The 60,948-nt window shown below is 34.3% G+C and overlaps 9 protein-coding genes and 1 non-coding gene across 11 annotated transcripts; 4 read left to right on the top strand and 6 right to left on the bottom strand.

Moving 5' to 3' along the window:
• Window positions 1-67: 67 nt before the first annotated feature.
• Window positions 68-3,046, bottom strand: LOC106451116 (growth-regulating factor 3). Its single transcript, XM_013892978.3, has 4 exons — window positions 2,484-3,046; window positions 2,199-2,390; window positions 1,483-1,822; window positions 68-635 (listed from the first exon to the last, which is right to left on the bottom strand). The coding sequence occupies exons 1-4, from the start codon at window positions 2,689-2,691 to the stop codon at window positions 209-211; spliced, it is 1,167 nt and encodes a 388-aa protein (XP_013748432.2). The 5' UTR covers window positions 2,692-3,046; the 3' UTR covers window positions 68-208.
• Window positions 3,047-19,935: 16,889 nt separating this feature from the next.
• Window positions 19,936-22,600, top strand: LOC106453456. Its single transcript, XM_048772493.1, has 3 exons — window positions 19,936-20,719; window positions 21,794-21,992; window positions 22,110-22,600. The coding sequence occupies exons 1-3, from the start codon at window positions 20,048-20,050 to the stop codon at window positions 22,559-22,561; spliced, it is 1,323 nt and encodes a 440-aa protein (XP_048628450.1). The 5' UTR covers window positions 19,936-20,047; the 3' UTR covers window positions 22,562-22,600.
• A 49-nt stretch (window positions 22,601-22,649) lies between these two features.
• LOC125598293 (UPF0481 protein At3g47200-like) lies at window positions 22,650-25,390 on the top strand. The gene has a single exon (XM_048772492.1). The coding sequence runs from the start codon at window positions 23,801-23,803 to the stop codon at window positions 25,166-25,168; it is 1,368 nt and encodes a 455-aa protein (XP_048628449.1). The 5' UTR covers window positions 22,650-23,800; the 3' UTR covers window positions 25,169-25,390.
• Window positions 25,391-26,554: 1,164 nt separating this feature from the next.
• Window positions 26,555-28,284, top strand: LOC125598294. The gene has a single exon (XM_048772494.1). It carries the CDS (start codon window positions 27,206-27,208, stop codon window positions 27,677-27,679), a length of 474 nt encoding a protein of 157 aa, XP_048628451.1. The 5' UTR covers window positions 26,555-27,205; the 3' UTR covers window positions 27,680-28,284.
• A 229-nt stretch (window positions 28,285-28,513) lies between these two features.
• Window positions 28,514-29,760, bottom strand: LOC125598283. The gene has a single exon (XM_048772479.1). The coding sequence runs from the start codon at window positions 29,576-29,578 to the stop codon at window positions 28,652-28,654; it is 927 nt and encodes a 308-aa protein (XP_048628436.1). The 5' UTR covers window positions 29,579-29,760; the 3' UTR covers window positions 28,514-28,651.
• A 1,567-nt stretch (window positions 29,761-31,327) lies between these two features.
• Window positions 31,328-36,058, bottom strand: LOC106451108 (polyadenylation and cleavage factor homolog 4). The gene is made up of 7 exons (XM_013892970.3): window positions 35,438-36,058; window positions 34,401-34,502; window positions 34,058-34,315; window positions 33,853-33,975; window positions 33,334-33,771; window positions 31,756-33,255; window positions 31,328-31,667 (listed from the first exon to the last, which is right to left on the bottom strand). The coding sequence occupies exons 1-7, from the start codon at window positions 35,828-35,830 to the stop codon at window positions 31,653-31,655; spliced, it is 2,829 nt and encodes a 942-aa protein (XP_013748424.3). The 5' UTR covers window positions 35,831-36,058; the 3' UTR covers window positions 31,328-31,652.
• A 123-nt stretch (window positions 36,059-36,181) lies between these two features.
• Window positions 36,182-42,724, bottom strand: LOC106451111 (DNA glycosylase/AP lyase ROS1). Its single transcript, XM_048772478.1, has 21 exons — window positions 42,540-42,724; window positions 42,155-42,334; window positions 41,956-42,074; window positions 40,957-41,886; window positions 40,482-40,877; window positions 40,310-40,400; window positions 39,111-40,239; window positions 38,949-39,028; window positions 38,780-38,864; window positions 38,599-38,690; window positions 38,447-38,515; window positions 38,332-38,368; window positions 38,169-38,251; window positions 37,621-38,040; window positions 37,418-37,454; window positions 37,247-37,304; window positions 37,032-37,171; window positions 36,874-36,939; window positions 36,677-36,791; window positions 36,563-36,601; window positions 36,182-36,489 (listed from the first exon to the last, which is right to left on the bottom strand). Exons 2-21 carry the CDS (start codon window positions 42,250-42,252, stop codon window positions 36,374-36,376), a joined length of 4,200 nt encoding a protein of 1,399 aa, XP_048628435.1. The 5' UTR covers window positions 42,253-42,334; window positions 42,540-42,724; the 3' UTR covers window positions 36,182-36,373.
• Window positions 42,725-52,190: 9,466 nt separating this feature from the next.
• LOC106454703 (CBS domain-containing protein CBSCBSPB2) lies at window positions 52,191-54,336 on the top strand. Its single transcript, XM_013896818.3, has 2 exons — window positions 52,191-52,383; window positions 52,655-54,336. The coding sequence occupies exon 2, from the start codon at window positions 52,691-52,693 to the stop codon at window positions 54,269-54,271; it is 1,581 nt and encodes a 526-aa protein (XP_013752272.1). The 5' UTR covers window positions 52,191-52,383; window positions 52,655-52,690; the 3' UTR covers window positions 54,272-54,336.
• Window positions 54,337-54,475: 139 nt separating this feature from the next.
• On the bottom strand, window positions 54,476-54,558 carry TRNAL-UAA. The gene has a single exon. It is a non-coding gene; the product is annotated as a tRNA-Leu (tRNA).
• A 712-nt stretch (window positions 54,559-55,270) lies between these two features.
• Window positions 55,271-60,539, bottom strand: LOC106453453 (polycomb group protein FERTILIZATION-INDEPENDENT SEED 2-like). 2 transcript variants are annotated; one of them, XM_048772486.1, is made up of 14 exons: window positions 60,368-60,539; window positions 58,055-58,190; window positions 57,899-57,954; window positions 57,557-57,624; window positions 57,419-57,471; window positions 57,285-57,338; window positions 57,115-57,177; window positions 56,947-56,999; window positions 56,581-56,862; window positions 56,441-56,489; window positions 56,267-56,350; window positions 56,078-56,157; window positions 55,884-55,970; window positions 55,271-55,796 (listed from the first exon to the last, which is right to left on the bottom strand). In XM_048772486.1, exons 2-14 carry the CDS (start codon window positions 58,157-58,159, stop codon window positions 55,487-55,489), a joined length of 1,344 nt encoding a protein of 447 aa, XP_048628443.1. In that variant the 5' UTR covers window positions 58,160-58,190; window positions 60,368-60,539; the 3' UTR covers window positions 55,271-55,486. The 2 variants fall into 2 exon arrangements, with proteins under 2 accessions (XP_048628443.1, XP_022575980.2); XM_022720259.2 differs by lacking the exon at window positions 60,368-60,539 and having other exon boundaries at window positions 57,899-58,190.
• Window positions 60,540-60,948: the final 409 nt, after the last annotated feature.

Genomic DNA, 60,948 nt, shown 5'->3' on the forward strand with positions numbered 1-60,948 from the left:
AATAACTTTAAAAAGTAGCTTATATATGCTTCATAAGATTATTGTACTTAGTGATATGAACACTTGCTTAGTTCCAAAAAGATAAATATTTGAGAGGAAAATCTGCAGAGAACTCAGAACTGTAACAGATACAATAAAAACCTTCAAAATCTGAATATAAAAACAAAACAGTAGAAAAAACTGCAATGTTGTGTTGGTTATACACTGTTCAATGAAAGGCTTGTGTGGAGACACCGAGCTGATGGAGAACACTGGTTGGGGAAGACGAGGAGGAAGATCTCAGGACTTCGGCTAATGGTCCGCCCATGTGGTGGTGGTTGGGAAGCGACCCTCCACCGCTCCACCAGCTCATGTTTTGCTGGTCCCTCCCATTGTTGTTGCTCCTAGCTTCCTCCTCTTCGTTGCCTGTAGACAGCTTTAGAGAGACGTCCGAGGAAGTGTTTAAGGGCATGGAGATGGAGAGACAGGTGGTTGAACTCATGGGGGTTGAACCAGTGTCGGTTTCAGAACGAGGCCAGTCGTCAAAGAAGTGCCTCAAAGTGTGTCCTCCGTCTGATATGTTGTTGCCAAATCCATTATGGGATTCGTATGGCCTCTTGTTGTTGCTGTTGTTGCTTCCTTGCCTCAACTCCGAACTGTTAACAGAATCCACATCTCATCATTCGAGTCACAGTAGGTGAAAGCAATCAACTCCATATAGAAAAACACAGTACAAAGCAAAAAAAAAAAATAGCCAAAAGAGATTCCACAACTAGGCTCAACAACTTAGTTCGAAACACTTTATACTGTTTAAGCTTTAAAAGCACCTTTTAATGCATGTTTTTAGAATTGAATAATTGACAGATTAGTTTATTGTTTATTAATGAGTTCTGTATCATGTGATGTGTGTGGATAGGGGAGGTGGGTGCAGAAGAATCTAAAAGCTTTAACTTCTTGCAAGATATGAGACATTTATGGGTCAGCTTTCACTAAGGTCCTACCATTTCACTACTGTATCAAACTCTCTCTCTTCTATTTCTCTGTTTGAAAAATTTCACACCTTAGTTTATAGAAGAAGAAAAAAACAGATTCTATCAAATCCAGTGTTATCATTATTATCTCTCAGTAGTAGATATTTTTCTTCACAAAGAAAACAAACAAAAGAAGCCTTAAAATGATAAGGATGTGTCTCTCAGTTTCCAACATTACCCCTCTCTCCACAACATTGCTTCACTTATGTGTTATGTTACCCCAAAGTACATCATCAGTTTCATAGTTATCAAATATCAGAATTGCTTTCCTCTAAATCTTTAAGGTGAAAATTAAACTGAAGATTTGGATAAATTTCGTCTCATTATCAGTCAAAAAACAATTGTCTCAAGTCTCAACCAGTCTTATTGACTTAAAACTGAAGAAAGAAAAGTTAATGTGTTTAATGTTTTGACCAACAAGAACAACATCTAAAACAGACAAAGAACAAACACAAGTGTCTTTTTTTATTACCTTTGACTAAGGTGGAGAAGTTCAGATGAAGAATTGGAAGAACCAGAACCAGAGAAGAAGAAACAAGAAGATCCTCCTCCCTGACTCACTTCCTCACCACCGCCAAAAGCAAACAAAGATGCTGTTGCGGCGGGTGCTGAAGCGGGAGCAATGGGAGTTGAGGTAGTGGCATTGACGGTAGGAGTTTCCACAGGCTTTCTTGAACGGTTGCGGCCACGGTGCATGTGGCGCTCGCAATACTTGTGGCCAGGGAAGACGTCCCTTGAACATCTCCACTTCTTACCATCCGTCCTCCTGCATCTCCCTGGCTCAGGATCCATCGCCCCCTTCCCCATATACCCTATGTTTTTTTCCAATTCATATCAAAGATTAGCATCAAGAAACAAAGATCCTATAAACTATACAACTCTCAGTCCAACTCAAATAAGGGTACACCATTTAAGGAGTGAAGTATTTAAAACTAAATTAGACAAAAGCAAGAACCCATCACATGCTTTTTCAAAATTTGCAAAAACAAGATAATACTAAATCAAAAGTCTGGATCTTGGGAACACAACTTCAACAACAACAAGCACAGAGCCCATGCATCTCATTTATAAAATAGATTAAACTTTCTCTTCAAACAAGAAGAAGTAAATTATTAAACAATAAAAAAGAAGCATATTCTCTTGAAGGAATGAAACTAATAAAGGAGAGAGAGAGAGATATGGACTCACAAGCAGGCTGGTAGTGAGGGAGGTGTTGGAGAGGGTGGTGAAGAAAGTAGGAAGGAGATAGATGGAGAAGACTTTTCTTGATGGGTAAAAGGAGCTCTTGTGGAACAGCAGCTCCAGCCAACATGTACCTGTAGATCAGTGCTTGTAGTTCAAGCTCTTGCCACTGTGCCCAGCTAAAAAAGCTCCCCATCTCTACAAAACAATAAAGACAAAACCCACATCAAAATCAACAGCACATATATATACTGAGTGAACAGTTCATCTCTGAGTTTCAGAAAGACTCACTAGGGAACCTGGAAGAGGAATCTTGAGACAGAGAGGATAGTTTAGAAGAGGTAGGCTCAGGGGAAAAGAGTGGGAGAGCAGTAGAAGTTGCAGTATGGGACTGAATCTGATCATAGACATGTTTTGGTATCTTAGCTGCAGAAGGTTGGTCTTCTGACTCTGTCTGCTGCTTCTGCTGGCTTCTCCATTGCTTCAGTTGCAAATCCATTGGAGCGAGAGAACCTTTTTATGTTTGTTTTTCAGGGTCTTGTTTTTTTAGCAATGGCAAACAAGAACAAAGTATTGTTCGGGTTGTGAAGAGCAAAAGAAGAAAAGAACAAACCTTTTTGCCCTCTTAGAGAAAAGCTTAGTTCTTTGCAGTCAGAGAGATAGAGTAGACAGCGAAGGGGAAAGAGGTTTTTATTAGGGAGAAAAAAGACAGTGAGACAAGACAGATGGGGGGAGGAAACTATACAGTAAAAACTTTAGTATTAATTGGGTTCACAAATCTTCATTAGTCTCAAGATTATTAAAAGAATGCTTTTCTGTATTAATAATTTAATATCAATAATATATTATTAAAAAAGTCAGGAAACCCAGAAAGAACACTCTCTGCAAGATGAAGGTGGAGAGGTAATAACCTGGAGTTTTTTCTGTCTAGCTGCCTTGGAAATATCACTTGCATACTATCAACATTTTTTAAATTAGTAACTCTCTTAAATTAGTTTATTGAGAAAACATAAAGCCTGCTGCGAGGAGATATTTTAATTAGTGACAAAATAATAGAGTCCTTATTACAGAAGTGATTCGTTTGAAAGATTATTTAATGAGTGAGCGTTACGTCCTGATACAAAGCGAACATTACTTTAAATTTGAGTTAGTAAAGTTTGTTAAATTCTTATTTAATCATATACGGAACTGAAATGTACTTTCAACTCTCTCTCTCATTTCTCTGTGTTTGACCTTCAACTTGTGTACTGTCGTCCATATCTTCTATTTCTATCTAGACTATGCTCTAGACTGTAAACATTATTTCAGTGGAATCGGTTGAACTGTAAGTGGAGTCAGTTTAGAATTCTAAAAACATAGTTTAATATAAAATAATTACTTCATGGCTAATGATGGCCAATGGAAGATACACAGAATGGTCAGAAACCTAATTTCTTTTAGCAGAGTAAAGATAACAAAACTCCTTAAAAGTTAGGTTTTCTGTTCTACAATGGCATGTTTTTTTTTCTGTCAACTACAATGGCATGTTAAAAACATACATGAACTGTAAAGAGGTTTTCTTATTGCTAAGAAAGTAACAAAATAATGTCTTATATATATACAGCGTTCAGCTTTGACATAATTCATATGTACAAACCGTCAATATATTAATGAGCTAAATTAAATGCCCTTAGTACGCACAATAAGAATTGGCTGGAAAAAAATGAATTTACAGAATTTGTAGAAAAAAAATGTGGCTTGTGAAATCAACTAGAAACAGGTGTATTCATGTTAAAAAATTTAGGGATTTTTTGAACGATTGAATGTATGTGTCATATAAAAGATGTTGGTTATACTGAATAGCTAGCAAACCTACGAATGTAATTTTCAAGTCCTGCAAATACTGGTGTTAGTTACCCAGTTTTCAGTTTCCACTTACAGAATAACTGATCGTTTGTTTAGGCCATCTTTCCATGTCATATAAGTATATAGCATATGGCCATATTCAGTAGTACCAACATGACCAAAATAAATAAATTTGCATGGCCATGGTAGTTTTCGTGACCAACTTAACAATTTTGCTGCGGATCCAAGCATGCATCTCCATAATGTAAAGCCACTGAAATTATATTTGGGCAACCAAATTACTTGTTAACAAGTTGATATATTTTGTTGTAATTATCTATCGATGAACATTAATAGGAATACTTCACACTACGCTATATGATCTCCAAGATACAGCATTGCCTATAAAATAGCATTGAGTTCGGAGTGAATCATAACAAAAATCCTTATTTGTTTTGTTAGCCGTTGGCTCCTATTTGAATTATGTCATGAGTTACTCTTTATGCAGTCCAACAAAAAAACAGCTAGTCTCTATGCAGTTGCCATTTTTAGAACCACCAACATTGTAGGAAAAAAAAAAGAAATTGCAGAAGTTTTGGTTTAATTTTTGTATGTCAACGGTTTGAATTTGTTTTCTATTCATTTTTTTATACAATTCAAGTTCTTTTTGGGGTTGATTTGGAGGTTTTATAATCGGTTCAGCTCAATAAAAATTCACCACTCAATGGAGTGAAGAGAGAGAGAGAGAGAGAGAGAGAGAGAGAGAGAGAGAGGTAATAATGAGTAAAGAGAAGCAGTTGGCCTGTGTCAGAAGTGGTAAAAGCATAAAAGTGAGTGGTAACAAGTGGGTGGTGAGGGTTATTTAGCTTTGTGTGACTCATCTTTGATTTGACTACTCATAGTACGCCTCTTTTTCACATTTACCCTCTCGTTTCTCTTTTTTTACATTACTGACCTCATAACACTTCACTCACACACCAGACAAATGTATTTTCCCACTTACTTTCATAGTAAAACCAACGTAGTTTCTTTTCTTGAATTTAGTAACTTAGACCATCTCCAACCCATCTCTATAATAGAGATCTCTAAAATAAAAGAAAAAATAGAGATGGTGTTTTTGCTCCAATGTGTTCCTCTATAATAAAAAAATGCTATATTTGCCTCTATAAATAGAGGAATGCTATTTTTTCCTCTATAATTAGGGGAAAAAATAGCATTTCTCTATTTATAGAGGCAAATATAGCATTCCTCTATTATAGAAAAATACATTGGAGCAAAAACACCATCTCCATTTTTTCCTCTATTTTAGAGATCTCTATTATAAAGATGGATTGGAGATACTCTTAGGGCATCTTCGTCTCTACTCCATTTTTTCTATTAAAATGGAGTAAAAATAAATATGGAGTAAAGAATATTTCAATCCAATTTCATATCTCACTCCATAACAAAATTTACTCCATAAATGGAGTAATCTATTTTTTGTTTGTTCATCACTCTATTATGAAGTGGAAAATAAAATAGGATTGGAGTAATTTTACTTCATTTTCACCTTTACTCTATTTTGACGAAAAAATAGAGTTTTACATTGGAAATGCTCTTAGTTCATTGGTGTTTGTTTTCTAATCTTTTATATCTTCATTGGCGTTTGTTGCATGTTCTCATTCTTACGATCTATCTGTTAAACCAGTTAATAATAATATGACAAACCGATAAGTTTCATTGAGCAAAACAAATCGTGACATATTAAGGGCCTGACTGGTTTAACCGCAGCGGTTGCGGTTGCGGTTGCAGGAGTTTGCGGATGCGGGTGGTTGCGGTTTCTAGCGGTTTTAAGAGATTTGTACGACTGGTTATGCGGTTAAAAATTTGTGCGTTTGCGGGATACTTATGACTGGTTAACTACCAAATGCAACAGCAGTTAAATAATAAATTAACAATATTTACATTTTATACAATTATAAAAATATCAAAAATAATAATATTATAATAAATATAAAATTTATATTTAGAAAGTTATAGTTTAAATTTTTTAAAATATATAAAATATTTTATTTTAAAGTTTTATAATATTAATTAAAATTTAATTGATATATTTTAGCATTTTTATAATTTCAGTTTAATTTTTTTATTGAATTTTTTTATTTTTGTATTTATATTGTTTTGGAAAAAAAATAATTTTTTTTATCCTCCCGCAAACGCCCGCAACCGCAAACGCTAGCTGGAACCAGCTTTTGAATTTATGAGGTTCAGAGCGATTTGGAGTGGTTTATAGCGGTTTGAGCGATTGTTGCAAAACGCCAGCAACCGCTACCAACCGCAAAAGCTGCGTTTGCGGGTGGTAGCGGGAAAACCAGTCATACCCTAAAAGTTGGTGGAAGAGTAGCTTTTCTCTTTTTACGTTCGGCAAGAGACGTTTGTTTATGTCATGCTTTCGTTATGAAACTTCTTTTATATTTTCAGAAACTGATGGTAGCTTTTCAAATAAAATTGACATAACGAGTTAGTATAGTACAATCAAATCTGAACGAAATCGTAATATATAAATTTGAGAGGAACAAGGACAGAGAGAATAAGAAGCAAGAGGCAAAGGAGGAAGGCGAGAGTGTTCACATGTCCAAGTGAAGACAAATACGTTTTTCTGACACAATTTGTCCTGACACTAGTTTTTTATAATTTCATATTTTCTTACTGTAACACATATTGTAGTTTTTGATTGTTTTTAATGTTTTTTTAATTGTTGTATGAGAAAGAAACGTATATTATGCCAATATTACAAAACAGAAGGGTTCAGATTTAGTCCACGTAGGTCCTACTTTTTCCTTTGGACCCAATCTTATTTTTGTTGTAGTAAAAGGCAAGTCACGCCGGCACGCGAGGGCCTCACGTGATTCCACGTGCTTTATTATTCACTCTTATGGTTCTCTAGTTCTTGCTTTCAATGTAGTTAGGTAAATAATTTAATTTTTTTTAAGCTACATTGCACGGAAGTTTCATTGAACGTCTAATTTTCTTTTCAGAACTGAAATTAGAATCAAAACTTTGTAAGAGCTTATAGAATTTCATTTCCAAAATGTTTTTAAAATATTTTCCTTAAAAACACGTTGAAAGCTTACGATTCTGTTTTTGAATCACGCTTCTATTTTTTTTAAAACAATATCTTTATATCAATAAAATATAAAATTATAGCTTTTAATTTATATAAAATCCAAATTTTAGTAATATTAAATAGAAAGAATAAAAATATTAAAATATTAAAATTAATACTATAAAGTATCTTCATACATTGAGATTTTTATTAAAAATAAATCATATATTCAAATATGTTATATCAATTAATTATAAATATTAAAAATAATTAATATAATCATTTATTTTAAATTTAATTTATATGTATTTTCATAGTTTTAATATAAAATCATTTCAAAATTATTATAAATAAATAAATACTTTATTTTAAATATAAATCATCTAATTTTTTAGTTCTAGATTTTAATAAATTATCTTTCAACACATATCCGCTTTTTAGTTTTATTAAAAATTTCGTTTATGCGCTTTCATACGCTTTTGCTTTCACGTATCAATTTCTGTTTTCACGTAACATAGCTTTTAAGTCTAAAAATTACCAAATATTATCTTTTATTTTGCTAATTTTTGGTTCTTTCTCATGTGTGTTTCAAAAGATGATATTAGCGGAAGACGAATCTAGACGCCTACGAAACATATTTTCCCGGTCCACTTATGCTTTGATACCATATACGTTCACGTGATTGCAAATATTTATTTAGGCGTACCATTGACGCTTACTAAAACTCTATACTGTATATAAGCACATGCTAGATATGTAACATGATTTATTAACTACACAAAAAGGCTACTACCAAACTCGGGAGCAACATGTGTATTTAAATATCATGAAAGAGAGAAAATAATTTAAAAAGAACGAAAAGGAAAAACGGGAAAGAATAGATCTTCTGGTGAGAAAACACACACACATGACACAACACATTAACACAAGGTATCTAAGGGCATGACCGCACGTGTCAACATGCAAAGATCAAAGACATGCGATCTTTTAATAGTTTCATATTTTCTGTTTAAAAAGAAAAACTCAAAAGAATCCAATGCAAAAGACTACTTTGCCTTCATGTGGTGCCATTCTCTGTTTTAAAAATCATTATACTACTAAACAAGTTGTTTTCAATAAGATCAACCGTCTAGTATGTCTGCTCGAGGGTTATAAACTGAAATTAGCATGTGTATTTATTCCGAAAGAACATTAATTTTCTTTTGTTTTACTAAAGGCGTTAACATATTGTTGTAAGACCACGAACATACGATTAAAAATATAAACTAAAATTAGTTAAAATTGATAATACCAGACGACTAAAATTAATAGTTGAGATTTATATTAGTTAAATAAATATTTTTTAATGTGTGGCTAGGGCTGTCCAATATAGTAAAACCGAACCGTACCGAACCGTACCGAACCGAACCAAATCGAAATAGACAATATGGTTTGGTTTTGGTATATACCATATAAACCGAATGGATATAATTTTATAAAAACCGTAGGATTTGGATATGGTTTGGTATATAACCGATTAAACCGAATAAACCGAACAAAACCGATTAAAAGTAGAAACATGTAAATATGTATCTTTATAACAATACATGAAAATCTATTTATTACATAAGTTAAATTTGTGTTAATAACTATTACAATAATTTTATAATAATAAAGAACCTTAATTTGTAAAACACTTGAACTATAATTAAATAACAATACATCGCAATTCAAACATCTTATTTTCTAATTTTTTATTTTATCGTTTTGCTTTATTTTTGTCTTCACTAAATTAATATGAAAATTTTAAATTTGATGGACAATAATTAATGGAAAATTTTCACAACTTTTTTTTTATCTGTAAACAAACAGAGTTCCGTGTTCAATTAAAAAAACATGATATTAATGAACACTAAATATGGAAGAGTGAAAAAACTTTTGTTTCATGTTTCTGTTTGGTTTCATATTTTTATTTTCAAAATTTCGAGCTTTCATTTTAGTTATAGATTTGATTATTTTATTTGATGGTAGAAGCATTTTTGTTTTTTTGTTCATTTATTTGAATATAATATATTTTTAATAAATGACTGTGTTGACAATATGACTCTAAAATTCATATAATATGATTTCAAACTAAATAATTATGTTTTTGGTATAAAACCGAATAAACCGAAAACCGACGGTATATAAACCGAACCGAACCGAAGTAAATATGGATTTAGAATGGTAGTTATATTTTACTAACCGAAATACCGAAAACTGAAAAAACCGAACCTAAACCGAACCGATATCCGGATTGAACACCCCTATGTGTGGTGGTTCTATATAATTTTAAACTGTAAAATACAACTAGGCGAAACTGTTTTGTAATACCTACCTGAAGAAAACATTTATTTTGGATTGTAAACTTTTATGAGTAGTGTTGGTTGAAAGTGGAAATTACATTGCATATGAGATCCGAGGTTAGTGATAAAAGCTTATTTGGGGTTTCAGAGTATATATTGACATATTGTTAATCAATACGTATACCCTTTTCGTTTACATAATGAGTTCTACAATATTTTTTGGTTTTTGCATAATGAGTCGCCGGGAACTCATCATATTATCAGCTATGGCTACAAGATTTTGATATTCAGTCATCAAAATTTTCCGACTTTGTCAGATACTATATACATTGTCAAACATTTGATGGGCTTTTATTCATCCGGTATAAGAGTTTTCTATCTGACACTAACGCAACAAGTTTCTTACTACTATAGCCCAACCCAATCTATTGGTCCATTTATATTTGTCATAAGTCAAAGTAATAGTTTTCTCTTTGGACCCAAATAAAACAAGTCTATTTACAATTTCGCAACTCTCAACCACAAAATAAAATTATATAAACCATGAAAACTTCGAAAGAAGATCATTTAATAAATATATGGAGTGCAACACATTCATCAAGGCCTACGAACTAAGATTCGTCTGTAGAAGATCTGTATGGCAGAGGAATAATATATGAAAATAGTTAGAGGAAACGAATTTACAGTAAAAAAAATTCAATTACCGTTAGGAAGAAGTTGGATTCTCGATCCATTTTATGACACTTTTAATGATTGCCTTATTACTTTTGTAGAAGTTCTTTTCGCGTGTTTGATTATCCATGGTCGCCTTTTGATTTCTTGAAATATTTCAGGTGTCTTTGATTAGGGTTCTTATTAAGGCACGTACACTCAAATCGAAAGGCACTTATTATCCTTAGGATTCTGAACGAGTCTCATGAGCATTATGCTTCGCCTGACTCTATATCAAGGACAATTTGGCTCTCTTCCATACTAACTTTCACATTGATTTTATTGACGTCACGTCGAGCATTTCCGCTATTATTTAAATTAAGAACAAAATATAAAGTCATATCATGAGATTGTAGGAACTTGAAGTAAAATCAGTGTCGGTTTTATGTATTTTCTTGGTAAGAACAAAAAGCTTACAAGTCTCTATACTTCTGTTCATATGATTTGTTCAAAAGCTTACAAGTCACGATAAAATGTAGACCAAAAGTTTAATTTTAAATATGGATATATCATATGTGGGAAGACTAGTCTTCGAGTTTGAAGCATTGATCGGAATCTATTAGTAAAATGCTATATCTGATTTTCGTAGTTGATGAAAGTAAGTCCTATTCTACCTCTCGTATGCTTTTATCTTAATAATAACATGTAGTTTTATTCCCCCATGTTGATGTTATTGTCAAGATAAAGATCTCAGTTAATCTTACATAGGGTGTAAAGAATACAAGTTTCCGTAACAAGTGATTTTACTCTAGTCGGTTGATGGAATTGTTTGTGTGCTTTCTGAAGACTGGAAAGTGGCAATATATACACATGTGATGTTTGTTTAGCAAAATCAATCATTATTTACCAGACTGAATTGATTTAACATGTAGCTCGGTGTTTAAAGTAGGATACTATGAAGATGAGTTTACATTTGGATTTTAATTATATGGTCTCCCTTACCAACTTTTTAACCATTTACCAGTTTGGAGTATCACTTAAAACTATGAAGATGAGTTTACACTTGGATTTTAATTATATGGTCTCCCTTACCTACCTTTTTTTTGGTTTAACCATTTACCAGTTTGGAGTATCACTTTAATAAACTTTAGTTTGCTGATAACTTGTTAATGTGTTTATGGTCTTCATTCTTCTTTGGGACCGAAACTCTGCTTATGGTTATTTTGATGTTCCGGCAAAAGAAGTAAAAGAAGCGTGAATCCAATATCATGAGACAATAATGCTAAGACAATGAAATAAGACAAGTGAATTATTCGTTGTAACGACCGTTTCTTCTGCTTCACTTGGTGGGCATGCATATTGAATTAAACATTTAGAATACTTTCTTTTTTTTTGAAAAAAACATTTAGAATACTTCGTACTTTTGCTTTTCTTTTTCATATTTTCTTTTTTGTCTTGTGGTATTCGCTATGTTATGTATATATTTTGGTGTAAATGTTATGTATATATATAAACAAGACAATAAAAATCTAAACAAGATCGGCATGCAATGCAGGTTTGTACTTTTGTTTGATTTAGGACATATAAGTGAGCGCAACAGTATATAAACTTTCATATTTGTCATGTTTTGTGATCACAAAATCCTTTCTTGTTTTTTTCTTAACAATTAATACAAATCATAAACCACAAGTTTTTTTCTTTGAAAGACTCGAGGCATTTTACGTATAAAACCAAATACATAGATGTTCTATGCCCCAAAGTAGAAAACTGAAAAAGTTAGTTCATTTTTTTTACTGAAGTGGTACTAAACTCTTTTATTGTATATAGTTTAATATCATCAAGTTTTAGGCTTTATGACTCGCAATCTTTGGTATAATTCGAAACTTTAAACAGCTTGGTTTTAAACTTTTAAATTTATGTTGCCACGTTAATAAAAATGGAAGAATAATTTTGTTTATATCGAACTGTTAATATGCCACGTACACTCATGTCCAAAGGCGACTTAGCCCTAGGATTCTAAACGACTCTCATGATCTGATGTTTTGGCTGCCTCTAATTTATTTACAATTTGGCTGTTACGTTGATGGCTATTCTCTCTCCGATACAAACTTTTTCACTAAATAGTTTTCCTTTTTGCCATTTCGAACATTTCCAAACATAATATAAAGATACCAAGTTATCATGTGATATATAGGCGCTGGAAGAAACCTAATATCGAGTTTTGTATATTTTATTGGCAAGACAGAGAACTCACAAGTGATCTGCTCATCGCATTTTATTTGATGGTTATGAATTTTAATTTGACTTTATACTAAGATGTTTAACAAATTTCTATGATTTTTTAGTTACATGATATTTTAACTCTTGAAATTCTAGAGCCTTTTATGATTGATATAAATGTGTCTCTGTTTAATTGATTGGTAGATATGTATTTCTAAATTCTAAATACAAATATGATCGATCCTAAATCTACATCCAAAAACTATTGTATTAGAACTCCCCTTGTATTTTTTGTTAATACAATAGCATAGTTAGAAAATAATATCGAATGTCTTTTCTCTAATTACTAATGAGATTTTAATTATATATTACTTATTCTATTTCACAAAGAGTGTCATTTGAGAGTTTTTCATGCATATTAAAAATAACTTAAAATTATATTTTACCCTCTATTCATACACTAAATATTTTCTTTTTCTAATTAATACACTAATACAAAAAAATTAATACACTAATACAATATGATTAAAACTGAACTTCTATTAAAATTATATATTGAAAATACAAAACAACACTTTTCGAAAGAAAAATAAAATTCTAAAACGACATTTTTTTATGAAATGGATATAGTATTTTTAAATACTACATCGAGAATATAAAACTTTGGTTTTATTTTGGTATAACAAGATAAATAAAATAGTTTAACAGCATTTAATATGAATCACTGAATTGAGTGGAACATGGTATGCAATGAAGAAGAGAGCATGGAGATCAAGGATACATGCTAATGGTCCCAGTCTCTTGGTAAAACAAATGCTTATGAACGGTGGATAAGGTACAGTTAATTTGAATTGATTGATAGTGTTCACTCATTTAAAACTCATCAAAAATGTTGTCACAGTATTGATGGGTATTTATATACATTAAAGACTAGCGTTGTTGAAAATATTAAGTACCACAATCCATTATTTCGCTACATTTTCCAAGTGTTTTAAAGAGCATAAACTGTACTACTGTTTGGAGTTCTCTATTAGTGTATATATAAGTAATGCTTTGGGAATTCGTTTAAAGTTTTCGAAGCATTACAAGTATCAAGTATGTATCAAACAATTTGAACAATTGTTAAGAAAATGAATATAGTTTGTTTTATTATATTTCCTTTAAAATATAACAATAAGACAAATATACCAGAAGTACTTGCACAGTGGTTATCAACAGTTGCCAACAAAAGCTGGTTTCCAAATAATTTCAAAATAAAGTTAATTTATCGAATATGCCATATATTATAAAGTCAGTGTGCATTTATTTTTTCCACTTACACGTTTTGATAACGACCGTAATATTATTTTATTTTGTATATAAAAGGAATGGTACACTCGAATTGCGTTAATGTAAGCATATGGTAAAATCATAAAGTATCATGCCCGCAAAAAAACTGCACATTTGTAATGTTATTTTGTTTCCAACAATGTCACTTAAGTTCTTTCAGTAATATATTAATACCCAATAATTTTCGTGTGTACGTGTTACGTAACGGTGATGATATTTCGAACACTATTATGAAATTCTCGGTGTATATTAATTTCTAAAAACACAACAAAACATTAATCGAGTCCATTTCTTTTCTTCTCAACATGCATTAAATAAACAGTTATTTATTGAATCAATGATACGTACTTGAGCATGTACGTATAAGAAGATTGTCTACGTGTCTATTCTTGGAGAAAAACTATAGCAAAGAAAACTCAATCTCCGACTGTTTCACGTAAGAAGTTTTAACTTGTGGTATTATTTAGACCTAATATATATTATTCTACATATATAGTGTTAAGTTTTTTTATAACATGCATAGTTTTTAAGTTCATGCATAAAATAAAATGTACCAGATATATCTAGTGCTGGTAAACAAACTTCTAAACTTCCAAATTATTAGTCAGTTAAGTTTTGACCCGCTAAATTATAGAAAAAATGTAAATATTTTTGACGTTTTTTTTCTTTCAGGAACTCGTTAATTGTCTATGATCCCTGTATTCATGAATGAATAATATCTCGAAGATGCGAGAAATAATTCATTTTAGTATCCAAAGACACTAACATAGTTATACTTAAGGGTGTCAATTAGTCTATCCATGTTCAAATGGTTTATCCAAACAAACAATTTTTCTTCTGGATACTACTAACTAAAGATTAAATATTATTGTGTTGGACTATTTACAACTCGTGTAGCAGATAATCTTTTATACTTTTTTTGAATGCAATAATTTTTTTACCTTTTTTTTGATAAGTATGTGAATTTTCATAAATGAAGTGTTGTTGTACATGTACAAAATTTAAAAACGGTTAAGCCGTTTGCTGCAAAAAAACAACAACAAAGAGGCTTACATGTTGAGATTAGAATCATCAACACACAACTAAGAAAAACGAAACCACAAGCGCATCAGATTTCTGAATTTCTGTTGCCCTCTCCTTGCAGAGATTGCGTTTCGGATGAGTTTATCTATTCCTTTGAATAAGATAGGAGGGGTGGTGGACGTTGTGTTATTAAGTCGCGCGTTGCGTTTGATCCACAATCTGTTGATCGTGCAATGGACAAGGCATCAAAGCATTAAAGGGCAAGTAGAGTCCTTCATATCGAGCCATTCAATAAGAGAAGTCCAGGTGTAAAAGAGGAAGCTATAAACCATCCGCCTAGTTACCAGCATCCAGACCTGTTCGCTGTAGGGACATCTCAGAAATAAATGGTCTTTGTTTTCATCACGTTGATTGCAGAGGAGACATGATGTGTTGATAAGAGGGTGACCATTATGCAATGCACAAGCGAGTTGGAAGTCTGTCAAGATGAGCCACTCACATGTGGAAGGCAAAGCTTAGTATGGGACCTGCAAACCAAATAACAGACGACAAATTTGCGGGGTGTGACCGATTACGAATTGCTTTCCAGGTATGAATGGCTGAGAAAGACGTTAACGAGAATCCATCAACCTCCCATCTGTAGCAGTCTTGTTGGCTTGAGAGGCTTGGTAACTGGATAGAGCAAAGAACAATGTGCAACGTCTCAGCAGCAGCATAGTAAGCTGGTTGGAGCAGCCATCATGTTTCAGTGCAACAGTATCTCAATTTTGTATTTAGAGGAATGCATGTCTGTCTCGGTCCATCATAGCCAAAAAGCTTTATAACAGGTCCCAAACAATTACATCTATCAAACCAGAAGCTTGCTAAGAGATCATTGCCTACATCACATTTTAAGAACCTTTCAGCAAGAGATCTTAATTTTAAAATGGCCTTCCAGATCCATGATTCTTGCTTGGTTTCATCAAAGCTCCAAATGCTAGCGCCTTTCAGTATGTGTTTTTTTGTCCACTTTGCCCACAGAGATTCAGATTCACAGTGCAAAAGCAATATTAACTTCAGACAAAGAGACTTGTTTCATGTTGAGAAGTCACGCAGCCCTAATCCACCTTTTGATTTTAGTAAACAGATTGTAGTCCATGAAACTTTCGCAGCAGCTCTGGATGTAATTTTACCATTCCAAAGAAATTTTGCACACAAAGATTCAATGGCCCAGATACAACCTTTGGGTAAGATAAACTTAAGAACCAAAAGTTTACGGTACTGAAGATGACGGAAGAGAGTAATTGCATGTATCCAGCATAGAGGAGAGCCCGAGAGGACCACAAGGTGAACATGTTCTTGAGCTGATCTATAAGAGGTCTGTATTCCGAGACACAAAGCTTCCGGTGCATCAAATGGAGACCCAAGTACCTGACAGGAAGCGAGCCGAGTGAGAAGCCAAGACTTGCCAGGTCTGTAGCTTCTACATGGCTCATCCCATGCAGTGAAGAGTTTGGTTTTAGATTTGTTCATCACCAAACCTGACCAGGAGGATAATCTGTTCAGCGTCGCTGTTATCTGTTGTAGTGAACCTTGCTCTCCGTAAAAAAATACCATAACATCATCCGCAAAGGCAAGGTGAACTATAGCGGGATCAGATGCTTTATGATGGTATTTAATGCTGCCTGCTATAAACTCAGTGTTAAGCATTTGTCCAAGAACCTCCATGGCTAGGACAAAGGAATATAGCGAAAGAGGGTCATTTTGACGAAGGCCCATAGACCCTCTGAAGTATACTTCAAATTCCACGTTTACGGAAACTGAAAACTTTGTCGTTGTTATACATTGCTCAATAAGGCTGACAAAATTTTCCGAGAACCTAAAAAGAGTCTAATGTCTTTTTCAGATCAGTTTTGAGGATGAATCGCGTAAAGATACTTTTCTAATTATAACCTTGGACAAGCTCCGAGACGAAAAGAACATTTTATACGAGGAGACGTCCAGGGATCTTTTCTACCTTTTCATGTTGTTTACTTTTAAAAGTCTATTTACAATGTTATACATTAGAATTAAATATTAACGAGTAAATATCAATATAATAATAATTAGCTGAGGGCTTTAGCATCTCCAATGTAAAACTCCATTTTTTCCTTCAAAATGGAGTAAAAGTGAAAATGGAGTAAAATTGCTCCAACCCTACTCCATTTTCCACTCTATAATGAAGTGATGAACAAACAAAAAAGAGATTACTCCATTTATGGAGTAAATTTTATTATGGAGTGAGATATGTAGTTGGGTTGGAGCATTTCTTACTCCATATTCACTTTTACTCTATTTTAGAGGAAAAAATGGAGTAGGTATGGAGATTTAAGGAGATTTAAATACTAACCTAATCAACTTGAAATATACAAAACGAACGAGAAATACAAAGCTGTGGTATTAGTTAAAGTTACAGCTGATTATTCTGTTTAATTATTTGTTAGTAAGCCAAATCTACTACGCTTTTATCACCTGAGCATGCAGCAGACAAAAAGGTAGTGTATAGTAAACGTGCAGTGAACTTACGTATATACGGTTTTCAAATTTCAATTATTATATACAGATTTTTTTTTTTGTAATATTTAAATAAGTACTTATATAAATAAAATCCGTCGGTATATTCATAAATTGACATTTCATGGTACGACTGAGGAAATATATTTAATTTATTGGGCGATACAAAGTTTTGTCACAATAATAAAATTAGTTAAAAGACAAAATCGACATACGGTGTCGTTTTACGCTCCACGCGTTCAGCAAAACCTTTTTGTCTGCTGCATGCTCAGGTGATAAAAGCGTAGTAGATTTGGCTTACTAACAAATAATTAAACAGAATAATCAGCTGTAACTTTAACTAATACCACAGCTTTGTATTTCTCGTTCGTTTTGTATATTTCAAGTTGATTAGGTTAGTATTTAAATCTCCTAGACATGGTGGCATCCGAGAACAAACAGTGTCCCTACAATGTGCTCTCCTTAATACAGTATATTAGTACCAATTGCAATTAATTGTTTTTATATACGTTGTGATAATTAGTGGACTTCGCTTTTTATGATAAAAATCATTCATATTGAGACAACAAAAATAATAAAATAATCTTACTTATTAATAAACACACAGATTTGACACTTATTAGAAATAGGTATGAGTGGATGAACAGTAAAACCAATTATAAAACATTTGATCCACAACTTCTCTTTAAATCAATTTTCAGTATTCAAGCGAAAACTAAACTGTAGTGCCACATGAAATTACAGGTCGAACCATAGTGAAATTATCACCTGTATACTAAATAAATATAGAAACCTAAAGTCCACAGATGCTGAGAATTTAATTAAAGAGAGTCCCAGCTGTAAAGCCTACAACTTTTCCATCTCATTTATGGTGCGAACCTTTATTTGTCCTGCCCAATGCATTTTTTATAGTAAGAAGTACTAATATTTTTTTCATTGTATAATTTCAATTTTCAAGATACAATAATTCGATGTGTATATGATATGCATTTTATTTTGTGTATATGTATTGGCAAATTTTCACGTATGGACAATATATGAGTACGTAGGACAAATTAGTCGTTGGATTAGTAGTTACCAACAGTCGCCTTAATTAATAAATTACTATTCTACTTTTGTTTTGTGTTAGTTAGGGTGAAGATAATATAAACATTGATCTTAATCATAGATATATTACGACAAAGATACGAACCTGTTCATTACTCGAAAATTATATGAAGACGAAATAGAATATGCCCTATTTTTTTGACATCAATATCCGATCTATATTCTATAAATTATGTAATAGTTTTGTTTTTGCTAAAAAAATTATTATTTAATAGTTGTGATAAAATTGATTTGTCTTGGTCTATAATATATGTATATGATTTATTTTCTTGATTTCAGCATCGTCAGATACTACTTTCCGGATGAGTATAAGTTAATTTTCCGACCACTAATATATGAGATTTCTTGAAATAAATATAAATAATCAACGATAGATTTCGTGCCATGCCCGGTATCGTGAAATGTGGAACATGGGGTGTCTTTCTTTTTGAACTATCTATCACTAAATCAGATATATTCAGATTAGGAATTACGTCAAGTGCCAATGAGATTGTTATCACTAAAACCGTATCTTATTGATTTCAAATCAAGTTAACGTCAGTCCATATATATAAATAAACACAGTTTATTTTAACAATACAAATGTTGAACACTCAACTTGTAAAAATTTGTTTCAAGCTAAAGTTGGATAGTTCAATAGCATATAAAATGTTAGTGTACTATCAACATCTAGTTCGTATTTAGTGTTTTTTCTAGTGCATTTCCAACGTCACTCTATATTTTATAACAAAACAGAGTAAAAAATGAAAAAATGAACAAAAAAAATAAAAATATTATTTTATATATATAATAATATTTTTTTTGTTTATTACTATTTTTCTTTTCTATTTTAGAATAAAATATGAAATGAGGTTGAAAATGACTTAGGATATATCGCATATATTTCAAAATTTAGTCATAAATCTCGTATAGGGAAATAGACTTTTTGTAGTGAAGAAAAATTATTCATTTCAGTTTCAGTCTTCATTTCAAATCATCTGAAAATTAGCATGCGAGAAGTGTTTGTGTGTGTTTAAAGATAAAATTATCCATTACAGATTGTGATTTTCTTTCTTGGAATTGTATAGTATTTACTAGAACAAATACACAGTCAGCTAAGTGTTACTTCTAAAAGAGCAATAAACTTACAAATACACGATATAGACTGACTCGCATATCGATACCAAGAACTTCAAGTTTCAAGCAAGACACATGGAAAAAATAAGTGCAAACCAGCATCCCAGTTTTCATCTTCCTACAACAGGTGGACCGACCGTACATGAATCATGACCATAATCTGATCCTTACATGATGAGAAATTGATTGTGCTTACATTACTCGAGTGCATTTTACAATCCAGGTGACTGAAATTGCTTACTGCATGCTCTGTCAAATTTCTCTGGCTGATAAAAAAAAATTTGATTAATAGACTATTTGAATTTTCACACGTAAACTCAACTTTATTCAGGAGCCTTTCAAGGCCCACCTCTGAAAATAATATGTCAACTATATTTTCTTCAAACCAACAAAATTACCTTTGCACAAAGACACATGTATATTACATTTCAATATGAAGAAAGAAAGAATATAAAGAGACCAAAACTTTATTTTTATTTTTATTTTTCAAGATGCTAGGAAATAGCCAAATCCAAGCATTGACTCTTTATCCAATGTCTTACCCTTTGTCTATAACTGTTCCTCATCTTTCACTCTCCTCACCAAACCTCTCTCTCTTCTTATAAGAAAGAGCACACAAACTTTAGAGTAGTAGTTTTGTCTCCATGGCTGCTGAGAAGAAGAAACACTTACATGAGCTTCTTGAAGATGACCAAGAACCTTTTCATCTCAACCATTACATCTCTGACCTTAGGTCTCAGATGGGTTGCTCCACTTTGCGTGTCAAGAAACGAAAGTCTGAAAACGCCACCGTTCTACCTCCTGGCTTCTTCTCATGCGAGCGTTCTTGTTTCTTCGCGACTTATACTAACTCTCCCGACCCTAGAAAGTCTCCTCTCTTTGAACTCCGTTCTCCGGCGAACAAGAAGAGTCGTGACGGTCGAGTTTTCCTTCAGATACCGACAAGAACCGCCGCAATTCTGCTGGAAGCGGCGGCCAGGATTCAGAAGCAGCAGGTCGAGAAGGCTGATAAGACAAACAAGAGAGCTCGGAACAGAGGAAACGCGTTTGGTATGTTCGGGTCTGTTTTGAAGCGGTTAACTAACCGTAAAGCCAAACCGTGTCTGCATAGCGCTGATGGAAACGCGGTTTTGTCTGAACGCGGGTCGGAGCCAACGAGTAGTAGCAGCCGGCGAGAGCGTTTGGTGGAGGTTGATGATAAGTGGTTTTGTGAGAGCCCTTTTCATTTCGTCCTCCATACAACTCCTTCTACTTCCGGTAACCGGACTCCCCACTTCACGTCGACGGCTACTTCTCCGGCGAGACGCAGTACAGAGGTTTGTTCTCAGTAATTATCTTTATTTATTTTTTATTGGTGCAAATGTTTAAAATAATTATCTGTTAATAATATTTAATTATTATCCAGCAAATGCTTAGAATTAATAAAATAATTATGAAAACAGTCTTAAGTTTTATATCAGATTAGTAAAATACTCCTAAACCAAACAATAAATCTAAACTATACAAGGCTAGATTATTAATCTAAAATCATAAACCACAACATTTCAAATTTAATGCATTTTCCACACAAAATTGCTTATTTCCTTATTTTAGAAATATTAGTAAAGTTGTTCAAAAAAAAAAAGAAAGAAATATTAGTAAAAAGTGTTCCAAAAACAAAATATATTTAGCAATTTCATTTTTGAACTTTTATATATTTTCAGTAATGACTAAATAAAGGAAATCCACTGCCAAATAATTCATACTCGCCATAAATTATCATACAGTAAAAAAGATAGTAAAAAACATTCTATGGAAAAACATCTGATTAGAGCAGTGACACATGACCGGCTGAAAATTGCCTGTCTGATATTGACTGAATTATGTAAGTTCTTCAGGAGTACGGTTAAATATGTTTTTAGTGTAGAATGACGGATATGCCCCTACCCTAGACTGAACATATGTCGTAGTGCCTCGGTTTGGTGAGGGTGTTAATGTCATTTACATTTCCCCATTATTGCATCTCACTAGATACTCAATTTCAAAGATTTCAAACCAAAAGACATTTTCTACCTTTTAATTCAGTAGGTCAAAGTCTTAAATTTAATGTAAACCAAATCTTGTGTTAGACTAGAAAATGTCGGTATCAAGGTTTTGTCAAAAAAGTGAAATCTTTTTAGGGAAAGAAAAATTATATGTAAAATTTACCCTACATGTGAGTGTACTCTAAAAAAATCCACAGTAAAAAGTTATATAAGTGATAGAAGAATAATGAATGTAAATAGATAGCTTAGAAACCCATCTTCATGGATATAAATTTGAATAGCTAAAATTAGTTGTGGATCCAAGGCTAAAAATAGTAAAAGACAAAAAATGGTGAAACCAAAAGTGTATTAAATGAGGTGTAACAGGACGAAGATAGCGATGAGACAGAGAGCTTAGAGAAAGTGAGAGGACAAGGAGAAGAAGATAAAGAAGAGGAAGACAAGGAACAATGTAGCCCTGTTTCTGTACTTGACCCTCTTGAGGAAGAGGAGGACGACGAGGACCACCACCAACGTGAGCCTGACCATATAAATCTCCCCCCGTGCAGCTTTGAAGTTGTACAACGTGAGTAACCAATCTCCCCCATCACATGTCATGGCCCCAAAGGACTTGGAAACATAACTTAAGATTGGTCCCAAAAATGTTTTAAAAGGTTTTAAACTTGTGTGTTGGACTAAACAGGGGCGAAAAGGCGGCTACTCAAGAAGCTTCGTAGATTCGAGAAGTTAGCAGGGCTGGATCCGGTAGACCTCGAAGGGAAGATGTCAGAAGAAGATGAAGAAGAGGATGAGGAGAGCGAGGAAGACGATAACGTAAGGGTTTATGATTCGGATGAAGAATATGAGGATGTAGATGATGATGCAATGGCAGGAGAGAGCGGAAGCGCCGAAGAGGAGAGGAAGAAGAAGAATGAGGAGGGGCAGAAGAAGTGGAGGATGATGCATGCATGGAGGGTAGGAATGGGTGCGGAGGAAGATGTGGACGTGGTGGTGCAGAAAGATATGAGAGGAGAGGCCGGAGAATGGACAAAACACGGTGGTGAAGTGGAGGAGGCCGTGTCCGATCTTGAGCTTTCTATATTCTTCTTCTTGATTGATGAACTTTCCCATGAACTTGTATCTTCTCCTCCATGAACAACTAATGAATTTTATTAGAGTAGCTAGGTTTCTAAATATCTTTGACTTGATAAGACAAACTAACCTCATTAACGTTAATACTAGAATTACATAATTTCTTATTGCTTAGAAAATTTCACAAACGTTAATATTCAATCGGATAACCCTCGGACCGTCCTATTTAGAGCCATATGCATGTTCTTTTTATCTGATGTTCTAATGTTGTAATTCATGTCTTGTAAATACATAAAGGGTTGGACTGACTTGAAATCCATGTGTCACTGAACAATAATTTGTAATCTATTTCTCTATTAATATTGTCAACATGTTAGTATATGGGTTCAACGGATGATCCTGTTTGTTTTGTGTACATGAGTTGTTGAAAAAACACTCTAAGTTCCACCAAGTTTGAACGTAAAATATTGTTTAACCCAAACAAACCGGATCATGCCTATTCAACTTTCATGCCTTATTAAAATACTCACATTGACGGATCAAGAAATGGATCCACGTCTAAATAGCGTGTTCCTCACGAACGAATCAAGTTTTAAGTTGAGACAAGTATACACATCTTATTTCAATAAGCCATATGAATATGAACGCAACATAGTACATCAATATATATTAATTACAACATAAATACTTTTCTAATAACCTGTGTTTCCTGTACTAAAATGACCATTTTCTTTACTCAAAACCAATTAGCAAATAAATTAGTAAGTTGACTGATCTACGCTTTTTGTATATACACGGTTGTAGTTATTTATCTTTTCAGATGTGAGATTCATAATCGGATAGGACCATACTTGACGATATCTTTTGAAGCTTTTTTCGGACTTGGACATGAATGACTCGATTGACACCTGTGACACCAACCAATACTTTCTTGCATATTTGTAAATCTTCAAGATTGATCACTTGAACATAATATGCATGTAAAACCTTTTTTTCTTTGGGGCTATATAACTCGAAAGTAAAATAATTAGAATCACTGCTAGTTTCTTCAAAGAAACTTCCGAGCAGCGAAAAGACCATATGATTGGACCAAGTCATTAAACATAACTACTAATTAATCTTTCATTGAAAAATACACATCTAATTTTAAAATCTGAAATAATGATGGACCAGCCTCCATTATGTGACGATCAACTGGACCACAAAAATAAAAATACCAATCACAAAGACTCTTCTAGTTCCAAAACTATCCCTTCAACACCTTTTTAATACATCATTTTCATTAATTCCACAACAACAATTATGGTGGACACGGCGGAGGAGCAACCGCCTAATGTCTCCGCACACGACGGAGGAGAAAGCCTCCTCAAGATCCGCATTGACAGTATGCATAAGAAGCTAAAGGAGCCACCAAGATTGCTCAGCTCAGCCGCTGGAAAACCATCTTGCTCCATCTTCCGAGTACCTCAGAGCATGATTGATTGCAACGGTAGATCCTATGAGCCACGAGTGGTCTCCATAGGACCGTACCACCGAGGCCACACACACCTCCAAATGATGGAAGAACACAAATGGCATTATCTAGATGCTCTCCTCACTCGAACCCACCAAACAAAATCCTTAACCCTAGAGGATTACATGAAGACCGTGGAGAGCGTTGAGGACGAGGCACGAGAGTGTTACTCCGAGAGAATACACATGAAGTCAGACGAGTTCAACGAGATGATGGTTCTTGACGGTTGTTTCATTCTTGAGCTGTTTCGTAAAGTTAGTCAACTTGTTCCTTTCCAGCAAGACGATCCAATCGTGGCCATGGCTTGGGTGCTTCCTTTCTTCTACAGAGACTTTCTACGTATCGAGAATCAAATCCCTTTCTTCGTTCTTGAATCTTTGTTCGATCTCACAGGAGGTGACGACGAGAAAGAGACCAACGCTTCTTTACCGTCTCTAGCGTTTGCGTTTTTCAACAACACCATGCATAGGACAAAACAAGATCTCGCGAGGTTCAAAGACCTAAAAGCAAAACACCTCCTTGACCTAGTCCGGTCAAGCCTCCTCCCGGAGAGTGAGCTTCACGCGAGGTCACTAACCAATCCAGGGAAGAAGAAGGTACCGTCCAACATCATCCACAGCATCTCGAAGCTCCGACGAGCTGGGATCAAGATCCGCGAGCTTAAAGACGCGGAGAGCTTCATCGTTGTGAGGTTCAGACACGGAGCGATCGAGATGCCTTGCATCACCGTCGACGACTTCATGAGCAGTTTCTTACAGAACTGCGTGGCGTACGAGCAATGCCACGTGGCGTGCTCGAAGCATTTCACGACGTACGCTACGTTACTAGACTGTTTGATGAATACCTACAAAGACGTTGAGTATCTATGCGACCAAAACATAATAGAGAATTATTTCGGAACAGAAGCTGAGGTTGCTGGATTCGTGAACAGTCTAGGCAGAGATGTTGCGTTCGACATGGCGGAGTGTTATCTTAACGACTTGTTTAAAGACGTGAATGAGTATTACAAGAGTAGTTGGCACGTGGAATGGGCTAGTTTCAAGTACACTTACTTTAGTTCTCCTTGGTCTTTTGTCTCTGCTCTTGCTGCTTTTGTTCTTTTGATCTTGTCTATTGTTCAGACTATCTTCACCATCTTCCAGGCTTATCAAAGATAAATTTCGTTTCATTTATTGCAATTAATCTAATTTGTTGGTCTATGATTGAATGGCACATGATATACTTTATGATAATGTTTTTGTAGTATTATATTAGTGGAACTAGTTACTAGTGTATTATTAAGCACAATAATTTGTTTGGATTTTTTTTGTCCAGACGTATCATGCATCGATAATGTTCGAGTCATTGCCTGGAGATAGATGATATTATATATTTTCCCTAGAACATCTAGATATATTGTTAACTAGATGTTTGGTCCGCATATACGGGTATAAATTATTTATTAATATATATATATATATATATATATATATATATATTAACAATTTATATTATGATAAATTATTGTTTATGTTCTTAAAATATTTAAATAAAAAATGTATTATTTATTTATGACAAAAATTTCATCAAAAATATTTATAAATAATTTATGCCCACATATAATTATATATATTCATTATTGCGTTTATATTCTTGGAAACTCTTCAGTATCATTTTTTTTTTTGAAAAATCTCTTTATACATTACATTCATTAATAATAAAAAATTGAATCCACTGAATAAAAGTTTATGTTTCAACGAATCACACACAGAGATATTGATAAACACACATAAAGTTAATTGTATTTCATAACTTATCATTTGGGCAATATATGAATTCTTTTTAAAAATAATTTTCTTTATACTACATTTAATAATAATTATTATTTAAGATATCATATATACAATTATTAATTGGTCAAGCGTCACTTTGTACATGTGTTAACAAATCGCCCATGAATTAAAGTACCAGATATACAATTATAAACTTTTTAAAAAATGTTATTTTAAAATAATCATTATGAAGTTTAATAATGGAAACGCTAACATATTATGTGTGAACAAAGTATTATTCTACAAATTATATAAGCAAATCTACTAACTAAAATTATCGAGAACCTAACAAATATGTAAAATTTTCTAAAATCATGGAGATATTAAAAATAAGCAAAATCACTATGACATCATAAATTATTTGTTAATAGATGCATTAGTCATTACCAATTTATATTATGATAAATTATTGTTTATGCTCTCAAAATTTTTAAATCAAGTATCAAATTATTTATATATGATAAAAAAATCATCAAAAAAATATATTCGTTATTGTGTTTAAATTTTTGGAAACTCTCACGTATTGTAAATTTTTTTGAAAATATTTATATACATTATATTCAGTTTATTAGATTAATATTTAATATTTATCTTTTGTTTTTTAATATTAAAAAAGAAGATTAAAATAATATAAGAATTTATTAAAAAAATAGTTTATATTGAATTAAAATATTTATTATTATTAAAGATATCATATATACAATTATTTATTGGTCAAGTGTTACTTTGTACATGTGTTAACAAATCCTCCATGAATTAAAATACCATTTATACAATCATAAACTTTTAGATAAATGTAGTTTTTATTTAAAACATTACAAATAAACAAAATTATCTAAAATTATGGAGAATAGAACAATTAAACAAGACTAACTAAAATTATGGAGAATATGACAAATCAACAAATTCACTTCTCAAATAATATTATAGATATTATAAGAGCAAGTTAATGAAAACTATTCTGAAGTTAATTAAATAGAAGGGTTTAATTTTAAAAAAAATACGAGATTGTTTGATAGCATGACTAGGAAATGGTCAATTGAATAGAAAATGTCAACGATCTCTTTGCTCTGTGGATCAACTCATTCCACGTGACAGCTCATGCTTCATAATCAAAGTCTATAGTAAAACCCAATGAATTTTGGTAAATTACCTATGATAAACATACCACCCTAAAATAGTAGATTAAATTTATCATCCATAATTAAGATACTCTAAGCAGATATATATGTATGGCATATGACATGTTTTGTGTGTTTCTTTCAATAGTTATATAAACACTTTTAAGTGGTGTTCGTAAAAAGGAACGTTTGAAGGAGGGAAAACAAAAATCTAGAAAACGAGTAGTGAAGGACTTTTACAATTTCAACGTCTCTAGTACCGATGCTTGATATTTCTTGTTGGCCAAGTCTCTCGAAGAAGACTCGGTCGTCGTTTTATTCTTCTATAAATCATGCCTTAAGCCCCAACTGCATATATAATCACATAAACACACAATCCAACATACATTTTAGACATCAATTACCAAACAAAACACTGATAATTTTTCTATCTATTTATTTCAAGATCGTTATTTGTGAATCATTCTCAATTTACACGAACGCAATAATGAACGACAAAACATTGGTCTCTAAACCTAGCAGACCAGACAACATCCCCAAGCTACTGGATCGTAAGGAGAATCAAGGCATGATTCAAGATGACGAGCGTTCTAAGCTTGATAGCCGCATTAATATCCACACGACACGCTCTCGAGGGGGCAGTCTAATCGAGGAGGTCATCGACAAGCTTGAGAGATTCAAAGTACGTACGGTTAACATCTTGGTGGGAGTAGAAGATGACGAACAGAAAAAATAAAGAAGTACCAAATTTTGAATTCATTCGTTCAATTCTAACCAACAAGACCTCACCTGTCCATTGCTCTTCATGTGCAATGATTTTTTTTATTAATCTCCAAGCCTATGTATGGGCCTATAAGGGCCGGGTCACCAAAATTGTGGGCTACATGGGTCGTTAAAGTTTAAAAGCTCATATAGGTCACATATGTTCCAATTTTTTTTTTTAATTAATATCTTCCATACATATCAAAGGGTTCTAATTTGTCAATTGTTATTGTTAAATAAACTGTTTCTTTGGAAACATATGTTGTTTTAAACTATTTTATGTATAGATTCGGATGCATTGTGTAGTTGACAAGCGTCTCTAGTGCTTGAAAACAAATTCAAAACGTTACCAGTATGAGAAAATAATCTATATTAAAACATCAAAGTTGGTCAGTTAAAAAAAACATCGGTGGGATTTACTCAGTTTCTTAATATTAAAATAAATTAAAACAATTGTGAAATACTCAATTTTAAAATAATATATACTATTATTTGCGAAGTGACTTTTCGAGCTCTCACGTTATAGGCTACTGCCGCCATCTCCGGGATCAAGAATGTTCCTAACCAAATACGTTTAGGTCTTCTCAGCTCATGGATTTCATAAACCCACTTGTCTGAGTTCTTTCGTTGTCTCAATCCCTTATACAAAGGGTGGTGACAGCTATTTTCTTTGGAGGTTCCTGGCATATTGATGATGAGAATTAGGGTTTTGAGGAGAGATGGGTGATGAGTTTGATGAAGGAGAAGAGAAGTTGTAAGCCATTTTATGGCAAGAGGAGTTTGTGCTAAGTTAGTTGAAGAGTGAAGATGAGTGATGATCTACTTCAAATATCATGAAAAAAATTAAATCAGAACAAAGAGTTATGTCAAAGTTAAAGCATGCATGGGAAACAAAAATGTTAACGTAAGTGCATCAGTAATAAGAAAGTTTTTTCGGGTTAACTTTTTACTTTTTAGAGACACAAATGACAAGAGAGAACGATTTGGCTTCTCTTACTCCAATCTTCTTGTTCTCTTCTTCGTCTTCCTCGAGCCACAATCTACTATCCAATCCACTCCTCCTCCTGAACATAAACACAGCACACGGAGGAGAAGACGATGAGGCAGAAGACGACGATGACGACGAAGTGGAAGATAACGACGCCGGTTCTCTGAAGAACCAGTCGTGTAAGTCCCACATCATGTCAATAAGCATCCCATCGAAGAACATCGTTTGGTTCCCTCTAAAATTCCATTTCAGCTTCTTCACCTCAAACACTTTCTTCTTATGCACCCAAACCGACATCGTTTCAGGACGTTTTAATTTCCATAAATACCCTTCTTCTCCTCCACTGCCACCACCTCCTCCGCCGCATTGGATCTGAATCTCGTGTTTGGCTCCAGCGTCTGAGAACTTAGCCTTCGTTGAGAGCCAGCAAGTTCCAGAGAATCTCTCCGTTCGCGAGACCCGCCACGATGACGTGTCTCGCACGTCGCCGACTCTGAGGGTGATCTCGGAGTTGACCACGACGGCGACGGAGAATCTTCTTGTTGGTTCCGGTCCGTTGTTACCGTACTCTGCCTCAGTTAGATCCCAGAGGATCTCAGCGTTGAGTGAACCGGAGGAAGAAGTCAAGTTTCTTGACCCTTTTGGTTTCTTGAGGGAGACAGAGTAAGACTTCGGTTGCGTGGAGATCACGACGGTGAGATTATCCGACCAGGTGAGCGAAACAGAGACAGGTTTGTCGGAGGAAGGGAGATTGGTTTTATAAGTTGTAGTTACTGTGTCGGGGTGTAATGTCGGAGAGATGTAGGAATTATTTGAAGGACCTGAACAGTACGCATCTGATACGTTAATGGCGTGTTCGCTGTAACAAGCCACGAGGCCTCTCATGATTCAAGAATGTGAGAAAGATAGAGAGGAGGAAGCTTTGAAAGAGATTATGTCTTGGGAGAATAAGAAATGATGTTGAAGAACAAAGACTTGACATGCAAGAAATAGTTTTAGGGTTTTAAAGATTTTGGTATGGAAGTTGCGGAGAAGCTATATGATGAAGAAAGAGATGACTTCTTTTTCTTCTTGTCTTGGATGTGAACTTGTCTCTCTTCTGACCCCTTTTTTTTTGAGTTTCGTCCGGTCTGTAAAATATTTATTTATTTGATACTTCAATGGAAATAAAAAGTTTTAAGAAATTCAACCATTAAATGTAAGTTAGATATGGAAAAAATAAGCCGATGACAAGAGATCGAGATACATTTAAATTTTAGATATTTTGTAAACCATGTTCCTTGCATTATCAACTTGTAATAATTTAATATATACTCCTTTCTTCGCTTGATATTTTTTCTTTGAGATGCTTTGATTAACTTTGTTTCCATTTGATCAAATCATGTATATAGCTTGTTGCAAGAAAAGAAAGTAATTCAATAATAGTTTGACCTGGATTTATACAGGTTAGGTTCTCGTAATAAGATGTGTGTGTTTGGTATTTTATATTCGTTAGTTTCTAAGAAAATTACAAAATAGTACGCCAATGACGTCTTCAAAAGTATGACAATTATGCGATCGTCAGCCAGGGAACGACTTGAGTCACACTAGACCTTGGAATGACAAAGTCTTAAAACTCATCGCCTTTATCTAGACATCTCTTTGATAGCAACGTAAAACTATGGTCTAAAAACTAGATTGGCTAGTTAAAAAATTATTAACAAGTGCTTAGAAGAAGATAGAAGAAAAAAGTCTACCTAAAGAAACTACATAAAGACACGAAATGAAACATGATGAATGAAGAAGAAACGAAACATGATACTGATGATAGACTGGACTTGCATTTCTCTCAGTCTTCTTGATATTATTTGTTTAAATGGCATCATGAGTCATCAAAGACGTTACGAAAACGAATCGAGTCTATATAAAAAAAAAGAAACAGTTGGTTGGATAAGCTCATTAAAGCTTACTTGTCAATTAATCATAATCTTACCTACACAACTACATCAACAACAATAATTAAAATCTCCGTTTCCACTCTTATTGCTTAATGTGGTTCTTAAGATAAACACGTTTTTAAAAGACTCCTATCGTTAAACTCTCGTCTCTTGGTAAGGTTCGGTTGCTCAAGTGATTTTGTTGTAATTTATTTCTTCGAGCAACTACATCATTAACTGTAAACCACATTGACGTTCTCAAACATCTGCGTTTGTAAGCAATAACTAGTTGTGCATTTATGAATAATCAATGAAATTGAAGAAACAGAGATCAGCCTATCTGATTCGACATTAATATTGACCAGCTCTTGCTCACGTGAAAATTGGGGTTTCCCAAAAGGAAGGACAGTCGCTCTGCTTATCTAGAGCTCTCTTTCCCCACCTACACAGCCTATAATAACACTACTGCACATCCAATTTAACTCATAAAATATTTTTCCCCTCTCTCTCACTCCCCAATTAATGTTAGCTGAATCTGCTCTTTCCCAGATATGCAAAACTAGTAAAGAGAACTTTGATTCTATGAGAGTTCACATGATAACGATAACTACACTCGAAATGAGTTAATGTATGAATCATACAATCATTCAACAGAAGTAAACAAATAGTCATTGCTAAGGTAGCATATATGGTAATAGTTTGTTGCTTTGGATGTTCATGATACGTAACCTGACAAATCTTTGCTCATAAGAAACCTTAGTGCTTTTGTTTTCTGTGACACATGAAAGGAAGGCATAGAATCTGGAATGTGCAATATTGGGAAGGCCTCTTTGCTCTTTTGTATTTTGTATAGAGTGAAAAGTAGAGAGACAAAAGCATATATTTCTTTCTCATTTTTAAATACTGCACATCTTTCTTTTTTCCTCAACTCGAAGCATGACACTTTTCTACAAAACTAGCATCACGTGAAATCGACCAAACCTGTTTCGCCTGTGATGCCACCGCTTCCTCCAGCACATGTTCCTTTGACCTTCATATGGAGGCTACTCAATCATTTCCTAGCAGAATGGAACAACACGTAAATGTGGATTCATGCTGGATTAAAGAATGGAGTTTCAGAACAGCGAGCCTTTAAAGATAAGTTACCTGTTTGATTGCATTCCCAACTCCCAAGCCCGGTAAAGAACTCTTGGTCAAACAAGCTGCATGGACGATCGGTCCATTGGCCTCACTCTCGTCCGGAGGAATGGTAAGGTAAGAAGCTCCTTTGAACATCCATTGATCCACTTCTTGACTGAAATATTCCTCAAACATCTCTCCACATAATATACATGCGCTCTGGTTCTCATCAGCAGCTATGGCTGGACCATCCTCAGCTGCACTCTCGGGTTCACTCAGATCTTCCTCACATTCAGGTTCAAGCTCTCCAGATTTCGCTGCTATCCAGTCATCAGCCTTTGGAAACCAAACCCTACATTTACTGTTCGTGCCATTTAACTCGAGCTTCTTCTTATCGTGCAGCTCCTCCATGTGCCTGACAAGTTCTTCTTTTTGCTTAAGGCGAACGCCACAGGAGGTGCAGAGGTGTGGAAGGTCATCAAAAAGACTACTGATCACCGAGGGGTGAAGTTCACGGATTTTATCTGCTCTGAACTTCAATCCTATGAGGTTTTCAGGTTCCGGTTTTGCTATTTCCACTGGTGCTACCTTCGGGGCAGTGGAAGGACCCTTCTTCACCAAAACCACTGGCTGAGCATCTGATGGAACCACAGACATAGAACTACTTGTAGAATGATCAGGACTATGGTCTTGTGAAACGGAAGGAGCCGCACATTGAGCGAGAGATGGCAGCTCCGTCTTTGAAGCTGGCGGCTCCGGCTTTGAAGCAGATATCAAGCCCTTTGAAACTAAGGAGCTCAAGAGGGACGAAATAGGATCTGAGGCCTTACTATTCTCTTTTGATGCCTGTGCTGATGTGGCACCAGTAAGAGACACTGCGCCAGCCATTGAAGTTGGCAAAGTCTTATCCTTAGATACTGCTGACAGGGTTAGTGCCCTTGGGTCAGCCCCGTTTTGAGACATCTCCTCCTTGCATCCACCACAAGTTGCATTATTAGAAAGGATTCCACTCTTCATGACAGCTGCCAACAAATCATTCATGTTGGCTTGTCCTCGAGCATTTTCAGCTGTTGACTTAGAGTCAAACTTTTCAACTTGAGATGAATCGGGTAGTTCAAGCGTATCCGTGTTCTTAAACTGGCTATTTGAAGATAAGGGCCGCACGGAGTCACTTTGAGATTTTGCTGGAAACCGGGAAGCCCTAGGATCACGTTGAGTGAGGGAGTGAGCTCTTCCAGAATCTTGCTTGCTCACATTCTGTTTCGACTGTTTATCTGACACAGGTCCTGAGATTGGCAAGATTCCAGAGCTAGCAATCCTAGATTGAGGCTGAATTCCCTTTCTACCTGCATTTGAGGCTGCACTAATAGAAGGAAAAACTTCTGAATCATGCAAAGATCTAGGAGAAGACGTCCAGGGGCCAAGAATACTTGAATCTTTTTGCTCTCTGGAATAAGAATTCACCGGATCAAGCCTTGGATCGACAGCTGAATACCTTGGCCGTTTTAAGAGGTGATTTTTAGATTCCTACAAGATGGGAAAAGGTTAAAAGACAAATGAGTTACATCATTATAAAAAGTAATGCAAATTACTATCATAGCTAACCAGTCTCTCTGATTCATCTGAAGCCTGAAACTCAATCTTCGGGTTGATAGTGGCCACATCTATTTCGGATACCCTTGAATGCATGTCCCACATAAACTCTTCTTCCTCTGAGTTTTTCCAACTATCATAAGGCACGCCTATATTTCTACTGGGACCACTTGATTCCGAATTTTCAAGTCTCGCAGTAGCGTAGTTAGAAACTCTGCTTTTGGTGTGTAACCCTTCCCTCTGGTCGGAAATCAGATCAGGACCTCTGCTCATACCTTCGTACCATTGTTTTCCACTGCCATCATCAGTAATCCTAGGACCAACTTTCTTAACCACTGATCTAGAATTGTGCGGTAGATCAGGAGCATATTCATATTCCTCTGATATTGACTCCATATCCTTCTCGTAGAGGGGTTCACTGAGTGAGTCTTTTTGAGGTCGTCGAATGGTCTGAATTCAACATACAATGTCACAATCAGAAGACAGAACATATGTTAAGACTGTAACTAAGCCAAGGAAAAATCATCTTACATTCACTTTAGTTGGACCTGCCCACAAGCCTCCAGATGCTGTGCTTGAAACTCTCTCCAGTCTATCTGGATCCCGAGTCAAATTGGATGCGATCTCAGGGACATCCGTAACCATTACTTTTGTCTGCAAAATAAAAAACCAAAAAGATACTCAGAAAGCTGTAATGAAGTTATACATTTAGTGACCGCAAGTTTACTTTGCTTACCCGTCCTGACTGTTGGAGGCGTTGCCTTTCTAGATATTTGGGATTCACATGGATGCTATTTGGTGGTCGCTGTGATTGCAGATCAGCTCTGCCTGTGGTAACCGCAGCTACTGAGCCATCACTTTTAGCATTAAAGCCTAGTTCTTTCTCAATTTGCTGAAGTATTTGCGGATGAAAGACTCCTTTCCAGGTTCCAAAAAGATGCCGCATGTTAGAACGCATAGGAGGGTCAACTTGTTTGTAAGCCTTAACAAATACCTGCACAGAAGTGAAAAGAGAGATATCAGATGAAGTTTCTAGGCAAAAGAAACTATATAACTAAGACTACCAACAAAACACCAACCTCAGGCAGCCTGGCAGAAAAGTACTTAATGTAATCTCTTCCAATGTTCTTCACAATGCTGTCCAATAGGTACAACGTTGGCAGCTTCTGATCACTTGGTACCTGCATAATATTCTTCAAATCAGATACCCAGAAGATGGCAAATTTGATCTCATAGAGAGTAACATCAAGGATTTCCACAATAGAGGGGACATTAAAGGATAAGAACCAAATATCACTAACTTAACTTCAGCCAGAATTCAAATCACAAAATATAATGCCATTCAAGCTACTACTAACATATATCCTGACAAACAAGGAATCTAAAAATGGGACACATGAAGCCATTAAACAACGTCAGCAATATCTACATGCCCAAAAATGGCAGAGAAACACTATTAGAAGTGTCAATGTCTATGCTAAAGTGACAAACATCGAAATAGCAATCCTTGTCTTCCCACAAACTTTACTGAACAGGCTCCAATGATTCTCGGCTACCCAAAGATGACTAAAAAGAATGTTTCCGCTTCCCGGAGAAAGCTTTCGGTAAGCAGAAGCCACTAAAAGAAAATACAAATTCACTTAACACATAGCTTACAGAGCTCTTGTCAAATGGCAAAGTGAAAAAAAAAAAACAATTGAACAACTCCAACGTTGTAAAAGAGACTACACACTCCTCTAAACAAAACTCAGTACAATGACATGAGGAGTTGATATATGCATTCTTACAAAATGAATATGGACCAAACTTTTGCATGGGCAACAGCTAATCTGAGATAGTTAATAACATAGTGTCGGGAAACAGATCTTTTACAGAATGTGATCCAATAGATGGCATAAAGTAAAAACTTTGATTCACAAGAATGATCTGCGACTTGATAAATACTTATAAAAAAGCACATAGATTCCAGAAAAGACACTAGGGTTGCTTTCAAAAATAGATTTTTTTCTCATTAAACCTCGTATACAGATCACAATCTCAACCACCACCTTCACCTTCTTTACCTTATATACAATGACACAAACAAGGTATTATAACAAGTAAACTAGGTGTTCACCTCTATGATGTTATTGCAAATGGTGGACACGACGGCCTTTGCAGCATGAACATTCTCTCCAGCGATTATCGTCAGGTTCGTAATTATCGGCTTCGAGTTGAACGTAAGCTCGGATAACGCCGACTTATACTGATTCACAAGCTCGTAATGCGGATGAACCAGTTGTGGCTCATACGCCTCGCTACTACTCTCCGCTTCTCTCCCACCACCACCAACAGCTCGAAACCTCGACGACGCCGGTGGAACTCCCACCGCCGCCGTAGCGAGCGGTCTCTGCGACGGAAACTGCCGCGCGTTGGAATTCACGGGACGGATTGGTTCATCGCTGAGCCTCGGTTTCTTAATCGGCCCCGGATCTCTCGATCTATCAAACGCTCGACGCGAATTCTCCATCTTAAGGACTATAATCAATACACAAATCGAAAGAAACTACGAGAAATTCGGTTAATAGAACAGAGCATTACAGCAATCGATAGATTGAATTACAAATCGATAAGTTACAATCTACAGCTGAGACGTGAGCCTCCGAGAAAGAAGGAGAAGAAGAAGAAGATAAGAAAGCTTCGGATTCGGCAACAATGGCAGAGATGTGGACAAGCTCCGATCAATTAGGGTTTGTCAATTGGGGATTTTAAAGAGACGAGTGCAATGAGCTAGTAGGCCCATTTAGTGGCCCATTATCCACAAAAATTATTTGGTCCGGTTAAACCATCTGAACAAATTAATTTGGTTCGGGTAAACCAGTAATCAAAAGCTAAACACATTGGTATATGGAAACGAAACAAGTTAAAGTTGGCATCTACTTGGTTTGGTTCTTGTGACTTCGTATATGATTACAAACAAAGACACACTAACATGGGAGTTCAAAGACCTGTTACAACTCTAATATATTACATTGGCTTGTTGTTGGGTGGTAGGCCGAGTTTGTTTCCTTACCTATGCATCATCCGGATTAACCTGTGACTTCATTTTGCTTTTAGGGAAGTGCAACCTCGCGATCAAAGGCCTTGGTGCTCTTGTCTGCCTATCAAATCCTCTCACACATACATACCCTACAAGTTTCAACGGTAGGTTAATGTTTTGGACTAAGTGAGAACTGATAGCGTAAGCAAAATTGTATTATACCTCTCCAGAAACATTGTTGAATTGTTTCAGTAGATAAACCTGAAAACAAAATTAGCTTAAAAAGTTAGAATATCGTTACATTAGAATCTAATCATGGTGAAAGATCGATATTACCTTTAAAGATTGATGGGATAGATGTGCCAAAGTAGACAGTTCTTCTAGCTAGGTCCCATAACCAGTCTCTTGGAACATCAATTGGCGTTAGACTAGACTCGTGATCCGCAAACACCTATATTGATAGATTACATCCGAGAAACTTCAGTGCATATATAAACATATGAAAGATTGGATATTGAGTTGAAGATTGTAACCTCGTTGACTTGGAAGTATGTACCGTTGAGTGGGAAGCTACCTCTCATCGCTGTTCTACAAGGTACCTACATGAAATTTACACCATATCATTTGCAATCATTCGTTAAAAATATGTAGTAGTTAATTAGGCAAAAGAGGTTGGATGCAAATTACTTACCAAGATGGTTCCTCTAACGGTTTGTGATTGCGTCTCCCTTATGTTGTTGCACGAGAAACAAGTTTTCTCATTACACATTTTGCCTGCTTCTTGCCAAATGCATTTGCTTCTAGTTGGTTGAATGGAATCAACCGTCTCACCTAGTGTTTAAAATCATAGTGAGTAATGAAACAACTCTGTTTAATTGAGATCCAACTAAGTGATGTAGAGGTTACCTGGTGTCCATATAGCAAGCAAGTACGAACATGGATCATCAGTTTCTCGCTTCTCAAACTGCCAAAGCAAACACAACCCAGCTAGTTAGATTTTCAATATTGACATCACTAGAGACTATGTAACTGCCAATTATGAGTTTGTATTATCAACTAATAACATATGTGACATACCTGAGCTAGAAGAGGATGGTCGTCTTTAAGTTCATAGCTGCAAATATATGAAACAAAAACAGACTCAACTGTTAGAAAAGTGAAGTTTAACCAGACTTTAAAATCTTAGCATTTTAAGTCCGCCACTTCATGATGAGAGATGTGTTTCCTGTTTCATTTCAACCTTAAAGACACAGTGAATAACAGAGAAAAATGACGCTTACACTTGGTGTTCAGTCCTCAGCTGGCTAATGTTCTTGAGCTTAGGCATTGGAAGAGACGCAGCCTCAGCGGTAAGTGCAACCAGAGCCCCAGACATGTTTCCATCTTGCAGTTCCTTGCTGTGCTCAAAAATTTTCTTCAGGTTGTTTGTGAATGCATCCATGTTCAGCCTTATTGTTGGAATCTCTTCAGGATCCTCAAAGAAAGCGTCCTCTATATCAGCCATTGAAACTTCTGCGCACTCTGGCTCTGGTGATGCTGGCACTTCAATTATCGGTTCACAGCTTGTGACTCTATTTGCTGCTTCTGAGTGGTTGACTACTTCTAACCCTTGCTGTCTCCGCAATGGCTCTGGTAGGCTCTGTAGAGGAACATCAGGTCTCTCCATTCCTTTCTCTGGACCAGGTAATGCAAACCTCGCACTATAAAACAAGTAACGGTTATTAAACTCTCTGTATCAGTTAGAGACTGACCACAAACATTTACTGAATGATATATAACAAAGGGTTCTCGTTTAAGGAATTAAGAGGAGAAGTTGTATCAGTATCACCTTGCAAAGGCACTAGCAAAGTGTCTACATTCCCCTCTCATAGGACAAGCATTGCAGTTGGGTTTGCTCTTCGTGCAGAACACCTAAGAGTCAATTAGATCAAAAACTCATCAGTCTCCTGCCTGTTTTTCACTCATATATATGTGTATATTATTATACATACCTTTCCAAAAGTAATCATTTGGTAATGCAATTCATACCTGAAAAATGGTAAGGCGTTAAACTAATAAATGAGTCATTAGAACGAGCAATAATATAAACATGATGAGAGATCTTACAATGTTTTTTGGTCGAATTTGCATAATCTTGGCCACAGATATTTCTGTATAGACTCAAGCACAGGATACCTGGACAAGACCAAACCCATAAGATGTATCAGAGAAGAGTAAGATAACAAGTTCCAATTAGAACCATATTGTAGAGTGCTTACATTTCTAGAAGATGAAGTTGAAGGGACTCTGGAAGTGGTTGAAGGGGTACCCATCCGAGTCTAACCGCTATGCGTCCAACATTGGTATCAACCTGTCAATAAGTTTTACCTTTAGTTCATACATATTATAGTTCACTTGACAGGGACCAAAAAACAACTAAAGGAGATGATTCAAGCTTACTGGAAAGGCAAGATGGTGCAGCGTGAGAAGCCTAACACACTCCACACTTTTTAGGCCTAGTCCATTGAAGCTCAGAAGATACTCTCTGCATGTTTGTATAATTTATGAGACAAAACACCTAACTGTCTGGTTATTATATGGAAACAAAACACTTTTCTTTCAAACTCACTTTGCTTTGTCAGGTGGAACATCTCTCAACCATTCGAGATCAAGACTCCCATGGTCTGTTAGCAGTCGGTTAAGGAAGCCCTGCATTAATTTTCATGTTCAACATCAGATAATCAAAAATGGAAATCATCAATAAACTTGGTCACATTGTGATAAAATGTACCTGTATACGTTCAGCAAGTTTATGGTTCATCCCACGGCTCTTAATGGTTTCAGCAACTTCATTAACATCAGCTGTTCTAATGGCTTCCCAGTCAACAGAGTCCAATGACCTTGCTGTTTTCTCTCTTTTGCCTTCTCTGCCTTCCGCTTCTCTTCTTAAACTGTCCCAATCAAACTCCTCGTCTACCTCCTTCAAAATCTTTTTCCCATCCGCATTGAAAGTAGCCTTATCCATAGGACTGATCTTTTTGGATGATGAGTCAGGTCCTGGTTGTTGTTTTTCTGTGCCTTCTTGGACATCAAGACAGTTTGTGCTTTCGTTAATATCTGGAATTGAAGTTTCTATCACGAGCTTTGTTGAAGGAACGCTGCTGGAGCTTTCAGGTATCTCTGGTTTCTGAACACTCAAGACATCCCCAAAGAAACAACATGGTTCATCATCAGAATACTTTCCTTTCCCTTTCAATGACTTGAAGTCCTTAACCTCTGAGCTACAATCACCAGGAGACGTGTTTGGGGATATTTGTAAACTTCCAGGACTGCTTGAACACTGAGTCTTTTGACTGGCCTCTTCTACTAAGACAGTATCAGCTGTGATGACGTCACTTTCTTTCTCTTGAAGCTGAGCAGACCCCTGAGACTCTAGGAGCTTCACAAAGTGTGTACAATTCTCTGCTTCTGAGTTGATCTCAGAGCTTGATCCTGCTCTCTCTGTCATCTTAGGAGTTTCAGAAACCAACGAGTTCTGACATGTGAGTACGGAATCTTCAGATGGAAACAGCTCTTGGACAATAAGAACTGTCTTGCTAACTTCCACGCTTGAGCCAGTTCTGTCTGAATCCACCTGCGCCTTTGAATCTGTAGTTTTGACAGTTGACTCATTCCCTGAGCTGGCGATCTCACTACTGCTCCTTGAGGTGTCCTTGCTGTTTACATACTCCTTCTCCTCATCAGGCTGTGTGTTGTCTAAAGCAGCAGAAGTCTCACTGGGAACTGGTGGGTTTGAGATCGGTTCATCCGAGTCCAAGTAGGTAATCCTGATAGAAGGCATGGAGCTTTCTCCTACTTCAAAGTCACTGCTGGGTACAAAAGGTACTGGATACTCCGCAGCTAGTGACATAAACGCAGAGCTAGAGACAAAGAAAAGAAGTTAGTTGTCTTAGACTAAGTAAAGACATAGAACCATGTAAGAGGTTATACCTTGAGAGATGATCAGAAACGTTTTGAGTGAGAAACACTCCAACCACAGAATCAACAACTGATCCTTTCCATGGTGTAAAACGTCTATCACCTGTTAGCAACCAAAGACCATAACAATAGTTATAACTAAGAGATCAAACACTTGTAAGAAAAACATGTGATGTGTAGTTACCTTGAACAAGATGCATTCGTGCTATGAATGAGTCAGCTCTTCCTCTAAAGACATTACGTTCTTCCTCCCACCATTTGGCCTTCTTCTCGTCTGATCCGTCAACACCTTCGCTATCGATACTCTCCATCAAAAGCTTCCAGACTCTATCCGTCTCATTATCTATATGAACCTTTGCACGTTCGCGCCGCGGCTTCTTAACGCGAGTCGAAGGCACTATAGCTCCAGCGCCACCGTTGAAGATCACAATCTGGTTTCCTACGCTGTAACTGCTGTTCATTCCGTAAGGAACAAGAGCAGTTTCTGAGTACTCTCTGTTGATGTCTAGTAGACGCATTAGCTCGCTGATTGCTTCAATAGAGTGGCGTTGCTGCCAAATAGCTTCTGGAGCTAGTCCTGCTGCAAAGAACATTAGCAACAAAATAGTCTGCATTTATTAAGTTCAAGATTCAAGAAAGAGTCAGTAAAATCTCATTACCAGCAAATGAAGGTGGAAACTGGCAATGATTAGGGAGAAGAGTGAGCTGTTTGGTCTGAGACTTAGTGGTTCGTTTCTTTCTGCTTGATGCCACTTGCGTCTGTCTGCTATACCATCCTGCTTGTGACTGCTCAGAAGCTTTATTTGTGGAAGACATACCCCGGAACCGAGCGTGGCCTGTAGTTCTCTTCTTTGTTGGAGTTTCTATCTTATCCAAGTGAGCATTAGACTCAAAACTCTGCCTACCCTGAAAGGTTAGGACTCTACAGTCTGAGTCAAAGGCAGCAACATTCTCTTGTGTAACAAGTTGTTGTCCAGTTGTGGAACGAGATCTCATCCCTTTCTGAAGCCATTCTGTAGAAAACAACCATTGTGCTTCATTGTCCGCAAACACCTGCTCGTATTGTTGCCCTGAAAAATATATGTTACTTCTAGTTGGTTCTTTGCCTTGTCTCCTCTTTGTGGCTTGTGCCTCATTATTCTTCATTTCCTTTCCCATTCTTCTACTTTGGCTGCTGCGCTTTCTCTTAGGCGTGCTTGGCACTGCTGCCATGTGACTCTCTTGCAAGTCTTGATCCTGCTTTGTCTCATCTCTGTGCTGTGCTTCTCCGTTTTGAGGTTTGAGACTCTGATCGTCAAACTCCAAGGCTCTTCTACAAGGCTTCTTGCCATCATGATCTGAAGCTTCTCCATCTTCTGCTGCTGCTCCTGATGATTCTTCAACCGGCGTGTATTCTTCTTGATCCTCATTAGCTTCTTTTTTCTTCCTCACATACTTCCTCTTGGGTGTTTTGCTTTCTTCACCCTCAACAGCAGCAGCAGGCTTCTTCGGAGTTTTCGGTTTAATATCTCTCTTTGGTTTCGCTTCTCTAACAACCTTTGGCCTATGCTTCTTCCTCTTGGGCTTCTCAGGAGTCTTGATGACACTTTCTGTAAAAATAACAATCATCAAGATGACAATCTTTTCAATCTCTAATCAAAACCCCTCTCTCTCTTTACCTTTATCAATCCCACTCTGACGAGATAAAAACACTGAGGAAGCATTGTTGGCTAGAGCCAGCAAATCTCCAAAAGACAAATGGTCAAGACCGCTCTTGTCTTTGTTCCCAGCGAATCTCCTGCATGCATCGCTTCCCTAAGCAAATTACCCAACACTAATCTTTTGAAAAGTTTCTAAATTTAGGACAAAAGACTTTACCTTTCCTCTGTCTGAATCTTATCTGGGTAGATCGGAGCAATTGGCTTGATGGGTGTCTGAGGAACCCATGTAGTTTCTTCTCTCGCCTGTTTATCCATTTATCTACTTCAGTTCTTGTCTCTTTTTACACAACTTGTTCCATCATCAAAAGCTTAAAACTTGCAAAGTTTCTATTTTTAACTGCAAAAAAGGGATTAAAAAGGTTGAAAATTTCTTCAAAGAGTCTGAAAATGTTTAGATCCAATTTTTTCTGTTGGGGGGTTTAGAGAGATCTCCGGGAGTCATTGATTTTAGGTGAGTTCGGTTGAAGAAGACTTTTCATTACACAACAAATTGATGAAAATGTAAAAAAGAAAAACACAAATACATAAATAGGAAGATTTACCTGTGGAGGTAGATCAAAGTGATGAGAGTTGGTTCGGTCCGGAGGGTAGCCTTGAAGAGGATAAGAACACACCGTTTCTCTTGGTAATGACGAAGCTGAGTGATCTAGATACGAGTTATATAGAAAAAAGGTTAAAAGCATTTTTGGCCTTTAACTTGTGAAGGAGCAGAGGAGATTGTGATCGTGATTTATGTCTTTGTATTTTCGTAAGGCCGTTGGTTCAAGCGCGTAAAACCGTTTGATTGGCGGGAAAAGTTTTTAAAATTATGTACGAAACACGTCTTCCTTAATCTCTTGGACTATTGGAAAGATGAGTTGAAAATATAATAATATATTCATCAACTTGTTATTTTATTCTCTGTGTTTTTTCTCTCTCGTTTCTTTTTCTTCTTCTTTGTATACATATTAACATATAATCTTTTCACCAACAAAAAAAATGTGTGTGTTTTTATGAAACATTTTATTTTTCCTAAACTTTTATACGTCGGTGGATTTTTAGTAGGATTCAAAGTTTTGACCATACTTTAATTTATCAACTATTTCATAGGTGGAGATATAATAATTTCTAAATATGTTATGTCCTGCCGTATTTGAAAATTATTATAAATAGTTCAATGTACCTATGATAATTTAGAGATAAACTTAATAAAATAGATTTGTATGTGAAGATGATAAACATATGTTTATTGTTTATTCCTGAAGTTGGGTTTTCAACTATTGCAAAAAATAAAAATTTGTATTTTGTTTTAAAAGAGAAAACAAATAATTATTTTCAACTAATATGGGAGTGTGTTATAAGTTGATTATTAGACTATTATTTGTACATCCACTTAGGCGTATTTAATTCGGGTTTCATTTCGATTTCGATTCATTTTTTGATCTTTTTAGTGGGGTAGGCAAAAAACAAATCCAAAAAACTGAACCAATCAAATCTGATAAAATGTAAATCCGAACCAAAGTGAACATGACATAATATCTGAATCGATCTTATTCTACAATATTTTAAATTTTGGATTTTACTTGAACTGAATCCAAACCCAAACAAATATCCAAAAAAATCCAAAAAAACAAAAAACCTTGTACCAAACAAAAAAAGTCAATCCCAATAAATACTTTAATAAATATCTATAACAGGAAAAAAGTAAATACAATATTTAGTTTAGTGTATATTTTTGATAATTAATCAAATATTGAAAATTGTATGTTTTGACATTTTCATTTAAAGTCTGATTTTAATTAAGTTTTCTTCAAAAGTTTCAAAATTATGTTTTTAATATTTTAATGATGTTTCATACATTTATAGAGTTCTTAGTTGTTAGTTTTAACTTATATATGTTTCTTCTTAACAAACACCTTTTAATCATGCCACCAAACCTTTGTTAGTTTTAAAAAAAAAAAATTATCAAGCTTGTGAACTTAAATATGTATTTTCGAGTCAAGTATCTGGATACTGAAACCCGAATTAGAACTGAAGCTGAATTTAAACGGGTTCAACCGGTTTCCAATGTGTTACTATATTTGAATCGAATCCGAATAAATCCAAACCAACACCAAACTGGAGTTTTATATAAATCAAAACCAAAACCAATTGGACACCCGAACACCCATGCCATAATAAAAATATATCTATTTTGGTTTGGTTCGGTTTGTATACTTACAGTTTTTGGCTTATTTGGTTTTATACCAAAAACCGTTACTATATATATATATACACAAATTATAATATTTTGTGAATTTTGGTTTATATGATTAGAAATTAAATTTCTTAAAACATAAAATATACTTTCAAAATTCTAACTTTTAAATATAATGTTTTCTGTTTTACTTAACTGTTAAAAATTTAGTAAGAACAAAAAGTTAATATTTATGATAGTTTTTATAATATAAATTAGAAAAGTTAGTGATATCATAATAACTATAATTTAACACAAATATCTGTCAAATAAAATATATTTTATTTAATTTCATGAAAGAAAAAAATTAACTTAAATAAAATAACAAACTATAAAAAAATGTTTTAAATATCAAGAGCATATCTATAAAATAAAAATGTATACATATGATCAATTGTATTATGTAATTTATATATAACTATAAATATTTTAGTTCTTTTTGATTTTTTGTTTTTATTAGTTTATATATCAAAATATATTCATATTTTGTAAACAACATTAATTTGGTTTATTCGATATTACTAAATTCAACCTACTTTTTCTATTTTATTCAGTTTGATTTTAGTTGGTTCAGTTTTACCGATTGAACACTCATACGTTCACTAGTCTAACCTTAGTTTGGCATTATCTTGATAATATTCTATTTGATTATATTGTGATTATTAGATTATAATTTTCCAACGATATGGGAGCAGGTTCCAGGGTAATAAGCATGTTCTAGACCCTGAACTATTACACGAACAAAATTTGAAACCATCAAACTTTTATATAAATTTTGGCGCCTAAAACTATTACGTGAACTTTAAGTCATAACTAAGCAATCAGTCTTGTCATAGGCTCTGAAATATTGACTATTAGACTTGTGACCATCTCTAATGTATTTTACTAATATATACAAGTTTATGTTTAAATCTTTATGTAATACTACTCTCTGTTCCAAAATACTTGAAGTTTTAGGTTAATGCACAATTATTAAAAAAAAAATCTTGTTTAAAAAGTATGATTAAAATATGAGTTAAAAACTTTTTAACCAATTTCAAAATAGACTATAAAATATCATTGGTTACCCAGTTTTTAATAAAATGAAAACTTACATTGAAATATGAAAGCATCATCTATTTTGAAACATAAAAAACTCTTATAAACATTATATATTTGGAAACAAATGGTATACATTTAAGTTTATGTTTCCGAACATAGGTTTAAGCAAGTCATTTTGGTATCTTTGAATGATTTTAGTATATTTTGGTTCCTTTTTTTCTTTTTGTATATTTTGATTTTAGTATAAATATTTTAGTTACTTTTTTGTATTTTTGGTTTTATTAGTTTATATATCAAACTATATTCATATACTATAAATAACATTCATTCAGTTTATTCGATATTACTAAATTCAACCTACTTTTCTATTTTATTTCAGTTTGATTATAATTGGTTCAGTTTTACCGATTGAACATACCTACGTCCACTAGTCTAACCTTAGTTGGGTATCATATTGATAATATTCTTTTTGATGATATTGTGATGATTAGGTTATAATTTCACAATGATATGGGAGCAGGTTCCAGGGTAATAAGCATATGCTCTAGACCTTGAACTATTAGACGAACAAAATTTAAAACCATTAAACTATTATATAAATTTTGGCGCCTAAAACCAATACATAAACTTTAAGTCATAACCAGACAATCAGTCTTGTCATAGGAACTGAAATATTGACTATTAGACTTTTGACCATTTTCAATGTATTTTACTAATATATATAAGTTTAGGTTTAAAGTCTTATGTAATATTACTCTAAGTTCCAAAATACTTGTAGTTTTAGGTTAATGCAAAATTATTTTTAAAAAATTCTTGTTTAAAAAGTATGATTAAAATATGAATTAAAAACTCTTTAACCAATTATAAAATAGACTATGAAATATAATTGGTTACTCAGTTTTTAATAAAATGAAAACTTACACTGAAATATGAAAACATCATTTATTTTAAAACATAAAAAAACTCTCGTAAATATCATATATTTTGAAATGGAGGGAGTATATGTAAGTTTTCGTGTAACATAGGTTTAAGCAGAGTCACCTTTTGGTGTCTTTGAATGATTTTAGTATATTTGGAGTATGTTTCATATACTACTTTCTAATAGCTAAACCATGTAATTGTAAGTATAGCTCACTTAACGTCTTCCCTTCTGTTTCCAGCACTTTTTCATCTTTAGAATAGTTATAGCTCACCCTTAAAATATATACTTTGCTTTGATTCTTCAAAACCTTTTTGAATCCAATCTAGTTACTTACCATAAGTCTTACGCCATCAACGCAACATTGTATTTTAACCAATCGGGTGGTGGTGATTTGTGTTTTGGTAATAATAAAATTCTGAAACCTTATTTGAGTGAGTGCCGGCTCTTACCCTGTGCACAAGGCACATTTGCACAGGGTCCCCAAAAAATAAATAAAATTTAGTTAGAATTTAAGTCCAATTTTGTAGAATTTAGGGCCCTTTTTTGGAAATTACTTTTATTGCTTCTGAAAAATTAGAACTTGCACAAGGTCCACTCAAAAATTAAGCCGGGCCGAGTGGGACAAAATCCTAATTGTTTTCTCATGAGTCACCAATACTTACTTATTCTATGTGGCTGTCTAATATGTTATGTTCACATGTAACAAATGAAAATGACAAATTCGTAGATTGAGAGAAAAACGAAAGCATATGTAAAATATGTTTACACCACCTATGACCCATTGCTTTCAATCCGTACATTGAAAACGATCAGAGACAAGAGAAAAATATCATCAATAAACTAGAAGATGCATCCACAAAGAGTCAGTAGAAAATAATGCGAATATTCTGACTAAAATCATTTAACTTCATATTTATGGATCCAATCTAATATCCAAATCCTAAGTAAAACTTTACAAATACAACTCCCTCTTTAGCAATAGAGGGGCTTTTTTCTACTCATTTAACTAGTGTTAGCAATTGGAATAAGCCACGTAAGAGCAACATTATCGGTTAGTCTTTTAGAGCATGATTAATGAGAAATTTTTAGTGGACTATGAGATCATGATTAATCCGAAGTTTTTAGAATGAGATTCTTAGCGGAAGTTAAGAAATTGTTTATTAACTTTTAACTAAAAAAACTAAGAACCGGTTCTTAAAGTCCTATTTAAGAACCAGGTTTTAACTTTTTTAGTTAAAAGTTAAGAAATATTTTTTAACTTCTGCTAAAAACCTCATCCTAAGAACCCTGGATTAATCATGTTCTAAGAAACTGTCGCTTAATTTTTAACTAAAAAAAGTTAAAAACTGACTCTTAATAAGATATAAAAGAGTCGGTTCTTAACTTTTTTCGCTAAAAGTTATGAGACGGTTCTTATATTCCGTTAATAACTCTATCCTAAAAACCTCTCATTAATCATGTTCTTACGTAGAGTTTCTAAGCTATTTAATACTAATATTTTTATATTGTGATTAATTTTTAATGTAAAAATAATAAATTCATCAAGGCATGCATGGTAGTTTAATACTCCCTCAAAAGTTTCTAAACAAACAACCGCTTCTTACTTTTTACTTCTTCTTTCACCTACTGTTTCATTTTTTTTATTGTAATTTTAGTTTAGAACTTTTTGTTAGAAACGCACGTTAAAGGCAGTGGCGGAACTGGCGTGTAATCAGGGTAGTCACTTGACCCATATGAAAAAAAATTATAGTTTCCTTCTAAAATTTTGATGAAATACTGAGAAATTAACTTATTGACCTTTGTGTACTGTAATTGTTATTAAATTGATCTTGGTAAACATAAATCTTGCCTCCGCCACTGATTAAAATGTGCTCTAAGCGGCTAATTAGGACATATGGACTGTATATTTATTTTCAACATTCTTTTTTATCCTTTATGGTTTAGGGTCATAAAAACTTCACTATGTTTGGCCCCGTACTGAATGGAATAAGCAAAGGCTGAACCGCTCACTTGCAACTTCATCAAAACCAACAGTCTACATAATCCACGAAATATTTTCACATTCAAATTGTTTTGGGTAAATTTCTAAAGTTCGGTCTCTAGTCTGGACCACTTCGGTGGGGCTAGGATACTCGGTTAGCAAAAACTTCTAAAGTTCGTCCTAAAATAAATAATAAAACAAAATATATAAACTGTTGCGAAAGAAAAATAAACTAAAAATCCTTTAATTTCTCACAAGGTCCCCTCTTCATGTGGTAACCGTCGGTGGCAGGCATCACTTTTTACGCACTGTGTGAGACGTGGACCCAAATGCTCCTCAAAGGCCTCATCTCCTAAGATTCTTTGTTAATATTTACATTTTGTATCAGATTCGTTTAACTCGCTTATTAAATTATTCAGAATGAAAAAAAAAAGTACTCAGAACTCCAAAGGACAATAAATAATACATTAAATTTTAGGGGATTCGGGACTTCAATTCTCACCCTACTCTTATCCTCTTGGGCGGCACTGTTAATGGATCTTCTCAGCCACAAAAATATGCAGTAGGTTTCTTTAGAAAAATGTAACGCTAGTTATTAAATATTGTGATGTCATTAATTTTGTTTTGTTGTCAATATGATATGATCCATATCAACATGGGGAAACTTAATCAATGAGAGAAAGACCATAGTGATGTTCTTACCTCTCTCATGCAAACTGAGACAATGCCAAGTGGGAGCCAAATGCCATCTTCCTCTTCTTAGAGAAGGTCACAGGGAACAACACTACACAAAGTATATACAATGCTTAATTTACTAGTGCATGCCTTTTCCAAACGTACTTTTCCCCATGTCTTTTGAATCATGTATTCATATATAACCACTGTTCTCTTTCATCCTAATAGATCATTTACTGCATAATGATGTGCAAGAAAGTGTTTCAAGTAAACCACTCAAAAACCGCAAAAGGTCAACCTACCAACTAGAATTTTAATTAGTATCTATATATGTATTTGAATAATTTTTAGATAAATGTAATTGTACTAATTAAATTTCAGGTGGATGTTGAATTTTCTAGCATTACGCGCGTATATACAAACTGTAATCAATTTTGTTAGCAACATACAATGTACTAAGGTTTGCATACTCTAACTATTTAGTCAAGTGAAACATGCTTTGGCCTGGACAACCCTGATCAAGGATTTATATTGCTAAAAATTTAATAAGTTAAACCGCTTACTTCATACTTGTTAGAACATCTACTTTTTCTTTTCGTTCTTTCATAATTAGTTTCGTTTCCGTTCACGAGGCATATTAAGGCCATCATCTACCAAACTCATCTTTGAAAGATAAAACAAGATAAAGTGTGCACCTACTATAACATGTATATAATACACAACACACGTCGGCTACTGTATTAACATCATGCCTCTTTACATTTTCGTTTCTTTCATTCCTTTAACTTTCTCGTACACTCAAATCTAGAGATGAAGGATACTGAAAGAGTTTTGGACTTTTATAAAGAGTAAATCAGGAGTTTTGAGCCCTAGAAACTTGTACTTCTTTACGTCGAGAAAAATATATATACTCTATTCTCTTTTTTTTTTTTTGAACACATATACTCTATTCTCTATACTAGTCCGAAACGCACTCTGATTTACGTAAACTTAAAAAACGCTCCGACGTATATACTTGAAATTCAAGTTCGGTATGATATTCACAAGTACATTTTACAACTAGCAAGCACGTGCACGACCCACACGTGGTTGGACATAACTTTTATGTATTCTGGCATAAAAGTATCATACACGTAACGCTATCAGTATACGTACATTGACATTGCAACGTCTAGACGTTAATCATCTAACTAACAAAAATCATTCGTAAACCAACCTTAGTACGTAAGTTTTTGGATTCAATTTACTAATCGGAAGAAGATACAAATATACGTTTGATTTTCTACACACTAGCACAAATGACTAAAAGATGAAAGCAGGTGAATTTTTTTACATCCTAAAATAAAAGTGTTTAAATTTCTATAACGTAATCTTTATATAGTATATAGTATTATAAAATCTCAACTAAATTGATTATAGCTAAGATGAAATGTCAAAAACAAAAGTCATAAGATGTTGGGTTAAAAAAAGTGACATAACGACTGTGTGTTGGTGTTTCATAGAATATTAATAGGGGTTATTTGTGAAATAACCAAGAAAATAAACAAAATTAGTTTTTTGGAAATAGAGTAGAAAGAGATAGGAAGATAAAAGGGGAGAGAGAGTGTATTTTTGGTTGTTTAGTTAATTTTGTTTTTTTTCTTAGTTACTGGATGCAATTTCCCATATTAATATGTTGGTGTTCTAAATGACTACACATATCCTTTTAACTAAGCTTTTTTTGTCATTTCTTTTAATCCCACTATATAAAATTTAATAATTTTGAGGCTTCTTAGGAGTACCACATGGGCAAAAAAATTAAGAACCAACCAATCTGCCATGTTATCCCGGACTGGGCTTGAAAGACCAACCTTCGCAACCCATTATTACTAAATTTCGAGCCCATTTACACAATTCTCAACATTCCATTTTAACAGCTCATTTTTACTCAGATACTAAAGGTCCTAAGGGCATCTTCATCCCTACTCTATTTTTTTTCTCTAAAATGGAGTAAAAGTGAATATGGAGTAAGAAATGCTCCAACCAAAGTCCATATCTCACTCCATAATGAAATTTACTCCATAAATGGAGTAATCTATTTTTTTGTTTGTTCATCACTCCATTATGGAGTGAAAAATGAAGTAGGGTTGAAGCAATTTTACTCCATTTTCACTTTTACTCCATTTTAGAAGACAAAATGGAGTTATACATTGGAGATGCTCTAACCCATTATTACTCATATACTAAAGACCCTAAAACATAATCCCTAACCCATTAATACTAAAAGTCCTAAAACATATAATTCTCTAAAAACTAAAAATCACTCATCCTCACCCTAACCCTAATCACCGGCTCCATCTCATCGTGATTCTCTTCCTCTTCATCTCATCTTCAACTTAAATATTATCATTTTTGAATGAAAACATTATTATTATTGAAATATTAATTATTTATCCAAAACTCTAATAAACAAAATATACAAGTTGTTAATGCACTCTATTGTTTGCAAAGAAGCTTTTCATATTATTTTCCTTTTTCATTTAATGCACAAATACAAATGTAGATTTTCCTTTTATCTAGAAGATATTTTTTTAATTTAACATACCAATTATGAACAGTTTGATCATGTTTATCATAAATTTGGTTTTATATATATATATATTTAGTTTTAATATATTCTACATTATTTACATCTTATTAGTTTTAAACTATACAAAAAACATATATTAATTGCATATTTTAAAACTTACTTTATATTTTAAAACGATTAAAGTCACAATGACCAATTATTTTCCAGCACCACCAAAAACTCGAAAAACTCTATACAACCAAAATTTTATTTTCATATATTATTAAATTTTATTTGTTTATAATATGTTTTAATTTTCAGGAAAACTATCACTCACAACCACACCAGGTTCGCACTTTTACTTTGGCAACGACATAGATATCATACAACGCTTTCAAAAGAGGAATAAACTGCTATCCTAAGCCTGATGGCATACCTCCACATGGGATCAAACCACAAGACGGAAACCGACACCAGTCAACTGTTTTAAAATTTACACTTCAATGCAAACAACCATATATTTTTCAAACTTACTATTGTTTAGAAAACATAAACTGATCATCGCATCGCATTCAAACAAAAACTCTATGGTTAATTCTATAACGAACAAAATTTAACTTCCAATATCTGATATTTAAAACTACAAAAATATAAAAAATTACTTTAATAAAACATATTATCCGCGCGAAGCGCGGACCCCGGCTCTAGTTCATCTAACTACACCAAATAGAACGTTCTTATTAGCATAACCTATTTAGCAATAACAAGAGAATGATTGCATGTATTCATCTTCTTATTTTTTTGGTGGTGAGTGGCAACACCACCACCACGCATCACCTGACACGTTGTTAAAGAAAATAGAAAACCGCTAAAAAGGAGAAAAAAAAACAGATATCAAAGATCAATTCTTATTTCTGGAAAGCAAACCTTTATGGATTTTTTTCTTAAGATCCGACATATAACTTCAACCTTTTCAAGATCTTCACCATCATTCTTGATCGCAGGTCAGTATTTTCTTCTTGGTTTTCGATTGCATCTCATAGGTCAGATTCTTACATTCATGTTAATCTGCATCAATTTGTCAGAATGTCCAAAATCTAACACATTGTATAAGGACGTATATATCCTTAATGTCCTTTCTTGTATTATCTTTCTCATTAAAAACGTATTACAAATGGTTTGATTATTGTATCTAGATTATGATTCATGTGTATGTTATACATCTCTTCTTGTGGTTACATGTCAAGTATTTGTAATTATTGTCTTGTTTTGTAGATTAATGGCTGATTAAAAGGATCATTACACCTAAACATGACTTCATCTGGGAGGAGAAGCATAAGACGAGGCTCATCAGCCTCCAAGAAACCGGTTCTCCACACCCAAGAAAGCGGAAACAGTAGCTTTAACGAAACCACCTCCCCTAAACCCGGTTCACCTCTCCCTGAACCGGTCTCCGACATCGAAAGAACCGTCAAGAAGCTACGCCTATCCAAAGCCCTCACCATCCCCGAGGGAACAACCGTCTTCGACGCATGTCGAAGAATGGCCTCCCGCCGCGTCGACGCTGTCCTCCTTACCGACACAAGCGCTCTCCTCTCGGGCATCGTCACCGACAAGGACATAGCAACAAGAGTGATTGCAGAAGGGCTAAGACCAGAACACACTCTAGTCTCCAAAGTCATGACAAGAAACCCTATCTTCGTAACGTCAGACTCCCTCGCCATCCAAGCTCTCGAGAAAATGGTCCAAGGCAAGTTCAGACACTTACCAGTAGTAGAAAACGGCGAAGTCATAGCTATTCTAGACATAACAAAATGTCTCTACGACGCAATCTCACGCATGGAGAAATCAGCAGATCAAGGAAGCGCTTTAGCTGCTGCTTATCCATTCATCGAAACGTTGAGAGACCACATGTTCAAGCCAGCCTTATCCACAATCATCACAGAACACTCAAAAGTAGCACTCGCCTCCCCCTCGGATCCCGTCTTCGTAGCTTCGAAAAAAATGCGTGACCTAAAAGTTAACTCAGTGATCATTGCCGTGGGGAACAAGATACTCGGCATACTAACGTCAAAAGACATTTTAATGAGAGTCGTGGCGCAGAATCTCTCCCCTGAGCTAACGCTCGTAGAGAAAGTCATGACGCCAAACCCCGAATGCGCATCCATGGAGACAACGATCGTCGACGCGTTGCACATCATGCACGACGGTAAGTTTCTACACCTTCCGGTTCTAGACAAAGAGGGATACGCAGCGGCTTGCGTCGACGTGCTGCAGATAACCCACGCGGCTATCTCCACCGTTGAGAATAGCTCCGGAGCTGTTAACGATATGATGCAAAAGTTTTGGGACTCGGCTCTCACGTTGGAGCAGCATCCACCTGAGGATTACGAGACGCATAGCGATGTGTCGGCGACGTTGTTGAACTCGGAGGGAGGAGGAGGAGGGAAGTTACAGTCTCAAGGGAGTAGCGTGATGAGTTTGTTTGCGTTTAAGTTTGAAGATCGTAAAGGGAGAGTGCATAGGTTTAACGCGACGGGGGAGAGCTTTGAGGAGGTGGTGAGTGGTGTGATGGAAGGGTGTGATGAGGTTGTTGGTTCAGTGGGGGTTCAGATAATGTATGAAGATGATGAAGGTGATAGGGTTTTGATAAGTGGGGATAGTGATGTTGTTGCTGCTGTTGGTTTTGCTAGGTCTTTGGGGAGAAAGGTTTTGAGGTTGCATTTGGATTTTGCTGAGACGGTGTGTGTTGAGATGGTTAGAGATTTGTCTGAGGGGAGTTGTGGTGGTGTAGGTAGGGGTTTGGTTTGTTGGAGGAGTGGTGTTGTGGCTGGGGTTATTGTCTTGACGAGTATAGGTTTTTTTGTTTTCTTGAAACGTTCCAAGAAGTGATATGTTACAGCTAATTATTCTTTTTGAATTTATAAAACTTGTTCCTTGATAAAAAGTTAAAAACACATGATAGGTTTTCAATTACAAAACTTGTTTTTTTTATCAACTACCTCCATATATTAAATTAAGTTTGGACCATAGGCTCTAATTCTGTAGAATGGTGTTCAATGCTTACATGAAAAATAAAATGAAGGAGTTAAACAATGCAGGCTGTGGGGTTCGAACCCACGCGCACTTATGTGCAGAAGAACTTAAGTCTTCCCCCTTAACCACTCGGGCAAACCTGCAATTGCTAACAGATCATTTATGTTATTTATAAAGGTAGTACATGATACAATCTCACATTCAAGTTCAAGAATCTGTTGATAAGGTTTACTTCAGCTCTCTCTCTGTCTCTGTCTCTGTCTCTGTCTCTAATTATATCTTTGCAATGCAGGTGCAACACAAACACCTGACACCTCAAGAAGCATATGCCTACGTGAAGTCAATCAGGCCTAGAGTGAAATTAGCCACCGCTCAATGGAAGGTAATCAACAGGTCATTTTCTTTGTTCTTCTTCATCCTCTGATTCTTAAATGTGTCTGCAGGCCGTTCTTGAGTACTACTATTTAATGGTGCTAAAGACTCAGAGTTCCTTAACTGATGCAACTTCAGCTTTGATCCCAAGAAATTTAGAGAGCTATGATGATGACTCAAAGAGGTCAATGAATGTTGCTGGTAACGAGTTATGGGTGAAAGGGGTGGGGCAAGCTGCATTGGCGAGGATCTCGTGCTTGTGGCTTGGCTTGCGTGAGAACCACAAACTTTCCATGAGTGGTATAAGAGTCGACATTTCTCTCTACTAATGATGATAAATAAATAATGATGCAGGTGAGGCTGCTGGTGAATATTCCTTTCTCCCCAGTGTGACAAAAGTCAATAAATAAATAAAACTGATCAGATTTGGTATAGAAGAAAGCTAGGGTTTGTAAATTCTGGAAACATAAACAAAAGACTTTGTTTTGTAATTAAAAACTAACTTGTCCCTCATTAACCTTTGATAAGGAAAAAAACATGAATTAATTCTCCTTTTCAAGTATCATAATCAGTCTTTGTAGTTTGTAACCCCTTGAGAATAATAAAAAGATTAAACCAAAAGTTTACTTCAACATAATTTGAAAGGAAGGAAATGGTATCTGAGTACGGGAATTTTAAAACAGTTTTTGATCTCTCACTTCAGAAATGAAGATCTCTGACACACACCATGGCTAATGCTCTCTCTGCTTCTTGCATCTTCTTCTTTTGTATTCTGGCGCTTTTTCTTGTGCCTTTAGCGGCGGATGCTTTTGCTGCCGCTTTTGCCGCTGCTTCTGCTGCTGCCTCCGCTTCTTCCAATGCCTCCATTTCTGCTGCTGCCGCCGCTTCTTCTGGGAATTCTTCTTCTAGCTGTGCCTTCTGCAGGATGATACTGCACTTGTCCATGGTCTTGGGAGATATCAGACCGTATTTTATACACAGCGTATCAATTGCGAACATTCTCCATTGCCTGCTCCGAGGCATCAACAAATATAATAAAAAATTTGGATACTCCATTTGGGATATCATATGATGAGTTGATAAAAAAAATTATTACCAGGAAAGTTCAGGAGTGATCAGCTCTTTCGCATGATGTTTTACGAACTGTTCACATGCCCAAGGAACATGTTTATCCGCGTACACACTGCCCAAAAAGTAATCATGGCATAACAAAAGTGAGTTTAGTGGTGGATCACTCTTTATCTCAAATATTTATTTAAACATAAGATGAAAGTAGAATCATATTGCCACCTTTGATCATCCATGAATGTGTTCCAAAGCACCATAAATCTCTTCTCATCATCGCTCGCATCCACCAACCGATCAATCTTCTGTGAAATTTCGAAAAAAGAAGAACACAAAAATGCCTCTGGTGTAAGCTATGCTCTTTCATAACAATTCAATGAAAATTAAAAAAAAAATACAAAACCAATGAAATACCATGCGTTCTTGAAAATCTTTAAATTCTTTATCATTTTCATTATCGCTGTCCGCAGCAGACAGTACTTCTTCCAGGGTCATTGGCTTCAAAGTGCAACTTATTTAGTTAGTATAATAAAACAATTAGACAGCATGGTTTCAAGAAAATCAAGAATTTGTAGGAAACTGAACCACCTGCAATGTTTTAGAGTGATAGAACTGCCGACTCCTCAGAAGATCGGTTCTGGAAATTAACAATTTATAATAATATTGGTTAGTAAAATCATAAGGATGAAGATTCTGTAGAAACAAAGTAGCACAAAGAACATTATAACCTTTCGGCCTCGAGCCGCCGTGGATTTAACCTTTTTCTCCCAGTAGCACGAGGCCTCTTAGCTTTAGAAGACTGACCTATCTCTAGTTGAGTTACTGTCTGAATGTCGCTAGTCTGTCCCGACAAACGAGTTCTTGCTAGGGAGGATGGGATATTATCACCGTTCACATGAGGAATTTCATTTGCTTTGTCACGAGGGACATCTTCTGAATACTTCTCGAAAATCTTACAACATTTACGTCCCTTAGGAACACCTCTTTGGCCTCGCATACGGGATTTCGAGCTGCACGAATTATGGTTTGACTAGCTCTAAGAAGATGATGATGAATCATAGCTAAGAAGTGGAGTAAATAGTTTGAGATCTTACCGATAAAAGTAGGTATTAACGCGATTGTGCTCCTCTAAATCATCATTTTGTACCTGTTATATATTTAAAAGAATTCATTATGGTAGAGTTCATAATCACGACAAAAATAAATTATTTTCTGAACCCACTTAAAATGTTGCGTAAGTATCAAGTTTCACATATACTAACCCCATTTTTGAATGCATCAGGTTTCACGGAGACATCAAACATCGGATGACCATTCTCCGACAGCTAAAACATGCAAAAGTACTTATGATATATCACAAGAAAACTTGAAAAGACTTGAGTGTATGATATATCACAATAAGAGCATGAGTGTATCCTAAAATATAACGTACCCGAAAGTTAAAGTCAAATAAGGCATGCGATGACGTCAAATGATGTTTCACGCCCTGCAGATAGCATGAAATTTTCAGATCCTTATTGTTTAAAAATGAAAGATATGATTAGAAAGTTTGGTTCTAGGACCTACCTTGAGGCTTCCACATTTCATTCGGCAAAATGGGCAAGAAGTCCTTTTCACAACTACATTTTCAAATGTGTGTAGATAATTAATACAATTGTTAGAAAAAAAAAACAGATTCTGAAGCGAAACCAAGTAAAGACTCACCTTGGGATCTCAGTATGATGTTGTTACAATTCATGTAGTTGAAAATTGTGATTCCACTTAGATTTGCCCTAAGAAAAATAAAAGTGTGCCATGAGAAGAGAAGAAGCCATTCATTTTATATAGGAAATAGAAGGGAAAAAGATCTAAAATGCAACAACATAAATTAAGTTTTTTTGCTTGAAAATCGATACTTAAAATTTATTCCAAAAAGTTTAGGAAGAGTTCATAAATTCTATGATTGTAATGATAATTTTGGAAAAGAAAACACACATGTGTAACGTTTTAGAATAGTTTTAAATTAGAACAGTGATAATTAACTAATAACGAAGAAGAGATTCATACATCTTATTTTTCCTCGCCTGTATTTTGTAACTCAAACACCTAGGAAGGAAACGTGGCTGCATGAAAATAATAAAAGCTTGTAGATGCAATAAAATGGTTCTGACTTCTGAGTTAGAATAAAATTTTAAAGGAAAAATAGAGAAAGATAATGCACACCTTGTCTTGTGTAAAAGCTTGAAGAATGCCGTACAAGGTAATTGGTTTGCCATATAATGAGATAACTTCCTTATCCTCCTCCGTTAAGGGCCTAACGCCAGCCATCTGCTTGATTAGTTTGAAACTGTCACGCAAGCTGTTTACCAGCAACAAAGAATCATTAATAAACATAAATAGAGTAAAGAATAGTGCTGTGACTGATTTCTATGTTCCCAATTTTTAAACACCTTAGAATTTGTTAAGATAGACGAACCGAGATCTTAAAATCTGATAAACAAACAAGCTATTGGTAAACCAAAAAAACAATACGAAATTTTTTATACAAATAATAAAATATATCTATTCTATTAAAATAGAAATCAGGACTTTTTTAAAGGCGGGTCAGAATTTTGCTTAAATTAAATACAAAATAATTTTTAAATATTTTGTTTCATACATATATTAATTTGTTTAATAACTAAGTGCAAATACAATAAGATAAATATAATAAGAAGCAATAAATATATATAATGTTTTTAAACAATTGACTAAATACAACATATAAATTATTAAATATTGTATTTGAGATAGTTATATAAATATTTAAATATATGATTAACTTTAAAAAATGTATACTACTAACAATCTAAAATAAATATCTACGTATATAAAACTGAAAATCAACACCACTCACTTCTCGAGTCGAGATCTAGTATATTATTAAAACAAAAATACTTTTTATCCACTTACAAATAGTCTATATGTTGGACAACTACATTTATTTAATTTTCTATTATTTCTCCTATAATAAACTTATTTATTATTAAATATATACCATATTTAACCTATTATTTTAAAATTTTGAAAATAATATATCTCAAAAATATAATCATAAGTATCTTTTTGTAAGATTGCATTTTAATAATATCTTTTAATACCATTTTATAAAAAAAATTAAATATACATTTATTTTAATATTTAATTTTCAATAATTAAATTAATAATTAATAATATCTATAATTATCAATGAATATTAAATATATTTTTATTTACAGAATAAGAAATAACATTTCTATGATATTTATATGTACATAATTTATATTCGTAATTAAATTACTACCCCAATTAATAAATATAAAGTAACTTAATCCATCTATTAACTATTTTATAAATTATAAAATTAAAGAATAACATATATTCATGAATTTTACAACAACTTTAACTTATTAAAACAAAATATTAGAGTAATATATATAAACCAATAAATAATTTCATACTTTAATATACATATTTAAATTAGAATAATAATAAAACAAATTTTGACCAATATAAAAGCTAAAAATAAATTTGTACTATAATTAAAGATTTAAAATATAAATAAAATTAATACGGGGTGGGTTATGTAGATGAATTATCTTATTTTTATAAAATTATATTAATGTAAATTTTAGTTTAATTATCTATACTTTAAAAATAATGTTTTTATAAAATTACATATGTATTCTTATATTCATTAAATAAATTTTTGAATAAAACTTTATCTTGCGCTTTTAAAGTGTGGATCAAAATCTATTTTATCGACTGTTTTTTGAACTATCAAAAAGTTATAACGGTCTAACTAAAATTGACCCCACTAATTATTATTTTTAATATAACTGTTTTGGTTTAATTAAAATCTATTACTTGCATTTTGATTTAAATTAAACACTAACAGATTTTAGCCATAATCAGTAAAATCTATTACCTATTATAAGAAAATGAGCCTAACAATACATATATGCAAATATCGTATGCATTTAGACCGTGATAAAATTTAAATAGAATTGAGATTAATCTTATAAATTTATAACTATATGTAAAAACAAAAAACTCTTGTGCATAATATCATATCAATATTTAGATGCATAAATTTGTTTCATGGATTATTCGTTATCAATGAAAACAGAACAAAAATTATAACACTAAAATTATCTTTAAAATCTGATGTCGTCAACAATTATATGTGGACACGAAGATCATACTATCATCACATAAGATCCCAATAACCCAAAATATTAAATGGTAATAGTATTTTTGTTGTGTTTTGTAAAACAAAAACAAAAACATAACATGTTTAACGAGGTTATAACCAAGTATAACTTTAAATGACATGAAGTACTTGCAAAGTGAGATAATGGAAAAAGAGACATTGTTAAAATTCATACATGTTTATAAATCATTTACTAAACCTAAACATGCAATCTGTAATAGATTTTTTCTTTAAATTGACAATTGACAGTAGAATAAAAAATTGTTCATACGCATTTAATCTATGTAGAGATTTGATTTACTTACCGATCTTGCTACACAGTTAAGAGCAGTTTGTGTTGCACACGAGCGAAAAACTTTGAGATATTCTATTCTCTTCTAAAAAGATTTGGTGCGGCGGATTGTGCATATCAATAGATGATATTTATAAGACATAATAACATTCCTAAACCCTAATCACTAAGTGTTTGGACCATAATTTTATTTTGGCCCAATATAAACCCAATAGAATCACAAAGAACAAAGAGTGGCTATGAACTTAAGTTTCCCGAGTTTAGATTTAATTCTAATATATTACATTTAACTATATTATGATATAAAAAATAAAAATATTAGAAAAAATAATTTACATTTAAAAATAACTACAATTTCAACTAAGTAACATGTTCTTAAAAACCAAATAGTCCAAAAACATTGCTTGTGAAAAAGTAAAAATTAAAATATAAGATATTATCTAAAAAGATATTAATTGAATTGAATATTTGTTATTTTGTTCTGATCTTTGCTTTTGAACTACCAAAAATTGGTCGAATATATTAAGAACTAGGATATACAGCTTCAACTTTCGCTATTTTAAGTTTTGTTAGACGACTATCAAATAATATACC

The sequence above is a fragment of the Brassica napus genome, unplaced genomic scaffold (genome assembly GCF_020379485.1).
Source record: "Brassica napus cultivar Da-Ae unplaced genomic scaffold, Da-Ae ScsIHWf_168;HRSCAF=305, whole genome shotgun sequence".
Classification (NCBI taxonomy): Eukaryota; Viridiplantae; Streptophyta; class Magnoliopsida; order Brassicales; family Brassicaceae; genus Brassica; species Brassica napus.

Coding starts and splice junctions, on each gene's coding strand:
- LOC106451116 (XM_013892978.3), bottom strand. CDS start 2,691: ATGGATTTGCAACTGAAGCAATGGAGAAGCCAGCAGAAGCAGCAGACA. Junction 2,391..2,483: donor TTCCTCTTCCAGGTTCCCTA/GTGAGTCTTTCT, acceptor ATTGTTTTGTAG/AGATGGGGAGCTTTTTTAGC. Junction 636..1,482: donor CTTCTCCACCTTAGTCAAAG/GTAATAAAAAAA, acceptor TTCTGTTAACAG/TTCGGAGTTGAGGCAAGGAA.
- LOC106453456 (XM_048772493.1), top strand. CDS start 20,048: ATGGCTGCTGAGAAGAAGAAACACTTACATGAGCTTCTTGAAGATGAC. Junction 20,720..21,793: donor CGGCGAGACGCAGTACAGAG/GTTTGTTCTCAG, acceptor GAGGTGTAACAG/GACGAAGATAGCGATGAGAC. Junction 21,993..22,109: donor CAGCTTTGAAGTTGTACAAC/GTGAGTAACCAA, acceptor TGGACTAAACAG/GGGCGAAAAGGCGGCTACTC.
- LOC125598293 (XM_048772492.1), top strand. CDS start 23,801: ATGGTGGACACGGCGGAGGAGCAACCGCCTAATGTCTCCGCACACGAC.
- LOC125598294 (XM_048772494.1), top strand. CDS start 27,206: ATGCTTGATATTTCTTGTTGGCCAAGTCTCTCGAAGAAGACTCGGTCG.
- LOC125598283 (XM_048772479.1), bottom strand. CDS start 29,578: ATGAGAGGCCTCGTGGCTTGTTACAGCGAACACGCCATTAACGTATCA.
- LOC106451108 (XM_013892970.3), bottom strand. CDS start 35,830: ATGGAGAATTCGCGTCGAGCGTTTGATAGATCGAGAGATCCGGGGCCG. Junction 33,976..34,057: donor GCCTCCAACAGTCAGGACGG/GTAAGCAAAGTA, acceptor TTTATTTTGCAG/ACAAAAGTAATGGTTACGGA. Junction 33,256..33,333: donor CAGATGAATCAGAGAGACTG/GTTAGCTATGAT, acceptor CCCATCTTGTAG/GAATCTAAAAATCACCTCTT.
- LOC106451111 (XM_048772478.1), bottom strand. CDS start 42,252: ATGGATAAACAGGCGAGAGAAGAAACTACATGGGTTCCTCAGACACCC. Junction 38,516..38,598: donor CAACTTCATCTTCTAGAAAT/GTAAGCACTCTA, acceptor GGTCTTGTCCAG/GTATCCTGTGCTTGAGTCTA. Junction 38,369..38,446: donor AAATTCGACCAAAAAACATT/GTAAGATCTCTC, acceptor ACCATTTTTCAG/GTATGAATTGCATTACCAAA.
- LOC106454703 (XM_013896818.3), top strand. CDS start 52,691: ATGACTTCATCTGGGAGGAGAAGCATAAGACGAGGCTCATCAGCCTCC.
- LOC106453453 (XM_022720259.2), bottom strand. CDS start 58,107: ATGGCAAACCAATTACCTTGTACGGCATTCTTCAAGCTTTTACACAAG. Junction 57,339..57,418: donor TGAAATGTGGAAGCCTCAAG/GTAGGTCCTAGA, acceptor TGCTATCTGCAG/GGCGTGAAACATCATTTGAC. Junction 56,490..56,580: donor CGGCGGCTCGAGGCCGAAAG/GTTATAATGTTC, acceptor GTTAATTTCCAG/AACCGATCTTCTGAGGAGTC.